This window comes from Toxotes jaculatrix, chromosome 21, assembly GCF_017976425.1.
Source record: "Toxotes jaculatrix isolate fToxJac2 chromosome 21, fToxJac2.pri, whole genome shotgun sequence".
Taxonomy (NCBI): Eukaryota; Metazoa; Chordata; class Actinopteri; family Toxotidae; genus Toxotes; species Toxotes jaculatrix.
In genome coordinates this window covers 6,474,788-6,546,876 of record NC_054414.1, presented here as the reverse complement: position 1 = coordinate 6,546,876, position 72,089 = coordinate 6,474,788, and the positions used below count along the sequence as shown (strand labels likewise).

The window sequence follows — 72,089 nt, the reverse complement described above, 5'->3', positions numbered from 1 at the left end:
CTGGACTGTTCCACCACAGCCTGTGAAAGCAGCAGACACCAGAGTCAGAGGAAGTGAGAGCGGCAACCAAAGGTAAGATCTGAGGTCATGTTGAAGGTTTGCTTAAGTCTGTTTGCATTTTACTTATTGATAATGATTGGTTTTTTTTTTCTCTGACTCATATGTCCAACCTTAAGGAAGGCTGGAAGGGGAATGATGTAGCCTGATCTGATCCACCAAGCCCTGGACACCACCTAGATCTCTGAACCTCACCTCTGAAGGACTGTTGCAGCCAGATCGCACAAGTCTGCAAGCTGCTCTTCAAACTACGGGACACGACCAGGAAGTGAGTCTGCTGCATCCAGGAGGTGATGGGCTGATTTTCTGCGTAGTGAAGCTCAAGTGCTGATTAAGCAAAGACTCTGACTAAGCACAGACTCTGACCATTTATTAACTCTGTTGTTGGAACCGAAGTGTTACCAGCTCTTCACTTGTGATGCCTGAAGCTCATAGATCATGTGTTAAGAATGAATTTTCCAGCTGTGTTTTTCTTTAGATTTAGAAACAAACACAATCTTCTTTGTATGTGTATCAGATTTAGAGAAACTTTCTTAATCCCTGGAGGGAAATTCTTGAGTTACAATCAAACTCCCAATGGAAAATGATGAAAATGCAATGTATTATGCAGAAGAGTTGACAGACAGAAGTAAGATATAAACATTTTTTTAGCTAAATCTAAATTAAAAATAACAAATAGAATAAAAAAATAATAATAATAAAAAATAAAAAAGCCTCTAATACCTATCCCTTAGAATATACATAAAGCCCCATATCAGAAAGAATAGAAATGTGTCTTCTATTTATATTTACATTATGTACATCATAGGTCTACTGTTTATAGAACTGATTACTGTTGAGGTAAAAAGGTAGAGTGAGCAAGGAGACTGATGATTGGCTTAAATAGAATAATTGATAGAACATTGCTGTTCTGTTCTTATCTGATCAGTTGGTTGTAAATGTATTTCTGATGTTTGCTTTCTCAAGCAGTTATTCAGCCCATGGATGATGTTTTATCAATGCATTTAAAATCTGATTTGGCATCTGAGATACATTTGTGATCATATTTTTTGATATTGAGTAAAATCATTGTTAGGTCAGTAAGTTGGTTAGTTCTCCATCAGTAAATGGTGGAGGTACAGGCGCAGGTCTGATGTAGATGGATTGGGGATCCTCCAAAGTAAGAGTTGTTTTTTTTAATAGTATTCAGTCTGTGTCCTGAGCATAGTTGCATTGCTGTTCATCATCACCAGCCAAATTTTGATAGAAGCTTTATTGGACAGGGAAGGTGAGTTGACTTTGAGGTCAAACACTGGCTCGTCTCACTCTGCCAAGTTTCGTTCCAAGGGGAGATTGGAGTAGGACCTTTCTGGGTTGAAGTAGGTGTGGTGAGGAAAAGTTTTGCGATTCTTACGTTTGTTTTTTGCGTCGGCACAAAGGGAGGCCTCCCGCAGGGGAATTTTTCCCGCCCCTGTCAAGCGATGCGTACGGTCAATCACGGACAAGATTCACTGCAATATCAAGTGACGTGGGGTTATTTGGGTTAGGTTTAAGTGTAGGTAGGTTTTTTTCTTTTTTTTATTATTATTGAGTGGTGGACAGGGTGAGGGAAGGAAGCCTGGCAGAGAGACGACTCAGATAGCTCAGATCACTGTAAAGATGCACCCAGTTTGGGTATATTTGCTTCATTTTCCATTTAGTGGTGATGATGAACGCAGTGACCACTGTGAAAACCTAATACATGTGTCAAGTTCACCAGGTTGAACAATAATGATTAATTTGCTCCTACTGAGCTACATGATATTGACATACTTGAAATGAGACATTGTCATGGGCTGAATTGAAGAGAAAGTCTTAAGAATAACAGGCTTTGTCTTGAAGTAGAACTGCTAATCTTTATCAACAAATGTGAACAGAGTGACAGCCATTTCAGAAGGCAAAACTGAAAAGATGTTTACAGATGGTAGAGAAATCTTTCACTGTGTTGTAAAAACCATGTCAAAGACACTAGAGGGGAAGACACAGCTAAGGCCTCGTTCCAGTGCTTGTTGGAACAGAGTGAGGAAGACATGTTGAAGTTTGGACAGACATAAATTCTGCTTAAATGATTCTGTAGCTGCTGTAGTTAGATTATGAGTGAACTGAGGCTTTATTCTGTGGCTGAACTTCCAGTGATGGTGTTACTGTCTTTATCCATGATATTTACTTTTACATTGTCTGTTGCACACATTTCTCCCAAATTGTCAGATTTCTGTCCTTTGAAACATTTTTCATACACTTGTCATTTTATTTATTTTAATTTAACTTTACATATTTATGTGTATGGGTTTTTTTCTTTTGTTTTCATAGTTAAACTTTTTCTTACATTTCTTTGCCATTGTGAATTTATTTAAGTTTGTCACTTGGATGAAGAAAGCCTTGTACTCTGTAGCGCTTGATCATTTGTTTTGTCTTTTTTTTTTTTTTTTATTCTTACTTTACATTTGGACTCTTCTGTCTCTGAGCCCAAGACATGGAGCTGTCAACCTGTTGATGTTAGTCTGCAAAAGGTGTAAAGTGCAGTAGAAGACGATAGCGTCTTCTCCGACTGTCTCCATGTACGTCAGGACATTGGACTTGCTAATTACTGCTGAGCCTCTGTGGAAGGGTTTGCAAAGATCGCAGGACCACGGCAGAACATGCTGAAGAAGAGTTTCACAGGCGATACAGAACTGGAATGTGAAGAAGTTTTGAGTTAATGGACTGATGGATAGCTGAGTTCGGAGACTCCCAGCAGACTTTCCACCCTGCATGGATGGATGCACTGGACTGTTCCACCACAGCCTGTGAAAGCAGCAGACACCACAGTCAGAGGAAGTGAGAGCGGCAACCAAAGGTAAGATCTGAGGTCATGTTGAAGGTTTGCTTAAGTCTGTTTGCATTTTACTTATTGATAATGATTGTTTTTTTTTTTCTCTGACTCATATGTCCAAACTTAAGGAAGGCTGGAAGGGGAATGATGTGGCCTGATCTGATCCACCAAGCCCTGGACACCACCTAGATCTCTGAACCTCACCTCTGAAGGACTGTTGCAGCCACATCGCACAAGTATGCAAGCTGCTCTTCAAACTATAGGGTACGACCAGGAAGTGAGTCTGCTGCATCCAGGAGGTGGATGGGCTGATTTTTTGCGTAGTGAAGCTCAAGTGCTGATTAAGCAAAGACTCTGACCATTTATTAACTCTGTTGTTGGAACCGAAGTGTTACCAGCTCTTCACTTGTGATGCCTGAAGCTCATAGATCATGTGTTAAGAATGAATTTTCCAGCTGTGTTTTTCTTTAGATTTAGAAACAAACACAATCTTCTTTGTATGTGTATCAGATTTAGAGAAACTTTCTTAATCCCTGGAGGGAAATTCTTTAATTCCAATCAAACTCCCAATAGAAAATGAAGAAAATACAACATAGTACGCAGAAGAGTTGACAGACAGAAGTAAGATATAAACTTATTTTTTTTTACGATAATTTAAATTATAAATAACAAATTGAATAAAAAAAACTCTAATACCCACCCCTTAGAATATACATATAACATAAATTAAGATAAAAACACATCTTCATATTTATATGTACATTATGTACATCATAGGTCTACTGTTTATAGAAGTGATTACTGTTGAGGTAAAAAGGTAGAGTGTGAGCAAGGAGACTGATGATTGGCTTAAATAGAATAATTGATAGAACATTGCTGTTCTGTTCTGATCTGATCAGTTGGTTGTAAATGTATTTCTCATGTTGGCTTTCTCAAGCAGTTATTCAGCCCATGGATGATGTTTTATCAGTGCATTTAAAATCTGATTTGGCATCTGAGATACATTTGTGATCACATTTTTTTGATATTGAGTAAAATCATTGTTAGGTCAGTAAGTTGGTTAGTTCTCCATCAGTAAATGGTGGAGGCACAGGCACAGGTCTGATGTAGATGGATTGGGGATCCTCCAAAGTAAGAGTTGTTTTTTTTAATAGTATTCAGTCTGTGTCCTGAGTATAGTTGCATTGCTGTTCATCATCACCAGCCAAATTTTGATAGAAGCTTTGTTGTACAGGGAAGGTGAGTTGACTTTGAGGTCAAACACTGGCTCGTCTCACTCTGCCAAGTTTCGTTCCAAGGGGAGATTGGAGTAGGACCTTTCTGGGGTGAAGTAGGTGTGGTGAGGAAAAGTTTTGCGATTCTTACGTTTGTTTTTTGCGTTGGCACATAGGGAGGCCTCCCGCAGGGGAATTTTTCCCGCCCCTGTCAAGCGATGCGTACGGTCAATCACGGACAAGATTCACTGCGATATCAAGCAACGTGGGGTTATTTGGGTTAGGTTTAAGTGTAGGTAGGTTTGTTTCTTTTTTTTTTATTATTATTGAGTGGTGGACAGGGTGAGGGAAGGAAGCCTGGCAGAGAGACGACTCAGATAGCTCAGATCACTGTAAAGATGCACCCAGTTTGGGTATATTTGCTTCATTTTCCATTTAGTGGTGATGATGAACACAGTGACCACTGTGAAAACCTAATACATGTGTCAAGTTCACCAGGTTGAACAATAATGATTAATTTGCTCCTACTGAGCTACATGATATTGACATACTTGAAATGAGACATTGTCATGGGCTGAATTGAAGAGAAAGTCTTAAGGATAACAGGCTTTGTCTTGAAGTAGAACTGCTAATCTTTATCAACAAATGTGAACAGAGTGACAGCCATTTCAGAAGGCAAACCTGAAAAGATGTTTACAGATGGTAGAGAAATCTTTCACTGTGTTTTAAAAGCCATGTCAAAGACACTAGAGGGGAAGACACAGCTAAGGCCTCGTTCCAGTGCTTGAAGGAACAGAGTGAGGAAGACATGTTGAAGTTTGGACAGACATAAATTCTGCTTAAACAATTCTGTAGCTGGTGTAGTTCGATTATGAGTGAACTGAGGCTTTATTCTGTGGCTGAACTTCCAGTGATGGTGTTACTGTCTTTATCCATGATATTTACTTTTACAGTGTCTGTTGCACACATTTCTCCCAAATTGTCAGATTTCTGTCCTTTGAAACATTTTTCATACACTTGTCATTTTATTTATTTTAATTTAACTTTACATATTTATGTGTATGGGTTTTTTTCTTTTGTTTTCATAGTTATCCTTTTTCTTAATTTTCTTTATCATTGTGAATTTATTTAACTTTGTCACTTGGATGAAGAAAGCCTTGTACTCTGTAGTGCTTGATCATTTGTTTTGTCCTTTTTTAGTTTCTTACTTTACATTTGGACTCTTCTGTCTCTGAGCCCAAGACATGGAGCTGTCAACCTGTTGTTAGTCTGCAAAAGGTGTAAAGTGCAGTAGAAGACGATAGTGTTTCCATGTACATCAGGACATTGGACTTGCTAATTACTGCTGAGCCTCTGTGGAAGGGTTTGCAAAGATCGCAGGACCACGGCAGAACATGCTGAGGAGGAGTTTCACAGACGATACAGAACTGGAATGTGATGAAGTTTTGAGTTAATGGACTGATGGATAGATGAGTTTGGAGACTCCCAGCAGACTTTCCACCCTGCATGGATGGATGCACTGGACTGTTCCACCACAGCCTGTGAAAGCAGCAGACACCACAGTCAGAGGAAGTGAGAGCGGCAACCAAAGGTGAGATCTGAGGTCATGTTGAAGGTTTGCTTTAGTCTGTTTGCATTTTACTTATTGATAATGACTGTTTTTTTTTTTTCTCTGTTTGAATCATATGTCCAACCTTAAGGACGGCTGGAAGGGGAATGATGTGGCCTGATCTGATCCACCAAGCCCTGGACACCACCTAGATCTCTGAACTTCACCTCTGAAGGACTGTTGCAGCCACATCGCACAAGTCTGCATCTGCTGCATCCAGGAGGTGGATGAACTGATTTTCTGCGTAGTGAAGCTCAAGTGCTGATTAAGCAAAGACTCTGACCATTTATTAACTCTGTTGTTGGAACCGAAGTTTTACCAGCTCTTCACTTGTGATGCCTCAAGAGGACACAGTCTATAAAAAGTGCAAGCGAAACACAGCTGGATCTGTGATGTTGGCTTTCTCAAGTGGTTTTTCAGCTCACAGATCATATGTTATGAATTAGTTTTCCAGCTGGTTTTTTGTTTAGATTCAGAAACAATCTTCTTTGTATGTGTATCAGATTTAGAGAAACTTTCTTAATCCCTGGATGAAAATGCAATGTATTATGCAGAAGAGTTGACAGAAGTAAGATATAAACATTTTTTTAGCTAAATCTAAATTAAAAATAACAAATAGAAAAAAAAAAAAAACAAAAAAAAAAACAAACAAACCTCTAATACCTATCCCTTAGAATATACATAAAGCCCCATATCAGAAAGAATAAAAATGTGTCTTCTACTTATATTTACATTATGTACATCATAGGTCTACTGTTTATAGAACTGATTACTGTTGAGGTAAAAAGGTAGAGTGTGAGCAAGGAGATTGATGATTGGCTTTGCTGTTCTGATCTGATCAGTTGGTTGTAAATGTATTTCTGATGTTGGCTTTCTCAAGCAGTTATTCAGCCCATGGATGATGTTTTATCAATGCATTTAAAATCTGATTTGGCATCTGAGATACATTTGTGATCACATTTTTTGATATTGAGTAAAATCATTGTTAGGTCAGTAAGTTGGTTAGTTCTCCATCAGTAAATGGTGGAGGTACAGGCGCAGGTCTGATGTAGATGGATTGGGGATCCTCCAAAGTAAGAGTTGTTTTTTTTAATAGTATTCAGTCTGTGTCCTGAGCATAGTGTCATTGCTGTCCATCATCACCAGCCAAATTTTGATAGAAGCTTTATTGTACAGGGAAGGTGAGTTGACTTTGAGGTCAAACACTGGCTCGTCTCACTCTGCCAAGTTTCGTTCCAAGGGGAGACTGGAGTAGGACCTTTTCTGGGTTGAAGTAGGTGTGGTGAGGAAAAGTTTTGCGATTCTTACGTTTGTTTTTGGCGTCGGCACATAGGGAGGCCTCCCGCAGGGGAATTTTTCCCGCCCCTGTAAAGCGATGCGTACGCTCAATCACGGACAAGATTCACTGCAGTATCAAGCGACGTGGGGTTATTTGGGTCAGGTTTAAGTGTAGGTAGGTTTGTACCTTTTTTATTATTATTGAGTGGTGGACAGGGTGAGGGAAGGAAGCCTGGCAGAGAGACGACTCAGATAGCTCAGACCACTGTAAAGATGCACCCAGTTTGGGTATATTTGCTTCATTTTCCATTTAGTGGTGATGATGAACGCAGTGACCACTGTGAAAACCTAATACATGTGTCAAGTTCACCAGGTTGAACAATAATGATTAATTTGCTCCTACTGAGCTACATGATATTGACATACTTGAAATGAGACATTGTCATGGGCTGAATTGAAGAGAAAGTCTTAAGGATAACAGGCTTTGTCTTGAAGTAGAACTGCTAATCTTTATCAACAAATGTGAACAGCGTGACAGCCATTTCAGAAGGCAAACCTGAAAAGATGTTTACAGATGGTAGAGAAATCTTTCACTATGTTTTAAAAGCCATGTCAAAGACACTAGAGGGGAAGACACAGCTAAGGCCTCGTTCCCGTGCTTGAAGGAACAGAGTGAGGAAGACATGTTGAAGTTTGGACAGACATAAGTTCTGCTTAAACAATTCTGTAGCTGCTGTAGTTCGATTATGAGTGAACTGAGGCTTTATTCTGTGGCTGAACTTCCAGTGATGGTGTTACTGTCTTTATCCATGATATTTACTTTTACATTGTCTGTTGCACACATTTCTCCCAAATTGTCAGATTTCTGTCCTTTAGCACTTTTTCATATACTTGTCATTTTATTTATTTTAGTTGAACTTTACATATTTATGCATATGGGTTTTTTTCTTTTGTGTTCATAGTTATCCTTTTTCTTAATTTTCTTTATCATTGTGAATTTATTTAACTTTGTCACTTGGATGAAGAAAGCCTTGTACTCTGTAGTGCTTGACCATTTGTTTTATCTGTTTTATTTTTTTATTTCTTACTTTACATTTGGATTCTTCTGTCTCTGAGCCCAAGGCCTCGTTCCAGTGCTTGTTGGAACAGAGTGAGGAAGACATGTTGAAGTTTGGACAGACATAAGTTCTGCTTAAACAATTCTGTAGCTGCTGTAGTTCGATTATGAGTGAACTGAGGCTTTATTCTGTGGCTGAACTTCCAGTGATGGTGTTACTGTCTTTATCCATGATATTTACTTTTACATTGTCTGTCGCACACATTTCTCCCAAATTGTCAGATTTCTGTCCTTTGAAACATTTTTCATACACTTGTCATTTTATTTATTTTAATTTAACTTTACATATTTATGTGTATGTTTTTTTTTTCTTTTGTTTTCATAGTTAAACTTTTTCTTACATTTCTTTGCCATTGTGAATTTATTTAAGTTTGTCACTTGGATGAAGAAAGCCTTGTACTCTGTAGCGCTTGATCATTTGTTTTATCTTTTTTTTTTTTTATTTCTTACTTTACATTTGGACTTTTCTGTCTCTGAGCCAAAGACATGGAGCTGTCAACCTGTTGATGTTAGTTTGCAAAAGGTGTAAAGTGCAGTAGCTAATTACTGCTGAGCCTCTGTGGAAGGGTTTGCAAAGATCGCAGGACCACGGCACATACTTGAAGTTTAAGATCTGAATCCAAACCCTGGAGAAACTATCTGAACATGTGCTGGTATCTGTTTTTCTTTAAAGGAAATGGTATCTTAAAAAAAAAAAAAAGTACAGGTTGAAGTCAAAGGATTTCTTTGTCCCTTTTCTCGTATATTTCACATTTACTTCTGTCACTTGGATGAAGAAAATCTTGTACTTTATAGTGTTTAATTTTTTGTTTTTTCTTTTATTTAGTGCTCACACTTTGGCAGTAATTTGGTGTCATTAACGGGATTCAATTAGCCAGAGCTTCTCCATTATATAGTGAATAAGGTCAAACTTAGTCGATTCATATGTCGTGAGATGTGATACTAATGTGACATAGTGCTGTTGTAAGTAGTTATTGTTTGTTTAGGCCAGGGGTCGGCAACCTTAAATACTCAAAGAGCCATTTGGACCGTCTCCCACAGAAAAGGAAACACCTGGAGCCACGAAACCTTTTTGACATCTAAAATGAGGATAACACTGCATATATCGTTTTTTGTTTTTTTTTACCTCTATGCTTCCTCCTCGTATTTATGAAATAAAAATCCAAACTTAAATTATCCACCTGCAGCGAACCAAAAATGCTGTGCACTTCTAACACTACTGTGTTCCGTCATCACTTTATCACGTGCACTGGAGCGTGCAGTCAGCTGTCAACCTGAAAATGTTGCCACCGGGTGTCGCACAGCGGAGTTTGTGACGCATATTTGGAGCGACAAAAAATTAAAAACATTTATTTTAATGTTACAAGATCACCTTAATCTTCAAATTTAGAATTACATTTAAAAAACGAACTGAAATAAAAATACATTTAAATTAAATCCTTATTCTTTATTTTCCAAAGTCACAGGGAGCCACAGCAGAGGGATGAAAGAGCCACATGCGGCTCTGGAGCCGTGGGTTGCCGACCCCTGATTTAGACGTTGCTGACTCTGTCTTAAAGCTGTATTTTTACCAAGTGAGTGATTTTATGAATGAATTTCAAATCTGTATTGGCATCTGTATTATATGTATGTTTAACAGAAGAAGCCATAGCAAATTATTGTTCTAACTTTAGGTTCTTATGATATGGGATATTCTGCTGTTTCCAAGGTTACCATTCTCAGTTTGTACTGTGAGGTCGGTGTTAGGTGTTATTGTGTTCTGTCCTGATTGTTAGCTGATGCTCTGTGTCATTTCCAGTCTGTGTTGAACTGCGATAAGTATGTTCATGATATAACTGAATGTGATGTAATTATAGACCCAAAGTAATTTGTTCATATTTTATTTAGTTTTATTTAAATGACACACACATTCATACAGATGCACACACTATTGATATTCTTCCATCCTGTATCCTCCCTAACTCCTCTTAAGTTCTTCTACTCATTTTTATCCTCACTTTCCTAACCCCTCTGTGCCCCATCTGTTCATCCTTTCTGTATCCTTTCTCTACCCTCCCTCCCTTCTTTCTTTCCTACTGTGATTTTTCCATACTAGCCCATTTTTTCATTCCTCTCCCCTTTGTGAATCGGACCCTTTTCTATCCGTCCTACGCTCCCTCTCTTCTTCTTCTCCCACCCCCTCTTTTATCATTCTTTCGTTTACAAAGGTCATGAATATATTTTGGTTTCTGCTTTACAGTAACAGTACAGACAGTGAATGGGACAGCACACCGCACCACTCTCACAATTTCCTGCAGTGGAATTGTCTAGTCTTTATTTAATGCTCTGCAGCTTTTTTTTTTCAGTGTTGCACCTTAAGAAGTGTGTGTGCTGTCTTCTATCACGTCAGGTGTGCTGACTGATAATTGACGACTTCTCCTCCCTTTTATGTGAGACATTTTATCCTGTGTGTGTCTGGCACGAAGTTGTGTGTGACCGAAAACGGCGTAGAAAATAAATTGGGTGCCTGCAACAGGGATGAGAGCGCAAATGCTTTGACCTGTTTCCACTTACTATATATTTTTCGTGGAACACCTTTATGATTTGTGCTACGTGCACAATGTCTCTGGACATTTTGCATAGTTTACAGGCACAAATTGCCTTTTCATCTTAAATGGCACAAGTGCAAAAAAGATATCTTGCTTTCAATCAAAATGTTGCTTTTGCTTTTCCTTTTTTTTTTTTTTTTTTACAGGCTTTGGACCTTCATGTAAAAGGAGGTCAAGGTTTCGAAATGAGAAAGCTCTGTTTGGTTTTGTTTAGCATTTAATAGGAATCGCAAAATGAAAATGTCTGTGTGTTAGTGTCGGTACGGTTTAAACGCGCAAGGGGCTGTTGTCACTGCATGAGTCCTAAATAATCCTGTTGAATTAATGCTCATCTTGAACTAGATTCACAAAGTGCCTGCAGGTCTCTGATTTACTCGAGCATCGTTGCCCGCTTCATTAGGAGAGACTTTGAATATCCCGAATGTGTTGAATATTTCATTCAATGACTTCACAGCAGCTATGAATATTCATATTTTGACTTTGTGTGCTGATAAAGTGTTAATGGAAAAATCTTAATCCTGAAACACATGTTCATTTCAGTTACTAGTGGCACACTTTGCAGTGTAACGGAGATGGTGTAACTCTGCGTCTTAATATTCGCAGCAGATACACAGAAGTTTTGACAGCAGAGAAAGTTTCACTGATCTAAAACATCAATGGTAAATGTCAGGTTTTGGTGTCAGTGTATGAAAATCAAAGGGCTTCTTTTTAGAGCTGCCATCTTACACCAATCACATGGAGAGCAAACCATTGTTGAAGAGGCACGAAGACCAATTTGTACACCTGCAGAGGCAGAAAACGGACCAGAATGCATTGAAGCCTTACATGTTACAGTAAATTTCCTACTTCTATCAACTTCAGCATCTTTTGGCTAATATAAAAGTTTCTTCTCTTGCTTTTATTATTATTTAGCACTATCACTTATTTCTCTTGTTAGAATTCATCTCACTACTATCAAGAATGCTGATTTCCATAAGCATTATGGGAGATTGGATTGGATTGTATTTTGAGAAGATGTAAGTGTCTTACTTTTGCTAAAACTTGCCAATTCTAAACTGGCACTGTTGAATTCTGGCTTCTTCCTTTTTCCATGTGTGTGTGTCTGTGTGCGTGAAAGAGAGTGAGTACTCCACATGAAGCTGAAGAGCCGTGCAGGGCTGTGATCAGAGGGAAGCCTCTTGACGAGTTCATCCAAGCGAAGCTTTGATGCTGATCTTCTCAGGGGATCCTGGGAACTAAAAAGGGGGAGGCAGGACTCCAGAATGACCTTTAAACTTTTATAATCAGCAGATAAGATCTTGCTGCAGGGCTACATTACAAAAATGCATTATATTATCTCAGGCAACATGTTTGAAAAATCCCATTTATGAATGAGTCTGAATTTACTCTGTCACTTCAAAACTCATGTTCAGACACGAACGTCCCCCTCAAAGATGAATTTGAATAACTTTGGTGTTCTCTTGCTGTAGAGCTTTACATAGCCACCAAGAACGATAACTATAAATATGTCGGTTTAATGTTTGTTCTAACTCAGGCGGATGCTGGAGTCCGCACCACAACAGTCACGACAACAACAGTGGCAAATTATATCAATGGGATCACTTTCAGAGCAATTTGATGAACGATAGAAACGCTGACAGCCAATCAAAACACATCTGAATTTACAGGGTGTCACGTTCAGCACGTTATGTTAGAGGACATTGTGTGAAACGTGTATCCATTAATGTACTAATAGTGGGATAGTGCCATGTCAGTGCCCAAATATCAAAAGCTCAGAGTGCTAATGTTGTTTTTGTGCTGTGTGCGTGTGTTACAAACTCAAGGTCGGATGTGTGTGACCATCTGAGGCAGCTGTTATTCCTGGCATTTCTTGTTCGCCGCATGAGAGATAATTGTGCATCTCAACATTTACAGGTGACCAACATGGCTGAATCTCAATGTGTGAGTCTGTGTGTGCTGGAGCACAGTATAAAGATCAGAGGTTTTTCAGAGAGTTAGCCAACATCACTCGCTTTTAATTAATGTGCTCAGGCCAGTAAATTCTGTTTTACACATCCAAATGAGCACAACATTTTTTTTAATGAAATATCTTGAAATTAAAAGAGTTTTAAAATGTTTTCAGAAAGATATGTTGGCCTTAATCAGATAAAATGAAATTATAGTGTTTTCTCTTCACTCATTTTTTTCCTCTGTATTAAACCATCTTTGAGCAGTTCATCCTATCATATCTAATGTCAAAACGTTTCTACAGTCCTGTTTATATACAGCTAATATTTAGCAGCCTGAAACGGGAAAACCTGATTTGGCAAAAACAAACCAGCAAATTACCATCAACATACTGTAAACGGCCACGTACACACACTGGCACTAATGAAGGGTTGTATTGTGGTCTCCTCACAGATGTGTCTCAGGGTGCAGGGGGTTTGGGTCAGGCGATTATAAGGTCAGCTCCTCCGGGACAAACAGACTGACCGCACACTTCAAACAGGAAGCTGATTGATCACAAACATCAGCCCCATTGATCTCTGCTTATAGAGCGTAATGTCATGCAGCCGCATCATGAGAGGCTATATGTCTCTGTGTGTGGACAGATGCTGCTTTCAGGGCTTGAGTGACTGTCCTGAGAAAGACATTTGTACAGTTTATTGAACAACAAATGAAACAGCTGAAAAATGACTGTAAATGAATGAGCCTCTATATTGCTGGTGCTCGTCTGGACCATATTTCCCACAAACCCTGCTGGATGTTGAGTTTCCCTCCAAGTCTTTCACTCTCACCATTGTATTTGTGAGTTATCAGTTTAACAATCATATAGAGCTGCAGCCACATGTAAGAGGGCTGATTTCACTGCAGAGAAAAACTACAGTCCCAGTGTTAGTATTCTGATGGACTCGGTCTGATAAGGCCTTTGCTCGTACAAGGGCCTTTTAATGAATACCAATTACATATGTTAATTCAGGCAATGCTTTATTTGCATTTATATGGTCATTACTGCACATTGGAGTCTGTGCTTTCTTATTCTCTCTGTGTGTTTGTGTGCTCTCTCATTTGTTCAGGTCTCGTTGGACCACATTCTAATGTAAAGAGTTCATACTCCAGGGAGCTGGAAAGGGTAATTACAAATTAAAATCACTTTTTAGAGGCAGTAGGTGGGGATCTGTGTGTGTGTGTGTGTGTGTCTTGTCATTTTCACATAAGTTTTGCACAATGATGTATTTATGTGTATGTGTGTTTACATGCAAAGACACAAACAGAGACAAACTTGGTGGGAAATTACTTGCACTCTTGTGGTGATGCTGCATGGTTGTTGCATTTATATGTCAAGTGTGTGTGTGTGTGGTTCTCTTATCTCTCTTGAACTGGCATAAATGCTTGATTTTGAGGCATCGACTGTCAGTCCTTCCTCTCTTATCTGCTCACACAGTCTTTGTGTGTGCAGGTTAAGCGTGTGTGTGTGTGTTTTTGCCCTGACAGCCCACGCTGTAAGTTCACAGCACAAAGCTAATGAGTGATTCTGATGTTTCCGATGCTGCGGGACTGAACCCATTCGGCGCCACATCCACGCAACAACACAGCAGAGAATCTGTCAGACTGACACAATGGTTCCAGTCAGACATTTAGCGCTCCACATGTTTTGACCAGAGTAAATGTTGCTGACTTCCCAGCTCTCCTTGGGGTGGTGGGCTTTGATTTGTTGATATGAGATGTGACGTCGGGAAATGTTTGTTCTGACTCCATTTTGTTTGCCTGGAGAAGAATAGAAATCTCTCCCTCCGCCTCGCTGTCTGTTCCCTCATGCATTAACGCAGCAGAGAACATGTAAGGTCATACATCAATGGCTGCTTTAATAAGGGAACCTGAGGTAACGCGTTGCTGCGTGCTTTGGTTATTATGCACCAAATGACAAAAAGTGGTCATTGTAGAGTCACTGTTCTTGAATTTATTGTGCATCTATTATATTTTTAGAGCTGAGGAAAATTCTTTTCATTAAGATATTTTAAGCGAAGGTTTAAAGTAAAATCACACTCGTCTAAATAACAAAGTGCAGCAAACAAATTGTCACGTTTATGCTCATTTAGAATTTGTCCTCTGTGACTACATGTACTTGCTGCATGTCATCAGTCACATTACATCTGCTCCCTCTCACTCATTAAAAAAATTTCAAACTTTCCTGTTTTGATCAGAAGTCCATTCTCAGTATATGTGAGCTGGAGGTTTCAGCTTCCTCACATCACATTGCTGTGAATTGCATATTGAACCACAATTAGCCTCCAAACTAGTTGTAAAGTCACGAAAACCTGTTTGAACATAAACGTCACAAACTCAGATGTAACGTGAGCAGAAAGAAACCTTCCCCCTTCAGCAGATGAATGTGAAACAGCCTGTGAACGTCAAACATCCAAGTGAAGTTACAATAATCAAAACAGACTTTTGAGTGCAGAGGGACTTTAAACTGAAATGACTGCAGCTTGTTTATTTTCATTCCTCTTGGACCCCAAAGTGCAGCAGAAATTCAAGACTTACACAAAGATTCGGTTTCATCATCAGCATAAAATATTGTGTACAGTTTTACTGTACTATCATCAGACTTGACACATTAATTGGTCTGGAGTGACCTTTAAGTTGAGGGTTACCCAGCTCCGTATTGATCTCTGACTGGCTTGTATGTCTGACCAGCCTTTGGTTAATACCAGGCAGGACGAGCAGAATGGATGCACGCCATCCATAAAACAACTGTGACATTGATTGTTTTTGCTGAGTGCATTTACCCCGGTATTGAAATAAAGCTTGGTGCATGTAAACTGCATCCTGTTTACAAAGACTGGCGAGCGCTCATATGTGTATTTTTAGAAACGTGAAGAGGATCGCTGGGATAAGTGGACGGTTCCCCTACTGTACTGAGTTTAGTAACACCCAATCTAATCGACAGTCAGGGTTTTCCCCTTTATGCAGTACATGAAACACTAAACTGAAATATAAGATGCCAAGATTACACACAGTATGTGTGCAAGTATGTTTACTGAGCCTGGAAGACATTAGAATTTACAGCTGTGCTGTTTCTACAGTAACAAGTCAAAATGTCTTCAGTGAAAAATTCAAAACAACATAAAATAAAAGTAAACAGTTAATTGCTTAAGCAAACCAAAAATCGAAATTATTTATTTGGTGTTAAAATACACATTTCATAAAAAGGGGCTGAAACCTGTTTCTTCATTTAAGCCAGGACATAAGGGTCACAGATACACACACTTCATAAAGGTTTAAATGTGTCTTCAATCAGTGAACTATAATATAGTATTATTAATATACAATTGTCAACATTATCTAAAAATCCTCATAAATTAATTTGACTGGATTTAATGTATGAATGGCAGCAGTTCACAGGTAAAAACAGCTGAGACATTTCTTTTTAAATTCCTATTCTAGTTTTGTTGAGGTGGCCGAGTTGAAGGCTTATTGAGATGTGAGTTAATCTCACATCTCTTTTCCATTCCAGCTCACACAGGCTGGAAACTCAGTCTCCAGAAATCCTAGATGGTTTTTTGTCTGGGCGTCGCTGTGTCCCTGTACATGCTCTAAGAGACAGAACAGCAGAGACAGAGAAAGGTGCTGGATGAGGGACAGTGACAGAGAGGGACAGATGAGTTATTAGAGTCGGTTAGGTGAATGATTAGTGACTGTTTGGCTGCACTCAGTCGCCAATTAGGAAAGCAAAGGCAAAGAGGGCAGCAGAGCCCAGAGGGCCTGAATCAGAGCACAGGACTACAACCCACAACATCCCCTGACAAACAAATACACACACACACACACAAAGGAATATCATTAATTTCACTGCGTACATTCCTCTTCTCAAAACAGAATAATAACAGTTATAAAGACAACAAGCACAGAGCAGAATTATTTTAGTGCAGTAATCGTGTAGTGCAGTTTTATTTTAGTTCTACTTTGAAGTGTTTAATTACTGAGAGACAAAATTCAAAAATATTTACTTGCTGTTTTGAGGAATACTGTATGTAGAGAGTGGACGGTAGAGAGAGTGACATGTCAAAGACTTTTTAAGATGAACAGTCCACACAATGGAGCAGAAAATTCACAAAAGGAAAAAAGGAAGACTCGAGGGTAAATTAACACAGAATAAGGAATAATATATGAATCAGTGTGCCATCTAAAGAGACAGTGTGCTATTTGGAAACTGAAAAGTAGAAAGGGAACAAAAGGAAGAAGTGAAGTGTCTCAGTTTGGATGATTTAGAGACATTGCAGGCAGAGAGTGTAACAGTATTGTCTCCAATCAGGTTACCATGTGTGTGCATGTGTGTGTGTGTGTGTATGTGTGTTTCTGCACAGTCCCCCCTGGACCTCCCTGTCAGCAGTGACCTTTACCAAATCAAAGGAGATGCAAATATCCAGCTTCATTTGGGCCCATTACGGCTGCACACACAGCGACTTACAGAAGTGAATGAGCTCTGTGCAGACATCCAGTGAGAATAGCTGTCAGTCTTCTCGGCCGGCTTTGATTAGCAATTTGAAGGGCCTCGGCCCCGGCCCCCGACTCTCCTCAACAGATACAAATCAGCCCTGACGCTGCCTCGTCCATTACCGACATCATCTCTAGAGAGAATTGTAATGAATCTCATTTCCCTACAGTCTTTGTGCCCCCCCCCCAGGCCCCGCTCCTCTCTCAGCTCACACAGCTTTCAAACCCTTGTCCTGCTTTTTGTTATGACTTTAAAGGTGCTACATGAATTTTTGGTCTTTATATAATTTTTTTTTTTTAAATTATGTTTTGGTTCACGCTCACAGCTCTTGTAGCGTTAGTTTTGGCTGCAGCAGGCAGCTGTTTTTTTACCGCTCATACACCACCTGCTAAGCACCAAACAGCAGATAAAGTTAGCAATTAGCTGGTGAAGATGATGGAGAAAATAAGCAGCTGTTTTCTAACACAACATGTCAACAGACAACTTTGCATGTTTTACTGACATACAGTGCTGTAAGCATCACATCATGATTTTACAGTGAGCTTGCAGCTTTTCAGTAATGCAGCATACTGCTGTAAGTAGCAATGCATTCTGGGGGCTCTCAGCTGTTGAAAAGATATAAAGGACAGGGACAACGTGCCTCCCTCATGTTATCTGGTCACTCCTCCCTGGTGACCTGAGGAGGTGTGTGAGGAGGCAGGCAGCTTCCAAACACCGATAGCCAAGAACATCTAAGCTACTCAAGTGCATGTATTCATTGATGTTACTGCCCCTGGTGGTTTCAGTGTGGGGCGTGTGTGAGGGGGACAGAGGGACAGAGAGGCGGAAACAGTTATTAGATCAATGTTGTGCTGCTTCCTGGTAAAACTGATATCATAGAGCATGAGTGATGGTGATGGGACAGATGAAGCGGTGGATGGATAAATGGATTCATAGATGAACTGAGCTGTACACCTAAGTACAGAATGACACAGTTGCACGATATTGATTGTTGGACGGACAGATCAGTGGACTTGCTGACTGCTGAAAGAGAAGACATAACAGAGTTTGTGTGCTGTTTTTTCTACACTTTCCCAGGGACGATAATTTGTTTGTTGAAGCTAAAAATCACCAAATTTAAATTTTGGTGAAAACATTTTCATATGACAGCACACAGTTTTATTATGATGTGCCCCAGTATTCGTTACTTTTTATACATACTCCTTGTTTCCTGTTGTATTTTTGTGTTTCTCATGATTTTTTTTAAACAGCTGAGTTTCCCCACATGGATCAACAAACGTTTCACGTTGAACGTCAGGAGAAAAAAACTCAAACAACTCAACTTTACAAGATGAGACATAAAATCCATTGATGATGTCAAGCCATTGATTTCTGCAAAGCCAGAGACTTCTCTAACATGTAGCTGTAAAAGGTCAAGATGTCAGCGCTTCCTATTTCATCAGCCAATCACAGAGCTGCTTTTTGTCAGTGATGGTAGGAACAGCAGGGGTTAAGCTTCATCACTACCTGCCTCATCCAAAGCACACGCAAAAATGAAATCAGGCTTTCACAAGAATAGAAGTTAAACAAAACAAACACACAGGGCAGACTGTGAGCTGTGGGAGGGGGAAAAAAAATAGCAGAAGAATGAGGGATGGCTCAGAGGATGAGTGCAAAGCTTTGACGGCTGTGACGGAGCACGTTGTTGTGTCGAGGAGTGAAAACGTGAAGAAGAAGAGATTTGCAGTCTCTGTCTAAAAGTCAGAAACATAACTGGTGCAAATATATTCTCACGCTGTGTGTGTGTGTGTGTATCAGTCAGTCTGACAGTCTCAGTGTCTCAGTGAGGACATTTAACCTACAGGGACCATGAAGATGTTTAGTAGTTTTAAATGGCTACACAGTATTTTTTAGGAATGAATTTACATACAAAACCAAAACTATTTGGGTAATTTATCACACTGCTGCTGGGAGATGTTATACTATCCCTGGAACATGAATGAATATTATTCACATCCAACGCTGTGTGTGACAGGCCACTGTTTTCACTCAAAGAATAAAGGTGTAAGATCTGAGTTAAAATAATGAGACAATAGTTGATCAGTAGTTAATTAGTTTCCATTTTTTCCACAGATAAATAACCACAGAGTTTGTTTGAACACTGAAATCGTACCTGCATAAGCTGATTGGCATCATTCATGCTTCACAATCAGTGCCTCATTCATCTACCACTTGATTAATGTCCAATCATATTCCTGCAGTTGCACAGCGCGGCCATGACAACCTGACTCTTCTCCCCTTTACTCCTCTGAAAAGCTTAGGCCAATGACATTTGCTGTGACGTTTGTGCTATATATTTTAATATTGCTTAAGTAACATTGAATGTTCATGGTTGTGTTTATTAATTAAGTATTCATTGTGTGGTTACAGGAGCAACCAGACACACTTCTGACCGGGAAACTGACTGTGAAACTCTGATTTTAAGCCGACTGGATTAGTTCTCTCAGCAGAATCCGTGAAGCTGCTCAGTTTCTTTGAGAGTTCCCACCTTTTCCTCCATGTTCCTCTCGCTGTAAATGATTAATCCTTTAACATGAGAGTCTCTGACTGAACTGTCGTATTCTTACCTCTAATTTAGCAAAATGATTCCATGTTAAGCTCTGAGAAATTAGAATTTTTTTTTTTTTTTTAGTAAGAGCAAAACTTTGAGAGTCATCCAAAGGATTGCAGTTCTGAAAAAGCTTTTTTTGGAAATTGCTTCTTAGTTTTCTGCCTTTGAGAATCTAATTTTGCAAACGCCTAAAAAAAAAAATCACAAAAAGCTGTGTTAGTGCTTGCATTTCTGAAACTGAAGAGCGCATTTCCACAACCAGTGTTGCTTCACGTCACAGAGAGGATCGTTGTTTCTTTTCCCGGGTGTGTTCTTCTTTCTTCTACTGTACCGTTTAGCATTCACACTTCCGTCTACCTGCCATCACCAGAGACTCTCTGCTCTGGAGGAACAGGGCCTTCTTTCTATTTGTGTTGTAAAGCAGATCTTTCCCCAAAAAATCCAGCTCACAATCTAAAATGCTTAAAGTCCAAGAGAAGTTGAACAGACATGGCTTCTTCTGGCAGATCACTGTTAATATTCTAAACATGACACCTTTAAATCAAAGACTTTGCATGTTCACCTTTGTACTCAGCTTCGCACTTAGCACGAGGACAAACTCTCTCTGACTGTGCGTCAGGCTTCCTATAGACACTGTAATGCACCGTCTTGTCATGTACATTTGCAATGCTAAGCAGCAGGCAGGTGAGTGGCAGTCGCAGTAGTTGATTTTAATAAGGAGCAGCTATTTTGGTAAGTCCTCCAGCAGGCGTCTTTCTCTGGAGTTAATCACACTGAACAACACACCACAGCTCTGCAGCTCCTCTCTCCTCTCTGGGGTCTCCACTGGCTCTCCCTCTTCTTCTGGCTCCGCTCTCATCCCCCCCCCCTCCCTCGCTCTCACTGCTGCTCCTTGTTTTTATTTATATCTGCATCTTTATATCGCCTCTCCCTTGACTCGTTTACATCTCTCACTTCCCTCTGCTTTTTTTTTTTAATTTTTATTTTTTATTTCAATTCTCCCAGTTAATCACTCAGAGTCTCACAGGGATGATGGTGTTAAATGTCATTATCTTGGCTGCACGATAATAGTGCTTTGCTCCCAGACCACCACATTCACTCTCACCCAAAACTTTGTCTTTTAAATTAGTTTTACATGCACATGCCACCAGCCGGTCGTTAAATTGTTTGCTGCCTTTCATCTGAATCTTACCTTAAAAGACAAAGTACAGTGCTGAACTTCATTTGTCAGAGGACAATCAGTCTAAACTGAATGTACAGTATATTAACAGAGTTGAGAACAGAAAGTTTTTGGATATATTTGTCGTGGCTGGAGGGTTCTTATAGGTTGGAATGAGTGATGGAGGAGGTGTGACGTGTCTGTCTGGGTGTAGCGATCTGATAGTGGAGAAAGTGTTGATTTATTTTCAGTCGTAGTGGGATGTGATGTTGTGTGAACACACGGTGAACGTTTTGATGCTGTGTTGCACGTGACGACTGTCTGAAACATAAAAGACATCAAAAATAATGATCCACACATGCATCTCCTTGAATACATTTTCCACTGTTACTCTACCCACAATGCCACTGTACTAATTAATGTAACTGACTCCCAGTACAATCGGTCTGACCACGTCTCTGTTCTCTCGCTCTTATCAAGCGTCTGAACTAAAGCTTCCCTCCAATTAAACTGAGAGCTCAGGGCTGTTTGGGCTGAACCAGTCAATTAATTGACGCTTCCATTGTGACGAACCTACTTTCATATTGTCCTCTCATCATGTCCACTCAGTATTATGTGCTAATCCTGTGTCGTCGACACAGACACCGTTGAACTAAAAGTTTTTTTTTCCTGTGTGTGTGTATTTCACACACAAACGTCCTCTGCATCAGGTGGGATTGACCTGACCTACAGTATTTCACTTTCTTTGGTCCAACATTTTGCCCTCTGCTTCATCACCCCCCTCCTCACCGACATCTATGCGATTCAGAACAAAAAGCTCCAAACCAGGCCAACATGGCCGTGTTGCGTAACTCTCCCTCACACTGTTTAGCTGTCCCAAGGTTATGTTAAAAGACACCGTCCTCGATTACGTAATGACTGGTCACCCGTGAGCACAGCCGTCCCTCCCAGAGGCCAGCGTGTTCACACCCAATTTGTCATGTCAGGTTGAAGCAGAGTTATTTTCTCTTGCTGAGTTTTATTTCGAATCAATAAAACAATCTGAATTTAAAACAAATTAAACAGGAAGTTGTTTTTCTATTATTTATGCTGCTGTTGCCTCTCTCTTCATAGCAAATCCTTTGGCCTCAGGGCAACACGCAGCGCTCTGCTCTTAACAGAGACACAAAGTGGAGGAAATCTTGGTGATCTAACCCTTTTTACGTCAAACGGGGTTGCGGGATATTTTGGTGAGCTCCTGTCTTCTGCTTGAAATCACAAATTGCTGCAGTTTGACACACAAGTGTAGATATTCACATTACATTCAAGTTACTTACAAAGAGTGAGTGAGCGTGTGCTGCAGTTTGTTTATGCTCGATTTTAAAATCTTAAATAAAAAGGTAGAGACATGATGTGCTTTTTCTTTTCCCAGTATAACAGGACCTGTCACATCAAACACACTGAACTTTGCAAAGGCTTGGTTTTATGTTGAATGTAGTTTTAAGTTAAGGGTTTTTTTTGGCCACGTGGGGCAGTGTAACAAACTGTAAACACAACACTGACAAATAATCATCCAATATTTGTCTTCGCCAACTCCTTTGGGAAATAAATGTTCTATAGTGGAACATTTAGCACAAAGAGCTTGTCGCTAACTTTTTCTGTTTTTCATTTGGTTGCTGAGTAGGTACAGAGTGACTGTCCTCTGCTGCTTTCCACTGCCACTGTTTCGCTCTCTGTCTTTTTTGCCCACGTCCTCTGTTTCTTCCAGACAAACAGGTGTAGAACAAAACACTCCCTCTATTCTCTCAGCACCCTCCTCCCTCTCTCACTCCGTGAGACCCTTCCCCCCGTCTCCCCCTGCCCGTGCAAATGTCAACCTTCACATCCTCTGCTATCAAAGGCTCCACAGCTGCAGCAGGATCCACCCAAACCTGACTGCTCCTCTCACATCATACAACTGCACACACAAAAAAGCAGACAGAGCCTCGACGAGAAACACAGAATGAACAAACGTGCAAAAACACGCACGGTGTGGTTTGTTTTTGTGCCACTTGATAACGCTGTGAAGCACAGGGTCTGATTGGTCTTCTACGATATTTAAACACGCAAATCAGATGCTGCACCTTCCATGTTTTCCATATTTAGGAACATTAAAGTCAGCAAAGGACAATATGATCATCGTGACACACCAACAAAGTGTACCAGCAGTAAAGATGAAGACAAAAATAAAATTCACCTCATCATGACTAATGATAACACAGAGCTTGTCTGTGTGGTGGTATCACAGTGGGGGAATGTTTTGTACCAAAACCTCACTGAATTAAAACAGCAGAGCTAATTTGGTTTGTGCAGAAGTTTGAAAAAAACAAAAAAAACTTCCAGCGCTTTTTATATAAACCTTCAAAGGGACATTACACAGAATTTACAAATCAAAATCAAGTTAGTAGTTGTGAGGGCTCCTGCTCAGCCTTTGAAAACAGTTGTATGATGTGACCCTGGAGGAGCTTCATTGAGTCTGAGAAAACCCTGATGAAATCATACTGATGTCATGTGGGTCAACCTCAGGCTGGAGACAGCAGATTTATAACAGAGAGTCTGAGTTACAGACTGTGGCATGTGGAATTTTAAAGATGTGGGGGTAAGAATAAGATGGTATTGAGTTGCATTGTGGGAAATGTTGAGCATTTTTTTCAGTCTGACCCACAGCAGCATCTTGACCTCCGTCACACCAGGGTTGATCTGTAATCTGTCTCTCGCAAGTCCCTAAACGAACTCCGGCGACGGACGTTCAGCTTTAAAGATCCACTCATACATGTTTTATGACACAAAGATATTCTGCTTTGTTATAATTTGTGTCACATTTTTGTGAGTTTTCTACAGAAATTTCATTCACTTAACTAAAAACTCTTAAAAACTCTTAAACTTCAACTCTTTCTTCCTCATTGAAAAATGCAAAATCAGTCTGCTACAGTGTTTGTGTCTTCAAGTTTCCTCATTAGTTGCATACTGGCCCATGATTGGCTCCAAACTTGTACAGAGTACGTACACGCTGTACGATTTGCACTGATAAACTTTTCTACTTCTTAATGCTGTGACTTGATTTTTGTTTAGCGAATTACCATTGTATATCATTCTCCCAACGTCCATGTTTTAGTGAAAGAGGGTTTTCCGAGCACGTGTGATTAAAAATCATGCGTGACTGCTGGCTGCAGGGTGGCAGGCTCCTGTCAGTGGTGTATATGGAATACAGAGGAGATCTTTAGCCCTCGTGGCACTGTGGCCCTTTGGAGCTCACTGTAGTTAATTAGTGGCATGGCCCCGGGACTTTTATCTGCTCTGTGTATGGGCGAGAGAGAGTGGGAGGGAGGGAGGGAGAGAGAGAGAGATGGTACTGATGTTGCACTTGGGAGCTGCTGTGACCTGTGTGTGTGTGTGTGTGTGTGTGTGTGTGTGTGTGTGTGTGTGTGTGTGTGTGTGTGTGTGAACTGAATTTGTAATTATAAGAGTGTACTGAGCTGGTTGCATGTTTGCGTGCTGTGCATGAAATATCTGTGTGTGTGTGTGTGTGTATGTGTGTGTGCTACTGCCGGCTCATCAGGGTCTTTGAGAGATGATAGGGGCCGGCTGAGCGAGGCTTGAAAGACTTGAAAGGGCGAGGGCGGGGGGGCATTATGGCTCGATTCAGTCCGATGCTGCAAAGAAAAGAAAGAGGAGGAGATGGCGAGGTCAATTTATCCTCTCTGTTCAGAACAAGAGCTCTCTAATTACCAACACTTCTCCCCATAATTCTGCTCCGTTCAGGCTCCTGGGGGGTTTTGACATTAGTCTCTTTTCATGGAGGGATTTCTCCCTGCAGGACTGCGCCAGAGCAAAGTGGTTTTGGAAAGACACCCTTGTTGTTTGAGTCCACCACTGACACCCTTTCTGTACCAGAACCTACATTACCCACAATGCAACTTGACCTCTGACAGTCCAGAGATTCAGGTGTGTCTTTTTTTTAATGAAAGATTGAGCTTCCTTCTCCACCCTGACCATTTTTATACAGTCCCTTGTAAAACAAATAACCTACTCGCCCTTAAGTTTTGTCTCTAAACGTGAACTGATGCGTTGTGAATACAGCTTGTCATGTGCAACAGAAAGTGTCAGTGCCTGTGTTTCATTTTCTGATTCAGAGGAAAACTGTGAAAGTCTCACCAGGAAACCAGTAAACAACCTTCTGCAGTTCTGTCGAGCTGAAGAGTACAGGTGTAAAACAGTAACACATAATGCAACACAACAGCAGCAAGTGAGGAAACCAAACAGGTGCATGACTGTGCGTCAGACGGAAGTTAGTGTTTGCCTCTGAGAGAGAGTTTTACATCACAGTCAGTAAGTTTATGAGCCGGCAGGGGAAGGAAACATAATAATAAGTTTCCTGTAATGTGTTATTATTACTACAACAGGAGATAATGTGAAGAGCTTCAAATAATCATCTGATTTTAGGACATATGTTTGGAGGAAATGTAAATTCTTTTATGGCTGAAAAAACATAATTTGCAAGTGAAACCTTTTTCAATTTTGTACAATAAGACAACAGAAAAATACTCTAAAAATTTGTTGCTGCAAAAAAATATCCACATTTGTATTTTTTCTTTTTTTATAAGCAAAACTAAAATCTGAAGACATCCACCACACTTGTTGATATCTGGACAGCTTCTACATGGTGGGTGAAGACATCTGATTTCTTAACAATGGCGCCATCTTGTGGCCTTTCTCTTCATCACCAGGATTACTCAAACCAGTGGAGCAGGTTATTAATGATGCACTAATCAGCTAATTACTTATCACAATAATAAACTACTTAACAGTAATTAAGCATACCTAGATGTTGTTCTCTGTAAAATAGTTGTTGTGAGCATGTTGATTTTTATTGTGGAAAATGTTTTTAAAATATCTGAATAACGAACCATCTTTCGATTGACTGATGGTTTATATTAAATATATTTTGTATATATTAATGTGTTGTGAACATGCAAAAGAAAAACAGGCACATCTTAGAGTTTTTATGGTATGTTTATTTATTTTTTTTAAACTTTTTTTTCTTTAAAAAAACGACAAGGTCCAAGTATTTTTGGAAGCCCCGCCCTCACCCTATGTTCCCCAGCCGGCCAGCTCGACTCTAAAGCAACCAGCAAAGAAAAATAGTCATATGGACAATTGATAATATACACCCCATATACAGCAATACATAGTGGTCTACCATAATGTTACCAGTAATACACAACCTCCAATGAGGCTTCAATTCAAACTGTTGCCACCGATATGGTTCATTTCAATAGCAACGTTCAACCAATGATGGTTGATTTTTGACCAGTGTGGGCGGGGTTCAGGTTGCCACCACCAGCTGCCTGTCTTTTTTCACGCCATCTACGGCTCGGCTGATGAATAACAACACATGGTGGCGTTCACTCAGCCTCGCCTAAGATTCGGCCTGTTGGCTGAACACCTGAACACACCCCCCCCCGCCCCCTCCCTCCTTTAAACCAATCAGATTCAGCATAAGTGCAAAGTTTGGGAGGCACTGACACACACTCTGCTACGTCGAGGAGATAACGTCACTGACGGTCTCTCCCCGGCTCTCATCTCAAACCGTTTCCAAATGACGTTATTATTACAGTGACCTACAGTTTTCTGCTGGTTCACTTTCACCCGGTTATAAAATGCAGGTCAGGACACAGGAGAAGGGATTTTTTTTTTTCCCATAGAATTAAAATCCACAAAGTCCACGTCAGTCCCACCAAGTTCAAGTCCTTTCTATGAATTTAATTTCTATGTTCCTTTCTTATTTCACCTCATCCTGCATAGAGTAACAGCCAGTGAAAGACAGGGCAAACTGTGTAAATGTGTGTGCGTGTGTGTGTGTGCATGTGCCAGTGACCCCTGCAGTGGTGGAGACAGCATAGAGAAGGTTTCTGTATGTGCATGAAATAAAGACAGAGCCTGTACACAGTGCGTGAGCGAGTGTGCGTCCATCTACGCGTGGAGCTACAGGCACGACTCCCATTGCAGCTGCAGGTCCGTGCTGTCCAGAAAATCAGCCGAGAAGACGCTCGGCGGAGTGTGCGGCGCCAGCGGGGCCAGACTCGTCCCCCCGTCTCCTTCATCGGCTCCCCCTCCTCCTCCTCTCCCCCCTCCGCCGCCCCCGCTCCCTCCGCTAGCGCTCCCCACCATGGAGATGTCCAGCCAGTCCATGCTGTCCAAGGTGGGGTCGCCAAAGTCCAACCCCGTAGAATGGGGGGAGAAGCCCAGGTCAGACGTGTCCATAGGGGAGGGAGGGTGGTCCAGGATGCTGGGCGTGCTCAGCATTTGGCTGTGCAGGTCGTCGATCAGTGTCAGGCCGCCGTCGGGCTCCACGCCCAGAAGAGGGGCGCCTGTGGTGCTCTCCAGGAAGTCCTCCAGGCGTCCGCTGCCTGTGCAGGGCGCTGCCACGGGGGGCTGAGCGGAGATGAGGGGCTCTGTAGGGGTGGGAGGGGAGAGGTGTAGGGGAGATGGGGGAGAAGATGGGGAGGGTGGGTCTGAGTGGAGAGGGGCGAGGGCAGGGTCCGGGTTGGTCTTGAAGCCGGGGATTTCTGAAGGAGGACAGAAAGAGAGAGTCTCATCAACACTGGAGACGACAGACTCCTGACGTCTTTCTCTGAGTGTTTGGGACAGTTTGTTACCTCCACTCTTGAGCAGGATGTCAAACAGGTCGTCCATCTGCTGACTGTTCACGCCATTCTCCTGCTAACACAGAGGAACATATTACTCACCAGCCACAAAGTACACAAACCCAACGCACAAATGACAAACCCACACTGAAACAGACTCCATGTCTTGAAACACAGAGATAAACTTCGCATTGTTTTGGGCCCACTTTGTTCTTTTTCTTATTTCAGTGGACAAATGTTCATATTGCAGCTGAACTTTTACAGCACACTTCCATTGCAGTGTGCAGCACATTTTCCGTTCTCTAAAACAGCACTCCCTCCCCCACACACACCTCACCCTGCATATGAAAACCTGAGCAATATTCTGTGAAATGAAATCGGCCTATTCTGAGTCAAAGAAAGAAAAGCAGCCGTTTTAATTTGGTTGTGTTTTATGCTGTTGTACAGGATCTATAGAAATAAAACGAAGACTGGTTTCGAAATTAGTCACTTAGAATCTAAAACGCTCACTTTCTCTTGACTGGAAACATTTGACTGAGAAACAGGTCACTTTTTCTACCTGCAGATATCTCACATCTGAATCCTACGAGTTTACAATCATTCTCTGTGTGTGTAACAAGGTATTTTGGGTTCAGTAAAATGTGCATGCAAAACCAAGTGTGAAGAAATAGGACAGAAAATCGAGGGACAGAGAAAAAAGAACAACTCCACGAGAGAGAGAGAGACAGAAAGAAAAGACATGCTGGAGGACATACTTTGGAGTGTTGAGTAGGAAGGGAGGTGTTGGGTTTGGGAGAGGGAGGGGTGAACAGTGTGTGCCGGTCGTAAGGCGGACACACCTCCTCTCTCTGCCCGGATGGAGTGATGAAATGAAAAAGAAAAGAGAAGAAACAAGGAGGAAAAAAATTAATGAAGTTTGCAACATGTGGAGCAGTAGACCGAGCTCTAGAGTTGCCATGGCGATGGGAGCTAACGAGAACAGAGGAGACGTCGGCGTTACCTTGAGAGATGAGATTAAGTTGCTTTGGCTTTCAGTGTCTGACATGTCGTCGAAGAAAGGCTGCAGGTTTGGCGGAGCTGTGACCGACAGGCTGGACTGTGGAAGACCGTTGGTGTCCAGGTGCAGCCCCGTCTTCTGTCCCTGAAGGGAAAACACGGCACAGACATATTTAGACTGGACAACAGCAAACACGAACATGCTGAATACTTAATTGTGATTGTATAATGAAGCGTTATTTGTGAATAACAGGCTGCTTTTTCCATATTTCACCAGTCCACAGTCTGTTTGATTTAGATTATTTTAAACTGTGTTTGTGGCGACACTTTGTGGCAGGAAGATGTCACTGCCTGGAAGATGCAAAACAGTCCTGCTGCAGTTCAGTATGTTACAGTACAGCTCATTAGGTGAAATGATTAATTTTTTTCCCTGTGCGTACACACGGTGGGAGAAATTTAGGGTTCAGTGTCTTGACACTGCGTGTGCGGACAAAATCGTTGCACCTTTTTGATTGGCTGGCTCACAGGCTCGGCCTCCGTCTGCTCTTTTGATTGGCTCTCAGTGCTGGGGAGTTTAGTTGGAGTGGACTGCAATCTCTGCAAAAAAGAAAACACGCAGAGGAGGATGCAGATAAATATTTCATCACATATTTAACCCAATATGAACACCAGAGAATATACATTTTACTGTACCTGCAGTGTGATGCGTCCATTGGTTTTGGCCGACGAGGACACTCCATTCTGTCCGTCTGTGGTGGGACTGGTGAGAGCGATCAGGTAGTGGTTGCCGTTGCTGTCGGTGACCAGTGTGGGCGTGCCGTTGGCCTTGAGCAGGTCTAATGAAATGGCCTGAGTGTGGATCTGAGTGCCGTTCTGTTGGTTGATGAAGACTGGAGTCACCTGGAAATGGAAACAAAACAGTACAGTTTTCTGTTTTTACTATTTTCACATCATTTTAAGATCAACAAAATTCAACTTAAACATATGAGCACTGTCAGCTGCCAACATTATTAGAAGGAGGGTTGTGAGATAGTTCTACTTTCATCCAGTCATTAGAGTTTGATGTTGATGATGTTGCTGAATGTGGTGAAATCAAACACGTTTCTAAAACCACAGGTTGTTCACCTGTTGTGTGGCGACAGCTGCCGTCTGCTGTTTCTGCTGCTGCCTCTGCTGAGCCTTCTGCTGTTTCCTCTGCTGGGTTTGGTTCACTGCAGGCTTCTGGCTTGCCACCGTCTGGTTCTGGATCTGCAGCTGAACCTGCTTCAGCTGAACTTGGTTCTTCTGCTGGTTCTGCTGAACTTGCCCTTGTGTTTGTTTGAGCTGGTTCTCCCGTACCAGCTTCTGCTGTGTGAGTTTCTGCTGGGCCAGTGTCTGCTGCGCTAACTGGGCCTGGAGCTGTTTCTGTTGGGTTTGCTGTATGATGAGCTGCTGCAGCTGCTGCTGACGGAGCAGGATCGGGGCTTCCTTCTTCTGCTGTTGTTGTTTTTGAGGGTTTGATTTAGCCTCTGCTGCTTTCTGCAGCTGCGCCTGGCTCTGCTGCTGTTTGGGTTGCTGTGGCTGCTGTTTCTGCTGTTCGGCTTGTTGGACCTGCAGCCGATGAATCTGCTGCAGCTTGTGCAGAGTCTCCTGAGAGCACTGCATCGGCTGGGCCAGCTTCTTTGCCTGGGCCTCCTCTGTCACTCCCTCCATTTCTTCCTCGGGCTCCACCTCCCTCTTCACCTTCACCACAACGCCGTTCGGGAGAGTCGGGGGTTGAATGGCCGAGGCTTTTATTAGAGTTTGAAGTTTAACCTCTGGGGATGATTTGCTCCTCTCACTTCCTTCCTTCTCCACCACTACCCCGCCCGCCATCTTGCCCTGCTCCAGCTGGGACCTGAGCGTCTCCACTAGCCTCTGCTTCTGCCTCAGCATCCTGGTCAGCTCCTCGATCTGTTTGTCCTTCTCCTGGAGCATCTGGTCCTTGTCCATGGAGGACGTGTCCATGGTTACCACTGCCAGGGGTTCCGGAGGCTGGCCCGAGACAGCTGAAGACCTGGACAGGCTGCATGGGCTCTGGATCTCCTCTTTGACCTTGGAGAGAGACTGCGAGCGCGGAGAGATGTTTGCCGGGTGCTGAGGAGATGGGTGCAGGGTGAGTTGGGTCAAGGGAGAGCTCACCTGATCGACACCGGGACAAGGACAAAACAGGAAGAGGAATTTAGGGAAAGCCTCAAAGGAACATCACCAGTGTTATTAACAAACAGCTAACAATTTAACAATAAATATAGTATATATCTGCTTCATCTCACCATTTCTCCAAACATGTCTCCATTACAGCTCGTCTCATCTGGACTCATCCCAGCCAACGACCTCTCAGATGGAGTAGGCGACACAGGAGGGCTGGAGCTAGTGCTGCCAAAACGCATGACTCTCCCAGGGACCGCGTGAGCCAACGAGGACAAAGCTAACCTAAAGCCACACTCTCCTGACAGGTGATCAGGGGTGGTAGTGGTGGTTGGAGAGGATGTGATGGTGCCAGCAGCCGAGTTAGCGCCCTGCTGGCTCGGGTGTAATATGCCGTTTTTGAAAGCCGCTGTGGCGCCGCCATTTTGCTCCTGGTAGTTGCGGAGCCTCTCAATGAGATCATTCTTGGTGCCTGAGACGGTCAAACCACGTAATTTCAGTTCCTGTTTCAACTCAGCGACCTGGCAGATGAGAAACCAGAATAATACTCATAAAGCAGACACTGACTCAGAGTCAAAGTACAAAGCAACTGATATGCCAGAGAACCTTTTTTTAGTTTAGAGGTTCCCCCATGGGACCTTTTGGGAACCCCCAAAAGGTCACATGATTACTCTGAGAGGTTGACAAAAATAATTAAAGTGCTAAGAAAAAAAAAATCACTTAACATTATGGTTCTATTTCTGATTTTTTTTTCTTTTTACTTGTAAAATACTGGATCTGTCCAGACCACTACACATTTTTCAAACCAGTCACTCTGAGCTGAGACCAAAAATCACTCTTATGTCACAACTCATGTCCACAATGAGGACGAAACCTTTGATGTGGGTCTGCATATAGACACTGATTTGTTTTTAAGGGTCACAAGCCAAAAAGGTTTAGTGGGACTTTCAGAGAGCATATACAGTAGGTGTGATGGGACAGTAACTGAATACTAATAAATGTCAGCTGCCAAATTTTGCAGTTAACCTCTGAGATGATATAAACTGAGAGAGATGGTGTTTGAGATGGCTTGCGTGTCAACCGGTTCTCAAACTTATGCATCAAAAATCTCACGCGCTTCCTGATCTCCTTCAGCAGGTGGCGGTTAAAACATGCAGTTAAAATTACTCCCATAAAAACATATTGAGTTAAATTTCTGACACTGGGTGAAGTTGTCTGTTTAAATTACTTTGAACTCATCCAGGTTGGCTGGCAGTGCGCCGGGTTTGGCCCCTCCCACCGCAGTCTGGCTCTGACGGGCAGCCCCACTCTGATTGGAAGGGGTTGTGGTGGTCGTCGTGGGAACGCTGCGGGAGGGAGAAGGTCCAGAGTTGGTTGTGGGAGGTTGCTCGGTTGGAGGCCTGAGGGGACACAGAAAACGAGACAGTATGAACGTCCATCTCTCCAGGACAGGTCTGTGTAAATCTAACTGGTAAATGTTCCTGTTCCTTCTTCTAAGATTACTTTTTCTTGACCATGTATTGTAAGATTTTTACAGTCGTATCATTACAGTAATTCACAGTTTTATTTCCTTCAATGTTCTGACCTTTATACAAACCCAAAGCCATAACACAAAGTTTTCTTTACTGGCATTTTATGTTTTATTGTGGCAGGAATCTAAACATATGCCTCAAGTCACACGTTTACTGTCAAGCTACACCGAGCTCAGATTGACTATTTACTATTTGCACACAGGACTTCTGCTTTAAGCTCGGAGCTCTATAGACCCCCTCCCACGAAAAAACCACTAATGTGGAAGCAGGAAGCCACAGTTAAAAGTTTGGAAGAAGACAGGAAGTCATAATAAAAACTGCCTGCAGGCTTCTCACTTTCACACCACACACACACACACACACTGTCATGCTTGACACTCACTTGGGCGGGGCGGGCAGGATGGTGTGGTAGTTGTAGTGCTGCTGTTGCTGGCTAAGGATCTGCAGCTGCAGGAAGAGCTGCTGCTGCTGTAGGAGCTTCGCATAGGACGAGTCCATCTGCGGCGGACGCTCCTTATCTGCTTTCTGGTCTGGAGGGATGTACTGGTGGTACTTCAGCTTCTTCACCTACACCCAGATGACGAAGAGAGGAATTATCAGTAATAGCATAACTACAACGCTCAGCTGAGGTATCTCTTCCCCTTCTACGATGGATTTCTCCTTATTTTATGGCTAAATGTCAAAACACTAAATTCAAAGAAAAGCCTCTGGTTCCCTGGTTCTACAGGAACCAAAACCATCGCCCTTTAACTGGCCCTTCCAAATCTGAGGAGTCACTTTCAATACTTCTCTGTCTGTCTTGGAAGCAGCTTGATGGACCAGACGAGAAATAAATCAGACAAAACACAATCATCAAAATTAAAAAAAATTCATAAAAGAGGAACCACTGTCATAAAGCAGTCTGAAAATGAAACAGCTACCCTTATTTTGATAGATATTACCCGTCAGAGCCATAAATCCCCTGTCAGTGCCTGTAAACATGAAAACAAAACTGAGAGCCTGCTGACCTTGGGTTTGCTGTCCTTTGGTTTCTTAGATCTCTGTGGAGGACGATCTGAACTCGTCTTAGCTTGAGACTGCTGACAGAACGTGAGAAACGGGGTCGGGGGAAGAGGATGTAAGGAAGCAGAGAGATGAGGGAGTGTTAGCCGGTTATAGCTGCTCCGTAAATAGAGATTAAGGTCACTTTTATCCACAAGTCATCAAATCTGCAGGATGTTCAGCTTGAAACAACCCAATGTTCCATCACTGTCAGTATGAAGACAGGAAAGTAACGAGAGATTTCGCACCTTGACCTGGCCAGTAGAGGGGCGGGAGTTTGCTGAGGTCATCGTTGTTCCATTTGTCAATTTTGGGGGTGGGGAGGAGTCTGAGCCATTCACCTGCGCAGGGGGTGGTGGAGGAGGTGGAGGAGGGGGCTGAGCAAGGGAGTGAGAAAAAAGAACAGCGGTTAATTGCTTGCTTTGTTGTTTTTATGGCTGTGGCAAATTTTACTGCATTTGAAATTTGTTTTGTTTGAGTAATTTCAAGTTTAAGTGACTCTCTCTTCATTGGATTTAATTGACATCCTGTGACGGTACCTGTGTGGGAGAAACATCCCCGTTCTGGGTCAGTGCGTCAGAGGGGGACAGCTGAGGGACGGCACTCAGGGGAGAGTCGTGATTGGTTAGCTGGTCTGGTGAGAGAGCATCACTGCTGTCTTCATCTAAAGACGAGCTCTCTCCCCCGGCTCCCTTTGGAGAATCTGTGACAGAGCAGAAACGTTTTCAGATTCAGTGACGTCTGTGGCCAGTGAAAGACCGAAAATGCCCCACAAATTTAAGAATTTTCACAGCCGCTGTGGCCAGAAGGCAACTGTAATATGTAACACAGTCAAACACAATGAAGAAGAAGAATTTTAGAGAAGTCATGCAACACAGCAGATCCTAACAAGTTTCAAAACAGCACTATGTCCTAACAAACTTGTGTCATTTCTGTAACAGTGGTTAGTGGTTAGTCACAGGTTGTGTGGTTTAATTTTTATGGTATCACCTCCACTGGACTGATGCAATCTGGAGCTGCTAAGCTGTGTGTGATTATACACCCACCCGTAAAATACCGTATTACAGGTGTGTGTAGATACCCGGATGTTGTAATTGCTCAGTTAAATGTGTGTTCAGACCGAGTATGAATCAGATTTTAGAGGTTTAAGTCACTGGTACAGTGGCAATGAAACACACCTTCATTCATCCCTAAGCTTGACGTTGTGAGGTGTGTGCAGTTACCCAGCAGTGAGTGCTGCAGAGGGCAGGTGACAGACAGGATGTTCTTGTGGACCAGTTCGATGGGACCTGGTCTGTGGGAGATCTTGTCGTTGAGGTCGTCGGCCAGTCGCGCTCGCTTCAGCTGCAGCTGCTTGGCCTGCAGCGACGGCTCTGCCGACGTCTCTGTGGAGGAAACCGCAGGACAACGCATGCAAATTCATTCATCTATATAGTCCGTTTGAGAAGAGACAGGAATCTGACCTTCTGAAGAAACAGGTACTGAGAATCGGGCGTTTTTTTTTTGTTTTTTTTGAACTTCCTGGATCACAGTTCAAGCTCAATTTGTTAATGAAAAAACAGCAAATCAGCTGCTACTTTGACCAGTACGACAAGAAAATAAATTCTGGGACAGAAAGTTGGACTGTCCCAAGCTGGTATACAAAACAAACACCAAGTCAACTCACAGAGACTTCAAATTGGAAAAATATTCAGCTTTTTGAAAACCTGCAGATACAGCTGAGGAGCAGGGGAAAAGCCTTATTTCAAACTCACTCTAAAGTAACTTCAGACTTATGTGGTCAAATCAGGCAAAGTTTATGCAGTGCTGCAAAATGGTAACCTCAGACCAAAGTCCGAAGTAAACATAAAGTAGAAAAATGCATTAACCTTATCATACAGAATTGTTCCATCCTGTTTTCTGTATGGTTGCTTTTAAATTGTCATGTATTTCACCCAACAGACAACAACAATCCTTCTGAATCGAAAAGTGCAGTTCCAAAAACTCACCCTCCAGAATGTGCATCCTGACCAGCTCAGAGCGCTCAGGACGACTCCGGATCTTCCTCTTCAGATAGTCCTCGGTCTGGGTGGAAACGGGGAGACGTACTCATTAAGGTGGGGTAACATATGGAACGCAATTCGATAAACTGATATTGTCGATCACATATTTTTTTAGTTGCCATCTTTGTTAAATCATGTGAATAAATAATATGTTTGAATGTAAATGTGTGTGTGTGCATGTACAAATATTTGACTGTGCTTCTGAGTGTCCATGTGATTGCATGGGGGCGTTGTGTGTGTGTGTAATGTGTGGTAATGATTGCAAATGTTACTGTGTGTGTTGGCCAGCCTTTACTGCAGGAAGCGTGTACTTATCTGAACGTTCTTGTTGAATGTGTGCTTGTAGTATCAGAAATCAACTGTTAGACAGTGCGTCCAAATAACATGACATCACTCGCACATAATCTTGTGGTTGAAGTTTCTGCAGCTGGTGCTTTTTTTCTTTGTCGGGTAAGGGTGGTTCTCTTTGCTAATGCTAACAGTGTAGACACTTACCAGTAGAGTTCAGTTACTGCTTTGTGTTATGCTGTTCATACAGCACATAAACATTTTACCCCACGCAGATCCATTTAAGTGGAAAACTCACTGTGCTTAAGACACTCACCCTTGCTCGCTCCAGACTCCTCCGCTGTTCGTGAAAGGCTGCCGGGCTCTTCAGTGCTGCGTGGAGAGAGAGAAGGGATGGAGGGCGGGGGGGGGACACAGAGAGAGATGAGTGCAGCTCACACAGACACTGATGGCAGTCGTGATGCTCCTTTTGGAAAGTGACACTGTGAGAACAGATACAGCTATAGAGGAAGACAGATTCAAAGCAGAAGTGGCTGTAGGATGAGAAGGTCAGGAGTGCTATTCTAAACCATGCACTCTGATCACAGCTCAGTCGGCTGGTCGGCCTCTGCAGTGTGCTGCGTGTGTGCAGGACTAAAGCACGGTTTCTCTGCAGCAGGAGCCAACTCTGTTATCACTGAGAAAAATGAAACTGTGGCTGTTTTCTGTGGTCCGTTACTATGTTGTTCAGATCCTGGCAAGGTTATCGCTGCAGCCAGTGGCAGTAGTTTGGCTGAGGTAGGTTAGGTACCCATATACCAGCACAATTAACCCTGCTTCATAATAATTTTATGGTTATTTTAAACAGAAAATAGTATGGATGTGTGCTGACTGTCCAAGCCCTTTTTGAGATTTATGGAGAGCAGACAGCCCAAACTTTCAAAAGCCACCAGTATGTGTTAAGTCTGACTGTGAATGGGCATCTGAGGTTCTTCATGCCCAGTAGTCTGGAGTCAATCATTACAGATAAGAGTGAAGACATAGGAAAGTGTGGACTGACAGACAGACTGCTGCACACAAAGAAAATTTGCATTCATCACTGCGCTCAATCATAACTGTCAGTAATGTCCCTACAGTGTGGGTGAAGCTGTGAATGTATATATGGTGTGTGTATGTGAGTGTGTGTGCATGAGTAGGAACAGATATCTTTATATATTTAGCTAGCCAGTTGTGGTTTGTATTTGGCTGGACTTTACACAAAAGCAGAAGTGTTTTAAAGTTATCGGAAAACAGCCCCCCACAAAAAAAATCTCTCTCTCTCTTTTTATATATCTATATCTATATCTGTGTGTGTGTGTGTGTATATATATATATATATAGCCAAAAAGTCCAAAATTGAAATATCACTTTAAAGTTTACTGAACGTTTAAGTCTGTTTAACTGTTCAATGCAGGACAAAACGTTTCCAGATCTAAAGAATTAAAATTTTTAATTCCCCTTTAAATTTTCGGCCTGGATCACGGTTTCTCTCTTAGTCTTTAACATCAAATACTTTTTAATTTTCCCATGAAAGGTGGAGGTTTAGAAAAAAAAACCTTAACAGACTCGGACAAAGAGGTTCACTATTTAGGGAAGGATATCGGCAGTTACAATGATGTAACATGGCAACTGTCTGATTGGTCAAGAGCTGGTGAAATCCCTGCCAAGGGTGTGTGAGCGTGGACATTCTGGCTACAGCGGGGCGTCGACTGTGTGTGTGTGCCACGGATGACTGGGCGGGGGTGGGAGGCATTCCTGTGTCACAACCCCTGACGTCGAAAAAAGAAGACCTACATACCAGTTGTGACATAACCAAACGGTCAAGATCACAACAAAACAGCCCCAAACATATGTCAACATATCAGACTCATATTGGCTTTTTTATAGGTTCACTTATTCTATTTATATTTAACTGTTCTTGTAATGTTTTGTGAGGTAAATGTTTATCATGAGCAGCAACGAATCCAAGAGTTTGTCCTGTCACTGAACACAGACAATGGTTACTTTGGACTTTAGTAGCTGCTAATCATGGAGCTCAAATGAAGTTACTGTAAACTGGGATTAGCAGTTTAAAAAAATTGCTCTCCACAGCAGATTAATTTTTTTCTCATAACCAACATCATCTAATATTTTTTTGTGCGGGTGGGGGAACTGAGCTTTTCTTAAATGGTGACGTGACTGTCAGCTTCTCAATCTCTCACAGCATTTCCACTTTTATAGTAATATTTACTGTAGCTGCTACCTGCTACCTGCTGCTGCCTCTGACTCCCTCTGTTATTGCCTGGTTTGTATATGAATGCAATCCATCTCAAAATAAAGGTCTAATTGACATTTTTATTATGTTTCTGCACAAGTATAAAATAGCAATTTAACGGTCTTTATGACTGCCACATCAATCACTACTCTGTATTTGTGCAATTAACAGAGACAAAAACAGCAACACCTGTGTTGTGTGTCTGGCTATAGTGAAACAGAAATTACACAATCGCAGTAAAGCCAGAGCAAACAGAGCGGAGATCTACCCCGAAGAGCAAGCTGAGCAACTGGCCATGCTTCTCAAAACGATCTACTGATTGAAGAGAGCTCCTAATTTAGCTATTTGACAACATCAAGTAAACTAAAAAAAAAACTGAAAAAGGGCAGAAAAGCCTACATGTTTTCAAATCTGTTTTCATGACCTGATCATTTCCAGAACTTTTGCCAAAGTTCCACTACCCTGACTCTGACCTTTCGACCACAGATGAACCACATGGCTGACCTAAAAACACAGGGGCACTGTTATTGCCACAATCAGCCTGTTTTGTATTCTCTTGTTCAGAAACAAACTGCTTCATATTTAAACAGTAGAGTGCGACAGCCGCAACTTAGGTCCATCACTGCAGCAGGTGGGAGGTCAAGTGCCTTCCCCAACAAAACCTAGACTGAGAAAATAAGAGAAAGAAGGTGGAAAGTTACACGTTCAAAACACCTACAGCTGCGAAACCAGTGTGAGGATTTCACACCACGGCAGGAACTCACCCTTCATCGATTCCCAGCACTCACCGTACCCTCTACAGCTAGCCAACATGGCTGAAAGCACATTATAATATTATAAAACCACAATATGCTAACTGTTTATGTTCACATCATCATCATCATCATCATCATACGATTCCATGGAGAGTCGATAAATGGTGATGCACCCTCCTCTCCTTGCTTGTCAGCAGTTCGTTTGATCTTTAAGCTCCTATGATTCAACAGGGACAGCTGAACAGCCTTTGCTCTACCTTGTTGAGTCTCAAGGCAACAGTCAAAATAAGTGCTCTTTGTTGAGAGCAAACACAGTCTTTAATAACTCTTTTATAAACCCAAGCCTTCTCTTTCTCTCTCTCTCTCTCTGTATTCAGTCTCTGCATTTCCACAGAAGAGTATCTGGACAGTGAAATATTCCACCAGTACACTCTGATCCCAGTGCAGCTAATGGTCTGGCACGAGGCCTGTTGCATAAGGAGGACACAGACTGATTTACTGTAACGACTAAATGGTCGAATGTGAAACTCCATGCTGCCCACTAAAATAAGCCCTTGGTCTAAGTGCCCATTCCGGTACATTCTTTCATACCTGTAATACAAACTGAGCCTTGGTAGTTACTGTAAGTGCATTTTTAGTGGACCCTGCCAATTCAGAGTCACAGGTTACCATTAACAAAAGCCAGTGGTGATATAAACAAAGTGTGGCATGAAAAAAAAAACAACTGAAAATAGGCCAAACTTGTGACAAGCAAAATGTTGCGATTACCAGCGACTGACAAGTGATCGACATTTCTCCCTACTTTATTTCTTATAAAACTAATCTCTGTCACCTCTTCTGCATACTGTGTGCATATTTAGTTTCTCTGAACTCGTATCTATCATATAGACTCTACAGTATTCTTGTAACTTAGAGGCCACAGCAACATTCTACACAGAAACAGGTCAAATAAAATAAATAAATAAATAAATATATATATATATATATATCCCCGCCTCTTGCAATGTGTGGAACTGTGAAACAGGAAGTGGATACAGAAGAAGAGGAAGCTGCCCTATTTGATAACACAAAGTGGTGCAAAGACCACGAAATATGACACATGCACAACACACAAACTCATACTAATTACACAGATGAGGGCTTTCATTTTCCGCAAAAAGCTAAAAAAAACCCCAAAAAACCTGAATGCAAAAACAGAGCTTCAACCTGTCCTCACTGAAGACACAGAGATGCAATTTACCAACGCATCCCGTATAGCAGATGTGAATAACCAGAAATGTTACAGAATAAGGCCCATTCCGCGTGCGAGTGCGTGAACCCGACACATTTAGTTCAGCATCAGCCCAATCAATCTTTGACAGGATCTGACATGTTGTCTGATGCCGGAGCAGGAAAGAGCTAACACTTTGACCTCAGCTCAAAGGCACAGACTCTGATCTAGTTGTCTGCACAGGTTTTTATAAAACCTCAGATCATTAGCATATTCCACACACTGAACATAAACACCTAAAAATCTTTACGTGAGACTGTGTCAGTCTGAAGGTTTTTTTAGAGTGTATATTGAGAATGTGAGTCACTGGCTGCAGATGTAAAAATATACGATTTGTATATATTAAAGTGGAAGTAACCCCAATGACGGTGCATCATGGAAGTTGCGTAATACAGTACTTTTTTGATTCACAGACAAAAACAACCTGAGAACCACAGAGACTTAAAGCAGAGACTTACGTGGCATGATCCCTTGGCTGACCAGTTCCTCGCGTGTTCGTCTCTGCTGGAGTTTGAGCTGGAGTACTGCATGGATACAGAGGAGGTGAGGGGGAGACAGAGGAGAAGAGAGAGTCAGTGACAGTCCGATCAGAGTAAGAAACTGCAGCGATGGAGCTCTGAGCTCTTAAAGTTTCCTTATTGTCCACTAATCAGAAATCCATCTGCCACGTTTAGATCGATCGACCCTGCAGGGGAACCCAGGTGCATTTGACCTGACATGAAGAGGACCCGAACTCTCTGGCACCCAATTCATCCTCCCATTTCCCCCTTCTCTTTTGTGCTGCTTTTTTTTTTTTTTTTTTTTGCAGCTCTAGAGGAGGCGGGTACAAGGAGGGTGTGAGCAGAGTACTACACACTTCCTGTTTCTGGGTTTTTTTTTATTTTCTGTGCAGAGATGTGCGCGGAGGAAAAAGTAATCATTCATCAAACAATCTATGAGAGATAAAGCAAGCACAGCAATAAAGATGAAAGAAACCAGCAAAGAAAGCAAAAAGAACAATGAGAATGTAGACTGAAACAAGACCAGCCTCAATTTCAGAGTAGATTATAAAAAAAAGAAGAAAAAAAAAAGAGCAAATGGGAGAAATGGGCTGATTGCGGCGTCATTTCAAAACAGGAAGTGCTAGTTACATAACACAGAGGCATGGGGAGAGTTTTAAGGAACACAGCACTGGACAAAAGGAGTTGGACCGTGTTTGACCCCTGTGCACACAATAAGTTGCAGTTGTTATGAATTATGAATTGTGTAGCTCAGTTGTTCTTGCCCTTGTACGTTTTAAAGTCAAACTAATTTTGCAAATCGTCCCCTGAGCTGAAAGCTTATTATCTCCCACTCTAGCCTCAAAACCATAATTTAATTAGAATTAAAAATCAGTTAGTCATGAATTCAAAATAGACCCAGGCAAGACAGAGATTTTTTTTTTACAAAATAATAATTCAAATATGGACGGCTGCTGGATCATGCAAGTGCACTGTATTTCTTCATTTGCTGCGGCATCGGTTTCTTGCAACACAGTGACAGTTTAGGGAAGTGAGATGGACTTTTCAGCCAAGCCCACGGTAAACGAACCAAATACAAACTGATCACCAACCGTGACAGAAATGAACAAAACAGATACAGACATGTCACTGAAGACCGCTGTCTGTGGTATGATGCTTTTCTGAGATAGATAACTTCCACTGTGCTTCTTGGCAACAGCCTGTTGCCATTTTAAAACCAATGATGTGACATGCACATTCTGATCGTCTTGGTTCACACAGTTTGATAAAATCAGAGGAATCAACGAGTGCGCTGTTATACCAACAAATACTATTTTCATCGACACAGACATTCAGTTCAGCTCCACTCAGCTGAGACTCTTGTTTTATATGTACCAGCTGTCCCTGCTGAAGGGGTGTGTGTGTGTGTGTGTGCGCATTTGTGTGTGAAGTGGAACACACCACTGAGGCGTCCCAAGCTTTTCTGGCCAGGGTTGCGTCTGCTACTTTGAGGACAAGCAGCACCTGTTCCTTCCAACTAACAAAGTGACATCATTGATGTTCGCAGGCGAGCTAGCCGGTTAGCCGTCCTGCATAGCTGCTGCTGTGTTAGCCCTCTGTTATGACAAACAATCCAGGTCTGGCCAGCAACGCCGCAACTCCCATGAATTAACGTCAGAGCCTATGCAAGTAAATGTCATTCTCTGGCTCTAAATCCTCTCTGGCAATCCCAGCTCCCCTCTGTTATATTTACAAGTGTGTATGCTTTAAATCTTAGGGGATCACACTAGCACCAGAGACTCCCCTCTGGAAGCAATAACATGTCAGTTCACGTTCAGCGGCGTAAACACAGAGACCTAAACAGAGCCAGCTGAGTTCATGTATATGTTATCAACGTGCAGCGGCTACGAGATTCATTTTCACTCAGTGCCAAGCACACGAGCACTTAGGAGACTCACGTGCTCCCTGAATCCATGCACACACACACACACACACACACACACACACACACAAATGCAAAAACACACACACAGACATGCTGACCGTGCCAGGGCATAGTGCAGGATAAGATGCCACGCCACTTGGCACTTCCAGGGAAGAGGCTTATTCTGGGAAAGAGAATCTTACACTTTCCCTCCATCCCAGCCTCACATCTCAGTGCTCCCTCCTTTAACACACCAAGAACACTCTAGTTAACTTATTTATTCTCTCCTGCACTCTCCCTCACATTCCTCTCTTTTATTTCTCTGGCAGTAAGTGCATTGGAAGCCCAAGTATTGGCTGTTTAGTCCAGTGGCCACAGTGGCCAGTAATGGCTTTTTATCACCAGCTGAAAATGATAACAGTCATCACTGAAACCATTTTCTCAGTGGCTTAGGGAAAAAAAAAAAATTGCAGAAGTCTTGCAGTGACACTTCATACATGCTAGTGATGGTGTGAAAAGCTGCAGGGGTGTTGAAACTGTAGCCTGTGGTGGGCAAACCAAATCATATAATGGTAATGACAACTAAATTTTCAAAAGGTAACATTGAAAATTTAGTATGGGAATCAAAACCAAACTGCAAACAAATATGGAGGCAGAAATTTCTATTACTAGAATTGTAGCCATTAAGCTCTGCATTAGTTAGAAACTAAAAACATGAGTAATTTAGTCTCAAAACCTGAATAGTAAAACATTTGTAACACTGAGCAGTCTATGTTCAAGAATATGGTAATGGGCTGAGGAGAAAAATGATTACTACTGTGCATGTAATCATGTTCTCTGATCTGCCTCAACCTGACTGACACTGACCCGGTTCCACATGCGCATGTAAATCTAGTTAGTAGTAGTAGTAGTAGTAGTAGTAGTATCTAGCTGAACTGATGATTGAGAAAAAAGCAATTAAACTTGACAGTGTCTTTGTCTTTCGGAGACCGGGACGCACTCTGGAGTTTAAATCAGGTTTGAAGGGCATTTTGGTTAATTTAAGAAAAGGATGAAAAGGCAGGGCAGTTTTATTAGGATACTAGGCCACAGCCAAAACTGGCCTCCGCAGTCATAAAAAAAAAGTTAGAGCGAAGGAACACAGAGGGAGAGAGGACAGCAGAGATGATGGTGATCTGATCACAAGTGGACAGCTCTAAGTATGTGACTTCACACCTGGCCTTAAAAAGCGTGTCTCTACATGCGTCTTGAGTGACCACTTGTGATCAGATCACACTTCTCTGCTCTACATGCAAATAAACACAAACATCATTTCTGTTTGCAAAGACCAAGCGTGTTGTTGTTTTTAACCAGTGATGTTTTTGATGCACTCATAATATAACTCTATGGGCCTTATGAATTTTTCAGATGTCGTGGACAAAGACAGCGTACACGGTTTGTCTACGGATGAGTGTGTACACTCTCTTACACAGAGGATGTCAGTCGAGTAGGCGGTACTTCAGTGTGGCCCAGAACACATTCGCGTTCACACTCCTAAAAGAATGTGACCGTACGCGCCCCAAATGTGGCGTGAGTGATTGGACCTCAAATGTGTCCTCAATGTGTCTCAGGTGCATTCACAGCTGTACTTAGAGCTGTCCATTTGTGATCGGTTCACCCAGGATACATGTTAATGCCAGGTCTGAACACGGGGAACACCAATCATTTTGCTTATGCATTCAAGATTGTGACAGGATGGTATTTCAAACCACTATGCCAACCTTCTGCCAGACAGAGTCACAGTGAAAGTCATGAGAGCATGACAGCAAAACACAAGGTTCCTGCTGGAACATGGCTTCACTTTCAGAATTACAACCTCTTTTCACACTTTTTTAATTTAGAGATTTGGGAGTTAAATACTGGCCTACATCTATTTTTTTATTTTATTATTATTTTTTTTTTTGAATTGATCCTGAATGTCTTTGTGATATTTCACCCCAATGGTTCTGTGTGCATATACTGTTACAGGGGTCGCCACCTGCTACAGCAAACCTTTGAAAAAGTATGGTAACCAGGGGAAAGAGGGATAAAAGGATTAGATTTAAGGTTACAGGGGCGTCAGATAGGGAGAAAAAAAAAGAGGCCACTAAGGTTCAGCCGAGTTCCTGGTGGCCAACTGGGCTAATCCTGCTGCCGCTCATGTGCCATTCGATCTGATTAAACATGCCTGAGTTCGTCACTGTCTCCAAAGACCCCTGAGCTTGGCACAGCTAAGCCTGCACACACCCACCATAGCAAGCAGGCTAGCATGCAGGAAGAATGCTACAAGCCCACACTGGGTGAGGAAGTGGGCACGTGAAGATGGAAACATATATGATCACACATACACATACACATACCCAGCGACCGAACCCACAAACACAAGTTGCACAGATTCTCTGAACGGACGTTACACTTGGCGATGGTGTTGGAAATAGTCTGTAAAGCCTGTTAATGTTCTTCTGCATGAGCTCATCGTTTGCACAGCAGCGCCGTTTGGTTGCATCTGTTCAACAGAGAGATGAACGCCGTGCCTGGCTACAGCAAATGTTTCACACATCACTTTCACACATCAGTGGGGATGGAAAGAGGGCTAGAAGGCAGGAACAATACGAGGTTAAGGCCACTGACACTTTGGAATCACTCCCACTGCCTTCGCACTGCTGCACTGCTCCGGGAACACAGATGACAGCAAGAAGGATTAGAGTGAATACTGATTATCTTAAAGTTCAAGAAACACAAGTCAGATTTCCAGAAATTTCACGGCTTAAAGCAATTCCTATCACTCCCGCTTTCTCTAGATGATACATGCCTCCTTTGAAGAATTTAGCAATGGTTAGCAGGTGGCAAAAAGCAGATCTGGAACACTAACTTTTGAACTGACTGCTATAGTGTCATGTATGAACAGTGACACTGATAATGTCAGATGTTTTCACAGAACCATAAAAATGCCTTCTACCTTTTTTCCCCATTGTGTTGCACTTGCTTACCTTTAGACCTCCTCTATCTTCCATCATTGTAACCTCACAGGAATGTGTTGTTTTATGTGTAGTCTCTCGTCTATTACTCTTGTGATGTTGGTTATAAACAGACCTAAGCTGGTTTTACGGTCGCACTGACTGTAAAGTATTCCACACTAACTTTTGATATTAAGTCACTACTGGCTGCCTCGATTTTTCCATTTCTAATGGACAAGATGTTTTTCTAAGTTTTTGCAAGTCTCACATCACATCAAAATGCAGAGTGGCAGTAAGTGTCACACCATCATTAATGCATAATCTTGCTAATTGTTTCACTCTGTTCCACTGATCTACAGGTGCCGATGATGACCCAAGAAACGCAGCATGAGTACCAACAAAAAGCAGGGGAAAAAGAAGACTGCCACTGTGTAAACATGGATGTAAACAATGGAGGTTGCAAAATTTAAAAAAAATGGCTATGCAAATCATTTATGAGGAAGTCTTCAAGGATACACCCAGTGTGTTTTGGTGAGTAACACTGTATGCGACACTAATTTGTGTGTTTTCAAGAAAACTCCACAGGGCACCTTTAATTCTGAAGAAATATGCAATGTGGCTTTAACATGACAGGCTGAGTTATCTACCCCTGTAGTCACCCACACTTCTGTAATTCAGCGCAGAGGCCAAGTCTACCAAAAAGTTTTAGCAGGAAGAACACACTGTAACCACGTCTACTTCCTTCTGTCTTACATAGACCGAATGAACCAAATCTCTTTAGCACAGCCCCATTAACTATTTATATGAAGCTATGAAGTGCTGACATGAACCTGCCGAGGCACATCAATGCAAATCATTTCAGATATCTTGTGTCTCTACTGACTGTGTGCAGCTCCAGATTGCCCACCTTCTTTCAGGCTGTGATAGACGTCTCTGTCGTGATCCATCTTCAGTCCTGCCTTCTCCATGTCGTCTCCCATTGGTGGAGAGCCCAGGGGGGAGGGTTCGAAGGACAGGCAATGGTTGGTGTCCAGCATTATCATTCAGAATCCAGATTGATTATTTGGTAAACATTGAACTTCTCAGTCCAAAGCGGTCCTCCTCCAAAGTCCCAAATGTTGGAAGTTTTGGATGAAGAGGGGAAGGAAGATGAGTCCTTGATGTGTCAAAACCACACCAGCTGTCCCTTCAATTAGCTGTCCCCTCTTTGCAAGGGAAGGACGTGAACCGAATGCTTCAGAAGACTCCCGTACAAGTCAAAGAAAATCTCCTTTTAAAGCAAAAGGAGTGGGAAAATCACTGCTACTGTCTCTCCTCTCCCAGTGCCTCTCTCCTCTGTACCAGAGTAATCGATTGGTCTGTCTCAGCTTCTCTCTCTCTCTCTCTCTCTCTCTCTCTCCTTCCTCCTGCTCTCTCCTTCCCTTGCAGTGGCAGCCGGAGAGTCACGACAGCACTGCTCTGCGAATGTTTCCCAGAGAGACGGAGGGGGAAAGAAATCCACAGGATGAGTAGTGGATGAAAAGAAGAAGGGATCCGAGAGGACGAAACTGAAAAGAGGCCAGCGACGGAGGAAGAGAGGACAGCAGTGAGCTCGGCACAGAGAGAGTGCCCAGAGAGACTGCTCTGGTTGCAGCTCCTCCTGAATCTCACACACATACACACACACACACACACACAAGCAGGGAGTGCTGCCGATAAAGTTCTCCTGCTCAGCTGTTGCCACTCATTCACCGTTACAGGCTGAGGGGGCCTGCCACATGTAAGCCTCCTCCCTGTCAAACGCACACACACACACACACACACAAACAACCTATATACAAAAAATCACAACACCACGCAATCTGTTCTTCAGCACTTTCTGAACACAGGTTTGCTCTTAGAAATGGTGACTCAGTCGCAGTTTTCAGTGATGACCTCATCCAACATAATCGACCTTTGTCAAAGATACTTGAGTAAATCCGATACTGGAATGAATCACATCCCAGCGACTTCCAGAGTGATTGATTGATACCCAATCACCACTGCAATTCTGAAATGTTTTTTGGAACAGTCTGCCCTTGAGGAAAGTCAGCTTGCTCGCACAGGGAATTTGAAAATATGTATTGAGAAGGGGTGAGACTCTTATTAGACGAAGGCAGAGGTGAAATCTGGGAATCAAAGCGGATGTTTTCTAATCCTGTTTTAAAAACTAATTTTTTATTGCAGTCCACCATCAAACTGTCTCTGACTCCTGCAGAATGCTGATGGTAAACGCCACCCCCCCACCCCCTCCACTGTTTTAAATAGCAGGGTCAGCTGGCCATAAGGGGGCTATATTCAGCTTGGTATCACCTGTGCACTCGCAGGGTAAGGTTACTTTGAGGCACACACATCATTGCCTGCAAACACACAGCAAACTTTAAGCCCCATTTCCTTGGACTAAATCAATGTTTTATGAGGCATGACACAAAGGGAAATACATCGTTTTCATACTTTTTTTTTTCCGTACAGCACAGAGAGGAGTCGACCTATCAATAAAACAACGGCCTGAGAATAAATATCAAATATGAAACTCAGCAGGCAGTGTGACATCATGGCTGGTTAGTACATAGTGCCCCTCTATCATACAGGTGACACACACGACTATAGTGCACCTGAAAACACAGACGACACCTTGAACAAACGGTGGCTGGTATCTACAATAACTGTCTGTCGTGAGTGTGTGATTAAAGTCCACCTGCTGTTATGATTCATAGTCTGGGCAGGAAACACAGAGATGCGACACACACTGGGATTAGGACGTTGCTGTGTGGGTTGAGTCAATCTCAGCAACACACACACATCATAAACTGACACGCCGCAAGCCAAACATGTTTGTTTATTTACCTCTTGGTGGCTCAAAATCATTAACAGTCCTCCTGCAGTCACAGTGTATTCTGTGTTTACAGCTCAACTGGATTTTAGACCAACTCTGATTCAGTGATTCCTTTCCATTTGTGTTTGCTATTACAAACACACACACACACACACACACACACACACACACACACACACACACACACACACACACCGGAACCTAACTCCTAAGAGAGTATAAAGCCCATGTGAGGACGGCTATTTACAGCTTAGCAGTAAAATATAAATTCTGTGTTGTTTGATAACTGTCATCGTTCCTTTGACTGTGGGCGTAAAGTTGAAGTTTGCAGGGGAAGTTTTTTATGGTTCTAGGGTTTAGTGGACATAGGGTGTGGGAAGTATAGTTGCGATGTTTCTCATGACCTGCTCACACCTGAATCAGTAGATAGGAAATGCCTAAAGAACCACAAGACTAACTATTTATGCAACTTCGACACCTGACAGCCAGGCTAGGCTCACTGACACTATATTTACATACAGCAGTGCATAGAGCTACAGTATATGCTAATGCTGGCATGGCAACATGCTCACAGTGATAACGCAAATTTTTTGATGTCTCGCATGTACAATGTTTACCATGTACATTTGACAAAGCACAGCTGAGGCTGATGTCCATGTCATTAGTTTTGTGAGTAACTAACGTGACGTGATGGTGACATTAGGTGAAAAGTCAGGTGATTAGTGAAGTTATTACAATTCATGCTGAGGGGAACACGGATGTCTGAAACAAATTCAATGGCAGTTCATTGAACAGTTGTTGAGACATATCAGGCTGGACCAAAGTGGTAGACCAGCATTACCCTCCCTGGAGCCATGCCGCTAGCAGAGCTAAAACAGAATGAAAAACACGAGCTATTAAATATGACAGACCTTCTTCCCAAGAGAGCTGCCAGTGTTTACATTGTATAACAGTACAATAGCACGGTTTGTATGCTGTTTATGTACAGTATTAGAGTCACAACCATTCGATTGGGTGGTAATTTTAACTTTTAGCAAGAGTAATTAGCTGTCATATTTCTGGCTTCAGGAACATTCCAGTGCAGCTATTTGGCCTTGGACATCCTTCTGGGTCTTTCTGGGAATCAAAAAAAAAAGAAAAGAAAAGACAGAGTTTGAAGGTCTTGCTGAAGCAGTGACTAAAAGACTTCCTGTGGATGTGTAAATGGATGGAAAAGTCCCCCACAGCTTCCAGTTGGTCATTATAACCTGGACCACTGGGGACATAATCAACAAAAAAAAAACAATTGGCTGTTCCCTTTAAAATGGCATCCAAACATTCTGCTGACATTTTTTTTTCACATTTTTTACTTTTTGGAAGAAATCTATTCAAGTCCAATCCTGTTTTGAAAGACAACAGTCAAATATAAATGCAAGACAAAAAAACTAGTGTCATTCTATTATCTACTATTATCCAATGATTTCACCAGCTCCTGTGTGCGAGCCTTTCTGTTATCTAATGATCATCTTAGCTGAAGAATATTTAAAACACCATACTTATGTTGTCCCTCTCTCTGCTGTCATTGCAGTCTATGCTGCTCGCAACCTCACCCCTCCACCACCCCACCCCCCGTCTGTCGCGTGTTGTGACACGAAAGCAACCACCACTGACTGTGGGTCCAAATGCCTCTACACTGGCTCCTTGTGCCTGTGTAGAGTCCCAGCACACTTCTTCAATCAGAGTATACTACTGTGTATGATCATTTAGGAGATAATGTAAAGAAGGAGCTTACTAGGACCATCATAAACAGACCTGCTACCAGTTTTACTTGTGCGCAATTCAGTACATTATCTGTGTTAGTCCACGGCGACTTGCTGTGACATTCCAAACATCAGCTCCACAATTACACAGCCAAACAGCTGCAAAAATACAACATGACCTCTCAATGGTGCTTTTTTTATCTACACAAATGACAGAAGTTGTGGGGATAAACTGGCTAAAGCCTAAATGTTTTTTTATTTTCTATCCTGGTCGTAGAACAGTGTGACCCTGTTGGCACACAGTGCACGTCCTTCAGATACGACCTGCCCAAAACAATTACCCCAACGCATTCCATAAACCTCCCTGCAACAATTAGCAGTTTCCGCACACCTCCCCTGTCATCACTAACAAACAAGACTAGGCAAGCCTGGTTCAGGTGAACCACACATGAAGAGCCAGTGAGGAAAAATGTCAGAAAATACACTTTTGACTGAGAGTTTCTGTCCACAGTTGGCACTGAAACTCAGCAACATGCTCTGTGACCATTATCTACAGCTCCCTTGGACTCCTGTTGAGATTATCCCTCACCACAAAAAAAAAAAAAAAAAAAAAAAAATCTGTCACGATCCAGTTAAAACATCTCTATTAATTTCTCTTCTTTACTTACTGTTAATGCAAGGCTGCAGCAGAACTGTACTATGGTAATAACTTACATTGTCAAAATCGAATCTGAGTCAGTAAATCCACAGAGCTGTCACTGTTAGCTATGGTATCTGAAAAGGTAACATACTGGTACTCTGCCCATGGATACTCTTCACTTGTATGTCCCAGAATGTCCTGGGTTTTTAACCTTCTAGTCTCAAGCAGGTTTAACAACAAGGCAGTTGGAAAAATAAAGCACCTCACAGATGAACCAAACAAAGCCTGACCTGCTGAGAAACCAACCAGGCCAAGTGTCAGTCTACCACAGGTCACACCAGCTATTAACATTCCAGCAGGGAAAACAGAAGGTGTTTTTTCCTTTATTTCCTGGTGCCCCCCCCCCCCCCCCCCCCCGCCCCACTCTGCTGAGGAATTTACCAGCACTGTTTACATTTGGCTGTGGATCAACACTGACATCAGGCCCGGGATTTCTTAGCGTTGATCCACTGGCATTTCTGAACTGTAAAGAGACACAGCCTGAGCAATCGCGTTAATGGTATCAGAACCAAGGTGCTGGTAGCTGCATGGCAGCGAAGTGTGTAGTCATAAGGAAAAGAGGTGGAATTTGGCAGAAAACCTTAATGTAAATGCTGCTATAGCAAGTCTGCACTTAATCACTTACTGTGTTTGTACTCTTCCAGTACAAACACTCACTCTGTGTTTGTACTGGAAGAGGTAAACTCACTGCCAGAAGCTTGTAAGCCAGCTCTTTACATGTCTGCAAATGAAGCAACTGTACAACTCCTTCTGGGATATTGAGCTGACCAATGCACTTAAGCTTCATTCCCAGGAGAAACCATATTTTATTTTATTTTCAGCTGTCAGAGGTACCATTATGTAACGTAAACTGGCTGATACCATAGCTAGATGCTTCAAAGAGAAAGTTCTGTTTTCTAAAGTATATTTTTTTAAACTATTTCAATATCTTCTGTCACATTTGCAGGCAAAGTGTATGACAGGGGATTTGTATAATAGCTAACACTGCAAAAGAAAGGTGGAGACTTAAACTGACAGAAAGCTCACTTCCTTTTAAAAGGTCTAAAACAGAAAATGGGAGCAGGTTAGAGATTCAGGTCATCATTAAAGGAAAACTATAGTTTATTACAACTACAACTGGTTTTATTTTTGGTGCTTTGGCTGTTAGTTACACTCACAATTTTACCCATGATCATCTGACTGCCTGCACTTGTTGCATCCTTTTATAGTGCTGTGTTCTGAGGTCTAAGAGTTTACTTTGATGAGTACAGTGTTATTATAACCTATAGAACTGACATCTACAAATATAAGACTCAAGCAGTGTTTTTTTCCCCCAAAAAATGCTTCATAACTTTAATACATGGTCATGCCGATGACAGTTAATAATAACAGCAATAAAAATAACAATTTAAGAGAAAAATATGATTGATATGAAGAAAAAGAAAAACAAGCACCCAGGCAAAGAATACTACAGCCATCTGAACGCTAGTAAAATTTGTTCTGAGTAAAGAAAATAGGTACTAAGCAAAGTAATAAAGTGCCCTTTGAAAGTCATATATACATGGTCAAAGGTTCTTTGTAGACCAAACATGCATCACGGTGTCATATCTTGTTAATAAAAAGTAGTCCAACTGAGGTCTAATTGTGCACTGATGACAGAGATAGAAGCATCTATAAGAGCACAAGTGTGGAGCCATAAGCCAGCTGGCAGCTGTTAGCATCTGGTAACATGAAGCCTGACTGTAAGACAGACAGGACTGAAGGAGGAGGAGGGGTGGTGAGGTCGTGCTCAGCAAATGAGCTTTTCAGAGAGAAATAGAGACTGAGAGAGAGAGGGGGGGGGGGGGAAACAGTGTACCAGAGCTGGAGAGGGGTGTTCTCTGTTCAGCGACGACGGCTTTGTAACACACTGTTACATAACTTGAACATCTGAAAATCATTTTTATTGTACCGAACCCCCTAACCTCCTGCCCTACTTACAGAGGAAACACGGCTTTCTTTTCTCCTTTACGACTGGTTTCCATTTCAGTCCCACAACAACAGACTAGAAGCAAAGAACGATGCCAGCTGAAGCTGAAGAGAAATAAAGAGGAAGTGTGTGTTGTTCAGAGAAAGGTTTTCTTGGCCTGATTTTAAGTCTTTTGATACTGTATGTGTGTGTTTTTGCAGTGTTTTCCTTCGGGTTGATCTCTGGGTTTTTATTGGACTCCTCTTCCTGCGTTCCTCTCTTCTCCTCTTTCTGTTGCTGTATATAACGTCTACGAAAAGCCTGGCTGTTAATTTGCTTCAGCAACCAAAATGACAGGGTTTTTATTAGACACTTTCGTTTAATTAGGACACAGGTTTCTATTTTATCTGAGTATTTAAATGAGATGCTAACCCTAAATGACATGTATATGGGGCAAAGTTTTACAGAGGGAAATAAACAGTTAAAAAAGGACGTACTCACAGTCCTCTGTTTACATATCAGGCTTAACGTTTTCAAGGAACTGCACACACCTTTGCTCCCTCTTTTTACTTCCAAGAAGACTCTTGGGTTGCTGAGAATCTGTTCTCACAGTAACAACAGTGAAGATACAAAATTTGAACGTTTGCCTGGTTTTCACCAAGCTACCACACCGCCGAAGCTAAAAACAAAGACAAAACACAGAGCCTTTCAAAACCCTTTGGAAAAGAGTATGGGAATATGAGAGTGCAGAGGTATCAAGTGGCCATGACGAGTCCCTAAGGACCACAAGTGTTTCAATCCAAGCACAAACAGCTGTGTTCTGTAGTTTGGTCTGACAGTGAGCACACGCTGAAGGCCAAAGAAAGTGACAGACTAGTGAGACAGGAGTCGAGCCCTGGAACCTTTGGAGTTGGTTGCACTGTTGATGGTATCTCACTGTTATCAACAAAGTTTCCTGTTACTGTGTAGGAGAAAGACAGTTTAATTCTCACACCTTTCAATGACGCTCGAGGTCTTTCTGGGTGAAATTCAATGACTTAGGGTTGGCATGTTCAGGGGATAAGACCCAATATTTGCCCAAATTACATACTAAGCCAATTTATTCTGCACATGGCTCAGCAACAACAACAACAGGAGTCCCATCAGTTCACAGTGATCTCTGCTACATTCATCAGCTAACGTTAAGTGTGCCAGGCTGCTGTTAGCAGGTGAGTCACGGGCTAATGGCTGTTCTATTATTCAAAAACACCAGCCCGAGCTGAGTTATAGTCGAGGCACAAACCCAACTGACTCGAGGACATGTCTTCTGGCTGAGTCGCTGTGTGCTGGAGGAGCGGCAGGCTTGTACCTGTTGACAGCAGGAGCTTTTAACTGTGTGTGTGTGTGCATGAGTGCATCACTGAAACCCTCATTCACATTATTTTAAAAGTAGAGGGTTTGCAGTGGATAATGTTGGGTTGGTTTTAAGAGCAGGGTAGTACAAACCATCAAACCATCCTTTATTAAGAGAAACTTATTACAGCACTTTTTCAACCACAGGCTGCAGCGCTGTGGCTTGTGCTGTCATACAACGCAAAGCAAGATCCCTGCTGTGATTTTGAAACGGCACACCAATCTCATTAACACCAATCACGCTTTGACTGTGCATTAATTTTCAGCTTTGCAACCCACAACACTGATTAAAAATGTGCATATGTGAGCGTGTGGTACAGCTGTGCCCAAAAGCACACAGCATGTTATAGGGCCATTTATAAAAATTACTTTACAGATGCTTAGAGACCTCAAAAATTAACGTAGTATGATATCTATAAATGGCGGTGTCTGAGAGTGAGAGTGTGTTTTTTCTGTACAAGCGGTGGGTAACAGATGCTATAAGATCCAGTAGATGTGTGTGCTTGTGTATGTGTGTGTGTGTGTGTCTTTAAAGATCACCGAGCTACATGAGTGGGCTTGTACCTCTGGGTGTGCAGGCACCGTGTTCCTGTTGCTACGAGCAGACCTACGAAGCTGATAAAGCACTTTTTCGTTAGCTTTAGGCTACAGATCTGAGTGAGGCTGTTGTATGCTACACACTCATTATCTAACAGGAATTTACTGGATCACAAATCAAAGACGTGAGTGCGTTACAGCTTGTTGAAATACCGTGCTGTCAGGACATACTGTGAAAATGGAAGGCTACCAAAGCCTGTAACTGCATGTCCAGGTCCTGACAGTGACATGAGTTGTGAAGTGTGTGTGCGTGCATGTGTGTGTGTGTGTGTCCGTGTCCTGGTGAGTCATGCAGAGTCTGTGGGTGTGTGCGTGGTCTGCTGGACACATTTAAGATTTCAGCCTCTTGTAAAACTTGGATAAATATGTTTTCTGCCTGTATGTTTATTAGATCGAAAGCTGTTTACATTCACCAAAAACTACAACATCTGATCTTCAGTTGCTTAGATTCAGCCTGTTTTTTAATGTCAGTGCAAGGCTGAGATTTGTGCTGCTGCGTAATATGTGCACACATCCTTTGATCATCAACTACATGTTCAACAATTCTTTCAAAGAAGCCTATGTGCCCAAACAAGAGTTACCATGGAACAACCTGCTGTCTTCATTTAAAATCTGATATGTATTAAGTCTGATGTCTTTTGTTTTTTTTGTGCTCCAATGTTGATATATTGTTTTTACTGGAACGTTTTTGTTTTTTTTAAGGTTTTGAGCTTCTTGGGAATATGGAGATTATCTAATGCCATGACAGAGTCACTGGCAGAGAGGCGAGGAGACATGCAGCTGGATTGTGTTTGCTGCAGCTGTGTGTTTAGATAAGACTGAAACATAACCCCCCCTTCCTTCCTTCCTTCCTTCCAAATGTCCAGTTCTACAGTACTTTTTATGGTCTTATTTTTCAATTCTTCACTTCTCTCTGTTCTCATTTTCCATCCCTTCATTCTCTTCCCTTAACTCCAAAGCGTATTCCTCCTCTTTCTCTCCATCTATCAGTCTCTCTATCTCATCCTTCCCTCTGCTCTCCCCTCCTACTCTCTGCCTGACTGAGTGCTGCGGGGCCTCTGCTGCTGGCAGCCTCCCAATCTGTTACATAACAGTACCATCAGCCTCTCTGAATCACTGCTGGGCTAGGCTACCCTCTGCCAGGCTACATATTAAGCTATCGTATCTTAAATACTGCTCAACAGCATAAGAGTCTGACTGTGTGGGATCAGATTACATTAGCATCTTTAATTTCTGAAAGCAATTTTACCATTTCTGGCTCTTGTCGACCAGAACCCAGCACCAATGATCGAACGTTACACTGTGAGCTATTATTCAAGGGTGGGGACGAAAAGGGATGTGATCTTTATCTGTTTTGGTTTACAAGTCTGAATGATATAGTCAGCGCAAACCTCAATTTCAGCTTGAGTCAGCGGCCTTTTCTTGACCATTTCTCTTAGTCCCACTGGCACACGGCACTTCCAGTCTAGCTGGCAATATAGCAATATAGTTTCTTTAATGTGACAACAAAGTTCAGCGGTCCACAAAATCATTGTATTCCACTCAGACTCTGGAGACTTTCTGTTTCTGAACTGAATTTAAACTTGCCTGTGTGACTGCAACACAACAATGCAGGTTTTGACTCTAGGTGTATTAAACACAGAAATCTGTCTCTGTACTATATGGCTGAAACAAAAACATGCAGACTCCATGACTAAATCTCAATGTTGACGCTTCCCGAAGACAGCGCTGGCACACTGTCTCAGTGCATATATCATCTAAAATCCACTGTCTAGTCTTGGCGGTAGTAGACATAGTCCGTGTCATGATCTGGAACAATCTGTTCTGACTGAAATGAGTGGGTCATTTCCACTTAAATCTGGAGCATAGTCTGTGATGCCTCTAACCTACTTTTCCCCCTGGCTCCAGTCTCCGTCAGCGAGCCTCGGCTGTGTTCTCTGTTCCTCCTCCCACAGCCAAATCTCTCCAGTGTGGATCCTGGCCCCTGGCCTGCAATCAGTCTTCAGGGAACAGTTGTGCTTGAGTCTTTTTTTCAGTGACAGGGTGGGGGTGGGGGCTGTCACGTTCTGAGAAGATCCAAATTCATCAACCACATCTTTTGACTCTTGCTCAACCCCCTCATCCGCCCAGGTGTGGCCTGGATAGACCCCGCAAACCTGGCCTCACAGCCACACCTGTTTCCTTTCTCCTGGAGACCCTCTAAGGTTAAAAACTACATTTACACCCTACTTAACATACCGTATGGTTTATTTGGCACTAAGTCAAGCATTCATTATCCAATTTTTCCTTTGCAGCAGCAATTAAAATCCTGAGTGTGGTCTTATTATGCAAGCTTCCGGTAAAACTGTGATTAAGCTTATCACTGTTTCCAACCCTAAATATCAACAGGTTAGGCTGATAGCATGTGCCCAAGGAAAAGAATGTTTAAAGTTTGTGAGGACATTTTTCCAGCTATGAATGCAGAGCAGCCATTCTCATGCAAACAAGTAAACCAGCTTTTAAATCTCCAGTGTCAATACACATAACATTTACTGATAACAAGCAAGCGCTCACACCACACCTGTAGTCTCCTAAGTTCAGCTTAAGGTAGACTTTACGGGCAACTTTCAGTCGCTGTCATTATTTTTCAAAGACATGAAAGCAGAGTACAGCGTACTGAAATGGACATTACCTGAGTGGATAGTCATATCCCTCTGCACCATGCTGAAGGGAAGCTTCACCCTCCCGGCAAGTTTATCGATTCATACTCCCGACACAAGCGCAGTAAAGAGTGTGAAAAAAATACAACAGCGGTGAAAGGCTGAAGAGAAGTCCAGCAAGAGAAAAGCCACATTAAACACGTCCTCCTCTCACCGGCAGCTGGTATTCCACCGGTAGCAGTGAACCTCACATTCCCTTTCTCTGGATTGTCTGTCTACAAGTGTGTGCACGCCCCGTCAGAGAGGGCGTGTGTAGGTCTGTCCCTTATTGCTCCTTGGATAGCAACAAGGTCCACCCATGTGTCCCAGTCTCTCCGTAGCTACAACTTTTTTCCTTCTTGCACCTCTTCTTGGAACTTTTCTTTGATAACTCTTCTTGAAAAAGACAAAAACTTATGGCCACTCATCTGAACTCTCTCAGGCCACTCTGTAAGTAAAAACTGATTAATAAAAAAACAGGTTTCTCCTCCTCAAATACAAGTAACACACCCCCTCCTTTTTTGCTTTCCATTTTCCCTCGTTTTCCTTCTGTTCCCTCTGAGAAGTTATGCAATACTGCCATTTCAGACATGACCTCCCCCTCCTCTCCTCTTCCCCTTCCTCCTCCTCCCCCTCCTCCTGCTGCTGCTGCCGCTGCTCCTGCAGCTCACAGTCCCCACACTCAAACTAGCTTCTCCAACTCAAAGTTTTGAATGTTCTCAATCACATTTTCACAACGTGACTGCTTTTGTTTGCTGTGGGACCATTCAGAGGCATGTCTGTAACTGGGAAGACAGGAAATGTAAATTGCTTTTAAGGCCTTTCACTGTTGGCTCAGCCCTTATTGTGTATCTTGAATCAATGCTGACTCTCTCTCTCTCTCTCACACACACACGCACACTAATGCACAGTGATCTCAACATTTGTCTCTCATCCTCATCCTGAAAAACATGTCACCTCTCTCTATATATAAACACATGTGTTTAACAATAAATCTCCAGTGCTCGTCTATTATTGAGGAAGGAACCTTGTGCAATAAACAGATTGCGTAACCTGGTGTCAGAGATAAAGCTCTGATAAGCTTTATGTGGGCATTCCACCCTCTTTCACAGCCACAGATGTACTGTGTGCATGTAGAAATGCTCATTCAGTTGACATGTCCAGAAAGCATCTTCTTGGTAGATTTCGCTGCAGGAATACCTGCAGCGACATGTCTGTTTCTGGGTAGCACAATGGAGTGTATAAGGAACGGACCAACAAGAGCAGGGGTTGTTTAAATTTGGGAGTGGTGGCCTGAGGCTGTGCAAGAGAGTGTGTGTCTTTGTGTGTTCCTGTGAAGTAAACATGGTCCTGTGACAAGTAGTCACAGGCCTGTCCTTAAACATTCTTAAACGATGTAAACATCTCAAGAAATATTGTTCATGTACATAACACAGTTTCCTCTGCTTTTATTACTATTTATTAATATTGCTTTATTACTGTTTCTATGGTTAAAGCTAGCTGCAAGGGGATTCAACTCATTTTTTGCTGTAGATTTTTATTGTATATGCTATTGTGCATTACTCTCTGCCACTGCTGCCCCCCCTTGAACATGGTCAATCATTTACTGGTCCAACCCTGTCTAACCTCCCTCTCCTGACAATTCAACAGCAGGTCAACCTACTGCGTCGCCACAAAACTGGGCAACCAACGCCCAGCTTGGAACAATGGTCAGTGTGTGGGTGACTCTTCTGATATGGCAAGGTGTGTGTAAGTAAGATTTAAACTATCCCAGGGCTGACTAATACTCCGATATCTCTGCTTATCTAACGGACTGTGTCTGATTGTGTCTAACTTGGTGACAGGAACATTCAGGCTGAAGACATGAAGTCACAAATGCAAAAGTTCACCTACTTTTCTGTGCATGTATTTGTATTCCTTTTTTTCTCTGGGTGCTCTCCCACCACAGATGTTTAAAGCAGTTTATTAGTAGTAAGTCAGGTGACAAAGATGTTTTTTGATCGTGTGTGGCACTACATGATCTTTTACTATCCTTGATGTGGTTTGGTTTTTCAGACGTTAAGACGTAATTGTAACCAACAACAGGAAACAACCTCGAAACAGACTTTATGGCTATAAGGAGACAGATGTTTACATCAGCAACTGCTGGTTCTTGGAACCAAATATAATAACAAGAAGGATGAGCTAACTTTACTCTGATCTAATGCTTGTTTTGATTGTGAAAAATTCCCATCAAAATGTCCCAGAGCTTAAACTTAAATTAGACGCCATCAAACGCTTTGTCAAACAGTCGAAAACCCAGAGTTAATTACGTTGTTGTTGCACTTTTCAACAACAGGACATTGTGCTTAACTTCCAGAGACTTGAATCAGAGTATTTTAGGTCACCAAAAGCTCAAGTCAGACATGTTAACAAAACTCTGCTCAATAAACAAGCTGCCTTTAAGTGCTCGTGACTTTCATTTGTAGGTTCTGACTAACTTGCCATTTGGCAGTGTGAACCTCAACAAAGCAAACGCAGAAAAGCAGCACACTCAAGTTCCCCACAGTGATTCAAACCGAGAGGAGCTGATGCACGTTCCTGCGCTCAGAGAGCCAAGTACTTTAAGCTAACTCCAGATACAAAAAAGGCCAACACTGTCTTAAGTCCACACAGCAAATGTGCGGCTCACTCTAATCTACTGTAACAGGAGGTCAGCGCAGAGGAGCAAGCCAATTAGGTACAGCAGCTTCTGCACTCCCTCCTTTGTGGAGACTTCATTGCACACATCCTTCTATACACACACACACACACACACAAACGTTCACCTGAGCACTTAAATCTCTATATCTCTCCGGCCTTTAAACGCCCTGTGTGGCGTACAGACACATCTGACATTTAACTTCTGCCTCTCAGATAAGTGTGTTTTTCCACTTTCTACTTAGCCTCAACTTACGTAACATGTTCTCCATGCACACTTTTTTAGTTTGGAGGAATTTATGTTGGAAACAGGCCACCTCTGTGAAGGATGAGTAGTGCTAAGCCAAAATATTTGCTTGATATGGAAGCAAGAGCACAGGCCTACGTCGCCTGTAACATGATGGAACAGTACGTACTTGTACATTCACCCAGCATCTCAGACTATGGCGACCACTGAGTTCCTTCTTCAGCTTGGGGAAGAGGTAGTAGTCTGGAGGGGGGGGGGGGGGGCAAATGAGGTCAAATCAGGCAAAAGGACCTCATTGGGTAATAAACCCTTGAGACCAAGGTGGCGAATGACTGCACAAAGGCTGATGTCCATTTACTTAGATAGTGCTGACTTGCAATTTTCTGCTACCCCGAACAGAAATACCACAAAAGCTGTGTACTTCAGACTTTCTGCATAATCACTCAAAGAGCTGGGCTGCATTTTCATGTAATGAGGGCTATATAACTCACCCCCCCACCCCCCCCTGAATTTATCAATCATCCATCGCAGTGGGACAACAGGTCAGTCCTTGCCTGTCTACTTCAAAACATTTCTACATAGAACAAAACAGAGAACATGAAGATGCCAGTCGACAGCAGGGTAAAAATATCGTCTCTGTGCTTCGGCAAGCTTGCTTTACAAAATCAGGTCAAACTCGTAGAGTCAGGCATTAGGGCAAAAGGGCAACATGCACAACACACATACAATGTGCCCCACATGTCTGCGAGAGCACAGCATACCACCTGATCACAAAGAATCTGAACTGAACATACACACATGAAAAGCCGCAGTGGAGCGCTACAGGCGAGTTATGATGTGTGGGACATTGTGCAGGGACAAACTACCATAGAGTAAACCCCTTTTGCAAGACTAGATGTTTCATGTGCTGATGAGCACTACAACGAGGCCGTCTGCTACTCTGTACCAAATGATTGCTGTTAAGTAAAATGTTATTCATCCACCGAAAAAAGGGAAGAAGCAACTTTTCAAAAATGACCTGAGAACAGTACAGCAGACTAGTTTTTATATGTAAACAGTGTTTTCATATTCATCCTGCCTAAGGTGTGTTCATGTCAAAAATAGCTTTGCATCTAAACATGCAAAGAGGTTATTTTGGAAGCCAAACACTGTGCACAGCAGTTTATACAACTCTGGGAATTTACCCAGCCAGCAACAGTTTGTCTCATTTTACCTACAGTGTGTATTTGCATGTATTTCACAGGACATTACATTTCATGCCAGATGAAGCTGGACTGTGCAAAAGCTGAGCCAGCATCAACATTTTTGCTAAATGACCGTGTGCAACGGCTTTTCTGACCAATCCATCCAAAACCATCACACCAAAGTGTGATACTAAAGTATCTGTGCGTGCAACACCGCCTCACCGTTCTTGCGCTCCTGCAGAGGCAGCAGGTTAGGAGCAGGCTGAAGCGACAGCTCCTGAAGCTCATTGGTCACAGCCTCGCTCTGAGGGCTTGGGGCTGAGCCTGGCGTCCCAGCGACTTCCATACTGCCAGGACTTGGCTCCTCCCCTTTCTGTGGGTGTCGTGTTGCCAGGGTGACAGAGTGACCTGTAGCACAAAAAGGAAAATAATAGCTTAAAAGACACATCAAAAGGGTTCATGTGATATCAAGGCATCTACCAAGAATAAAGTGGAATTGTAAAATATAACAAGTTGGTGTTATATAAGATAGCTATGGAGCACATAAGCTTGTTGGTTAATGTTTGTCTTCATGCAAAATAGCAAACATCACGTTGTATGAGACTCACACTGAATAACATTTCACACATCCTATAGTACTCTCATTGTGTTGGGTCTTTCTAGCCACGTGCCACTTCACAGGAATGACACAAAGATGCAACTATGAAAATGAGCCTCAGTTTGTCCTCTACAGTGTATAATGTAGTAACATAATATGATAAAATGGCAGATAGAATGCAGTAAATGTAGCCTTAGATCTCATCTCTGAAGCCCCAGCCCCTCCTTGGTTCCACAGGTGGGGCTGGGGCCACAGACATTTAATACATGTCTGTGGCATGTTCAGACATTTAATACATTGCACTGTCTTTTCTGGCCAATCAGAGTCGAGTATTCAACAAAGCAATGGAATAAAAAATAGAGATAAATGGTATCCAGGGCACTTTTGCAGGCTACAACAAGTCAAAAATTTTATCCCAGGAAACTAAGCACCTTTCTCTCTCACGCCTGTCTCTTCCTGTCTCTCAATGTGTCTCGCACACATATGCACACAACTGTGAAAAAAGGAGGAGCGTGAGGTTGCAGGCTTGGAGATTTAAATCAGCCACCAGGGAAGAATTTGCATGTTTGAGCTTTTACAACTGTCGCTGTGGCCGCTGCTTTAGAAAGGCAGAGCTCTGTTTATGGATTTTTCCCCCCTTCACCTCTTTCCTCCTTTCCTTTTCCATTCATTTAACCCTTCTCACAGCTTACCCTCAGAGGTATTTCACGAAGGAAGCTATAAAAAGCATGTGTGTTTGTGTATGTGTTCTGTACACAAGTACAATGACTTGTGGCAAAATATTATGCATTTTATAGGATATAACCTTCTCTATTAATTTAAATTATGGTCCTCAGTTTACACAGGTGACATGTCATTCTCTGCCGATATTACATATCATAATTTGGAAAATGAATGTAAAACTGCATAGGTTGATGTTCGAAATAATGAATTGTGTTCCACTGTTATACATTATGTTATTACATGAAACTCGATGTATGTGTACAGATTTAGTCAGTTTTACATTACACCTTGATCAGAATAATATCAACATACAATAACACTAATATTAACAATATTAGCATTTGACATGTTAAAATGTCTTCAACACCATTATTATTAATTATTATTATTTAATTATTCATTTGGATATCATGAAATGTTTGATTAATAACATATTAATGTTATTAATGAAATGAGGCACTGCTCGGCAGGAATTATCAGAGAAAACACTGGGTGTCAGACTGGGAGGTACATTTATGATACAAACTGGTTAAGCATGAAGAGAAGCTAAACCTGAACATGAACCTGTCTGAGATTAAACTAGTCTGAAGGGATATTTTCCCATTGTAACTCTGGTTATATTTATTTACCCCCCGCTTTATGGAAGAGATTTTCCTGATTTATCGGAGTGAGCCTGGTGTAACTGGTTATCTTCCTTCATGAAACACTCCTCTGGGCTGAACAGGCCCAGTAACTTAGCACTAATTGTTGTTTACAAAGGCAATCCTGCTGCTATGCTGTGTGTGGATCTCTCGCTTGTGCTCTCTGCAAATATGTGTTTTGTAGCTGTGGGGTTCTGATGGGGATTCTGTCATTACTGCACAGTGGGCCTGAAAACAATGAGGCAGTGTTGTCTGAGATGTCACTCCTCTCTCTCACAATCAAATGCCAGCGCGCACGTCTGAATAGAGGCACACTAACCACATGACCCACTAAAATGTTCACTTCATGTTGTTGGCCTCAGGGTGTCTGCAAGTTACGTCATGTCAAATTTAAAACAATTAAGACCTTTTGCAATAGTATATGATGCATCAAGTAAGTTACAACAGAGATATGATGGTATCTGCAGATATATCAACACATGTAAAAGGACCAGCTTCCTTTAGTATATATTTATAATTTGTGTTTAAAAAAACATGTATATTAGAATTTGTTTTTATTAATAAAATAGGTTTTCAACTGTTAAATGTCTTCTAATCACAAGCAGCTGTACACAAAATTTACTCAAAGCTTTTGATACTTTCTGACACTCGATGCCACATAAGGTGCTTTTCCACCAAAAGTTCCAGGAACTTAGGGTTAAAGTTATCAGTTTCCTGAGAAATTATGTGCTGGAACTTCTCCAGAGGTAAAAGGTCCCCATCATATTGTGATTTGTGCTTCCACAGAAGGGTAAAAGCCCCGGGAAGATTCAGGAAATCAGACAACTGACGTATAAGAAGCGAGACACTCACCTTTGATAAAGTGACAGAACAACGTTTTATTTGTGCGACTGTGTTATAAACACATTCCTTTTGCTTTTATTTTCCTCATCCTGATCACTGTCAGCCATGAACAACAAGCAAAACAAAATGTTTGAAGAGGCATGTTTTTAAAAATGCCAGGTTTATAACAAAGCTTTAGAAAACAGCATTAATATGCTAAAAAAAATTCTGGTCTCCTACTTTACCAATCCACAAAATTCAATGCTGCAAGCCCCACTCCAGATGTTCCTGATCCTTCAGAAGGTACTACTCCCAAAGCACAGAGCTTTCTGGGGGTATAACTGCTATAAACACAGGTAGGGGAACTGAGTTCCTCAAAAGGTTCCTGTTCTCCAGGAAAAGTTCCTGCAGCAGAAAAGCTTTCATAGAGAACACTTCAGTCAGTACTACACAACTACTGTGGTTCAACACCTGGCCATTCTGCCCTGTCAGATTGTAAAAGTCCCCAAATTTTCTTCCCCAAGTAATGATAGATTTGTCAATTTGTTGTCTGGAATTGAGTGTAGCATTATTTTGTATGGGATGAAGGACATTGTCATAGATTTTACAGACATGATAGTATATTTAAACCTAAATCAGTATTCATATTAAAAACATAGTAAAACAACTGTAACTAAACATACGGCTTAGTAATCTTTCAGCATCCTGTTTACATCTAAAGCCGTCTAATTTCCTCCATTCAAAGACCTAACCGTTGCACTGGCATCTCATGACAGCATCAGTGAGCAAATACTCTGGTATGCCAGCTAATCTAACTCAACTGCTGCCGAGAAGAGTGCCAGCTCAGCAGCAAAACCATATAGGCTTGAGTTTTGTATGTTCATTTTGACCTGTTCATATTACAACCCTGAAATCACATGTTACAGATGTTAACAGCCAGAACCAGTCTGGCAAGGAGAGCCACGGGCTTCTGCGCTAAGGCTGAGAAAAACAACCAACCAGGAAATAGACCAAAAAAAGGAATGAAATAGCATGTCTGACTGATGCAGTATGACAAAATAGTTCTCTAAGAAAATTACTCACTACACTTATGAACACTGGATAATATGTTACTGATTGACGCCTGCTATTGATGGGATGACGTTTGTAGTGGCTTCAAGACAACATGTAATCTGTGACTCAAGCAAAACATCACGAGGAGATGCATCTCCTGTCAGCGAGACGGAATGAGATGAGAAAGCATGCATGGCTTCATATTTCTGCAGTGCACACAGTGATGCCAAATTTACCTAGCCTAACAAGGCCCAGGACACTACAGTGACCTTGATATCAGGTGCTGCATCGGTAATCAACTCAACCCTTTCAAATAGATGGATTTTCAGAGATGCTCACTGCAACATCAGTTGCTTCATCCTGAGTTTCCCAACAGAGGGACGCTGTTCAAACTTGCAGTGTGTGCAGTTCTGGTGCAATGCAATAAACAGAGGTACCAAGTTCTCCGGCATTCCTCCTCACACGCCCACACTAGCCTTTCAGATATGTATCACATTTAAACTGGTACATGAAGCGATTTCTTCATCATCAGACACAGGAAAACCACTACCAAGAATTACAACATCTTCTCAGCTGCAGGCAGACAGGTAAAGGATGTGGTTCCTACCTGCCCTGACATAAACTAGGCCAGATGGGATCTAGGCTTGTTGCTTACCTGTATTACAAAATCCTGAAGGGGCGTTTTTCCATTTCAGAAGGACTGAGCTTTGAACAGTTCTGTTTAGGGGGAAAAAAGCAAAACTTCAGCAGAGAATATGTGTTTCTTTTTGTTTTTATTTTTTAAATCTCTTTCCTTGCCAAAGCCATTTCTCTATTCCGCTCTATGATTTTACCACAGATTATGATGGTGAGCAATAAGAGTATTTGTATAACTGTAACCAGTGCATGTAGAAAAAAGGCCCTTGTATAATGAATAAAAGAGGTTGAATCAGATTCATGACAACTGATAATACAGGCTAGACGGATCCACGCTGCAGGAGGCCTCTCCACAGATATCATGGGGCAGCAGCCTACAGCTGTCACTGTCCAAAACAGACAGACGTGCTAAGCTATTGTTAGCTTGTCTGGGTGGGAGTTGACCTAAACAGTTAAGACGCAAGTTACAATGAGGCTACACTGTAGGATCACACACAAACGACACAATGAAGGTGAGAGGCTACCAACTACTGATTAGCGTACTTATTTCTGATCCCGGCTCTATCTAAAACCTGCACGGATCCAGACGAACTACAGTCTGACACCCCAAGTTAGCTAGCTATAGTTAGCATGCTATTACATCCAGGCATTACCGCTACCCGTAAGCTAGCTGTCACGTTTGTCTGTCACGCTGCGGTTTTCCGCCATAGCAAGACGAACGAATACAACGAAGCTATCTATTTAATGTGTGTGTGTATGTACGCTTACTTATCATGGTCGCCACTTGTGTGTTGTGTCTATAAGGATAAACGGCTTGGGCATCACACCATCACTTCCGAATCACAAAGGAAACTTTAACCGGAAAACCCTCCTCTGCGTGGGACGCAAAAACCCACTTCCTTAACAGCACCTTCATTACCAGTTTACTAGCACTACTCTGCATCAGGAGACTGTACAGCTGAGTCCTGTCTGCAAATGTCTGACACAAGGATGTGTCCAATACAGCATACGTATAGTCTTTACCTTGAGGAAAAGGAGAAAGGCAATTGAAGGTAGAAGTATGCAGTACTTAAGTGGGAATTCACTCTTTTGCACAGTGTTTGTCTCCATCTAGTGTCAAAGTGCGTGTACTACAAGAGCCACAGGTTTGTAAATCACTGGATGAAACCGAAGTTCAGTATTGATGATGTTTCTACAATAAAGTGTGTCTTGAAGATTAAATTTTAGTTGTGATGTTTGCATTGTTACAGTGATAAATTCTTCAGCCTCAAATACAGTTATGGAAAAAAAATTGAGTTAGTTGGAGCATCTCGTGGCTTTATGGCTCTCTGTTTTTACTTTTTTAATTTTTCAACTGTTCAGTTTTCATATAAAGAGCCAAACTTAAGCACTCACTTTTAAGTTAACTTTTAACTGTTGCTGATGAATGTTATAATGAATTGATCTTCTATGGTGTATTGTAAATTGTGATTTACTGTTTATTTACTGAGTGTATTTGTAATGGTTCGATGTGGATGTGATTGAAATATTTAATGTTTATTACCTTGAATAAAAAATAGAAAAATAAGTACATTGAAATTTTCTCTTGCATAAACACTCAAGTAACTACATCGTGAAGTTAGACTACATTGTATCAGTCTTCGTCTGATACAAATAGTCCTACTGGACTTTTTATTCCACCAATTTATCTGACAGCGACATTTGCTAATTACTTGAAAATTAAGACTTCGCACACAAAGCACGTGACCAGCCCATAAAACACGATGCCTTATTGTAAATTATAAAAAGAGCTGAGACAATTAATCGATGCACTGATGAACAGAAAATAATTTGCAACCACTCTGACAATCAAATAATCGTTTCAGTGATTAATGAAGTAAAGTGACAACCATACTTTGCTTCCTGCTTCACCAACCTGAGGTTTTGCTTCTTCTAATAATAAAATCTTCATCGATAATAAAAACTATCATTAGTTTCAGCTCTAAATTACAATTGTGATTTTTTTTTTGTATTACTTATATTTTCATGCTTCAAGTACATTTTACTGTGAATATTATTGTCAATATCGCACTTGTAATGAAGGTACTGTGGTCCGTTTGTGCTTTGACACAGGTAAAGGATCTTCATACTCTCCACTAATGTACATTCATTTATTTTTAGTAAAAACAAAGACACAACGTAAGAAACATTTTCATGCTGTTACTTTAGTTTAATCTTTTAGTACCGCTGAAGTAAGGAGTATTGAACTAATGAAATAAAAAAAAAAAAACCTGGGTGTGGGACAGCCGATGTTATGTGATCTTGAATTAAAAATAAGAAGAAGAAAGAAAAGTTAAAAAAAAAAAAAAAGCGAAAAGCGAAGGCGACATGTCACAGTAAATCAAAAAATGTTCCTCATTGGATGAAGTTTGATGCACAGTGGACTATGCATCCAAATAACATAAAATTAATAAATAAAATTTAAAAAATAATAACAATAATAATTAAAAAACACGAATCTAATTTGCATATAGAACGATCGAACGTTCCTTTGTTCCGAGCACATATGTAACAACAGAAAACTTCTGCTCAGTTTGCACGTTCGACAAGGTCAGATACTCACCTGATTATCTTCACCGCGAGAACAAGAGATTTTCCACCGATTCTCCCAGCAAAACAACCCAAGAACAAGAAAGAAGTAAGTTACCAGCAGAGCAGCAGACACTTGATATATGAAGTTGTTGCAGACTGTTGTAGGAGTAGAACTTTTTCTTCTGCTTTAAATCTTGATTTGATGAACTCATCTCCCTCTCTGTTGCTTTTGTTTGTATACTCATACTTTATATAGTGAATTGTACATTTGCTTTACTTGCTGTTTATTGTTTTGCTGTAGCATTTTTATGAATGTAAGTTTGATCAATTATGAGTGAAGGCTTACTCATACAGAGAGGGAAGCTGACATTTTTCTGATGTTCATCATTACAATATACAGCACAACAGCATCTATAGTAAAAAGTTCATCGATAAGTGCATCAGTGTCTGTCACTGATGGTTTGGCCCTCTGTCTTTCTACCGTTTTCCAGATATGCAGCGAAGAAGTCTTCGTCTGATAGAGACAGGATATTACATGGAGCATGGATCTCCACGTATATCTTACAAGGAGACATTGTACAGGTATGTTTGTGTGGACATGCTGTGTTCCTCATGTAAAGATGCTGTGTGGGTCCCACACACTCTTAAATCTTCACACACACACCAGCCTTTTCTAACTTTTGCTGTATCTTTCAGGATCTTTCGAAGGAAAAGTCAACGTGGTGGTCACCAAAATCCAGACCCTTTGCCTGACCCCGTGGAATACGACCAGGAACCCATCACGATCCATATCCCCGAGCCATGGACCCCTAACACCGGAACCCATCGGATGTCTCTGAATGGGACACAGATCAGAAGAAACATGAGTAAGGACTGCTTCCCACCTGTCGCCACTGCAGAAAGATGTATTTTTACCTAATCAGTCAATAACACTGTTTGTCTTTCTCTGCAGTCACAACATCTCGTGGATTTTTGACTAAGTATATTAGTCATTTTTTCACTCTCCTGCTGGCTTTTGGTGAGTCTTCAACACTTCCTGCTCCAATCAATCTGTCTAGGACATGGCTAAAACCTGGAACAGTTGGTACAGGTTTTTGAAAAGTTCTTTATTTAAAAGAAAAAAATTCCTAAATCTACCCTTGCTTGTTTTGTGTGCATTAGGTTTGATTCACATGCATTTTCAACTGAAAGAAGTCCAGCAGGAGCTGCAGTCACTGACACGGCGGATGGACACGGTTGCTCCCCTGGCAGACGCTGTCCCTAACTACGCCTTACAATCGCAAGGTAAGAAATCCTCACCATCTTCACTTGTGTCAGTATGATGCATACATGTGCTTTATTGTGAAAGTTGTTTGGATGATTTCTAACTGTATGTCTGCCCTCGATTGTGTGTTGAGGTGCCAAAGTGTTGGAGCATTTGTCTGCAGAAACATATTGGCCCTGCAAAAACCCTGGACTGCTGTGGGACAGAATATTCTACTGGCGGTATTCGTCCAAAACACAGCAGCGAGTGATCCAGGTGGGAATCACACAGCCATATTGAGAAAATGCTACGTTAACAGTGACTGATTTAAAGTGTATTTTAAATTGTCTTTTGAAACCTGTGATATTTAATATGAAACAACTGAAGTTAATGAACTGTTGACATGGAAAGATTTAACTTCTTCCCCTCAGGGACAGTCGGCATTACGCCCAGGACAGTGCTGGTGCTTTCCTGGAGACAGAGGACATTTATTCATCTCACTGTCCCACCCGGTCTCCATCTCTCACGTGACGCTTGGCCATGTCCAAAAAAGCCAAGCCCCTGGTGGCTACATTGGAAGTGCACCCAGGGAGTTTTCCATCTATGTTAGTTACACATTTTCTGTTGTTATCCTGAAGATGTCCTGCATGCTTGTATTATTATTATTAATTGTTCAATGAACAGTTCAGCTGATCTCTCTTTCTCTTTTATCTTTCAGGGAATGAGGACAGCTGACAGTGCAGCTGAGGAAGGCACCTACCTGGGAACCCTGGCCTACAATCAAGACGGTGCAGCGTTTCAGACCTTCAGGCTGTCTGTAAGTGTGATATGAGTATTACAGAGTAGCTCTCATGAACGTACTTTATTTCTTTTTTTAAATTAGTCACTTCAAAACACACTGTGAAAAAGAAGTCACTGCAAAAACAACATATAGGACAAGAAGTAGAGACCGGTTTTAACTGTGCACTACTCAGAATAAAACCTCTTCCTGCCATTTTAGCTGAACTAACGGTTTTATAGACGTGTAGCTGCTTTGAAAACTAGAGGCAAAACACGCAAATACCACATGGTACACACAGATGCCAGGTTCACCTGACTGTCTTTATTAACATTCTCTCTCCTATTTCCTTTCCAGAATCCAGACAACGGTGTATTCAGATATGTGAAGCTCCAGATTGAGAACAACTGGGGCAACACTGACTACACCTGCCTCTACAGCTTCAGGGTCCACGGTAAACAACTCACCTAACTGTACTTTTACTTCACTTAGTAAGAAGTGTACTAAAGGGAGAATGGGGGAGCTGATGTCACATTTCCATTGCTATATTCTTGATAGTAATTATGCAGGAAGTAGTATCTTCAGGGCTCATATTTGTCAAGTACTTCAGATTGTGTCCTAGGAGTTGTGCTGAAGGTGGGGTGGGGACTGCCACTCATCATTTAGAGGTCCTTGAAGATTTATTTTTAATCTCTCTTTCTCTCTCTTTCTTCAGCTGACACCGTAAAAGGTCCAGGAGATTAAAACAAAAAATAAAGTTCTGAATCATTCATCTATCAGTCTTTTTCAAGTCTTTCAAGCTCGTGTCCTTCAATAAACAGGACCAAAACATGTTAGCACAACAGAAACGTACTGAAATCAAATCAAATCAGTCAATTCAGACTTGAGATTCACCACCACAGCGTGTGTTCCTGGAAAACAAATGTAACACATTTGACAGTGAAATGTTTGAATATGTAAAAGTAGAGAGAAGAAATTGAGCTGAAACTCTTTCCGTCATGTTTTATTTTGATACAAAAAGGTGAAAGTATGAAAACACACAAAAATGGAATGTATATATATATATATATATATATATATATATATATATATATATATATATATAGCCTATATTAGTTTGGTGTAAACCCTCAAAACATGGTGGTCTTTATTGTCTAAAGTGTGTTTGTCTGCCTCAGTCTCAAACAGCACCAGATCACAAACAGGTACAGATGAGAACAAAAAACTTTTGCACACTTGAAAGTTGCATTTGTGACAATAAGATTTTTGTGTCATTTTGTCAATCCTGATTTATTAAATGACTGCAAATAAAATCTACCCAACAAACTGTCAAGTTTCAGCGTTAAAATAAAGTTACACATTGGGAACATGGTATTTGAAAGATGGGAGAATTGTGGGAAATGTAGGACACAGTAGTCTGGCTATCAGCAACTGTTGCATAAATTTCGACCTATCTTGTTTTTAATTGTTCTCTGAGCACCCTACTTTTATGGAAGTGCAATATTAAATCAAAAACAATTAAAGAGTTGACAGAACATGCTTTTTTGACAAATCTCATGAAAATGCTTCGGAGGTCTGAATAAAGAGCACAACTGTAAATCACTTTGTCTTCAAATGAGAGGAGGAAATTCTGCATTTCCTTTATCTAATGTTACCTAAAATGCAAAAGTTAAGTGAGTAACAGGGAAAACATGGTAAGAAA

General features: G+C 41.8%; 1 protein-coding gene across 11 annotated transcripts; it reads right to left on the bottom strand.

The window, feature by feature from the left end:
• Positions 1 to 26,576: 26,576 nt before the first annotated feature.
• Positions 26,577 to 66,673, bottom strand: mrtfab (myocardin related transcription factor Ab). Of its 11 annotated transcripts, XM_041066524.1 has the most exons (20): positions 66,564 to 66,673; positions 65,815 to 65,876; positions 61,545 to 61,730; positions 40,406 to 40,471; positions 35,967 to 36,022; positions 35,309 to 35,384; positions 34,544 to 34,705; positions 33,860 to 34,023; positions 33,569 to 33,697; positions 33,287 to 33,358; positions 32,662 to 32,846; positions 31,976 to 32,147; positions 30,873 to 31,268; positions 29,707 to 30,741; positions 29,275 to 29,481; positions 29,086 to 29,178; positions 28,586 to 28,726; positions 28,341 to 28,433; positions 27,598 to 27,661; positions 26,577 to 27,507 (listed from the first exon to the last, which is right to left on the bottom strand). In XM_041066524.1, the coding sequence occupies exons 3-20, from the start codon at positions 61,666 to 61,668 to the stop codon at positions 26,924 to 26,926; spliced, it is 3,819 nt and encodes a 1,272-aa protein (XP_040922458.1). In that variant the 5' UTR covers positions 61,669 to 61,730; positions 65,815 to 65,876; positions 66,564 to 66,673; the 3' UTR covers positions 26,577 to 26,923. The 11 variants fall into 11 exon arrangements, with proteins under 11 accessions (XP_040922458.1, XP_040922464.1, XP_040922463.1 ...); XM_041066530.1 differs by lacking the exon at positions 66,564 to 66,673 and having other exon boundaries at positions 27,598 to 27,658; positions 33,287 to 33,355; positions 65,815 to 65,872; XM_041066529.1 differs by lacking the exons at positions 61,545 to 61,730; positions 65,815 to 65,876; positions 66,564 to 66,673 and adding an exon at positions 57,388 to 57,765.
• Positions 66,674 to 72,089: the final 5,416 nt, after the last annotated feature.

Bases quoted from the DNA above. Each gene is read 5' to 3' on its own strand.
- mrtfab (XM_041066519.1), bottom strand. From the start codon at position 46,368: ATGATAATGCTGGACACCAACCATTGCCTGTCCTTCGAACCCTCCCCC. The intron at 36,023-40,405 runs GTAAGTCTCTGC...CTCTCCACGCAG, and splicing joins CAGCCAAGGGATCATGCCAC to CACTGAAGAGCCCGGCAGCC. The intron at 28,434-28,585 runs GTAACGCCGACG...CCATCCGGGCAG, and splicing joins ACTTAATCTCATCTCTCAAG to AGAGAGGAGGTGTGTCCGCC.